The following is a 72,089-nucleotide window of genomic DNA, read 5'->3' on the forward strand; positions in this document are numbered from 1 at the left end:
TCCGGTCCTGGTGCCTTCTCACGTTTCAGTACGGCTATTTCGTACCTTATTTCCTCTTCCGAAGGACGATCAAGGGTTACATTCCACTCGCCCGTATGCATTATCTCCACCGGCTGTGTTGCAGGAGGCCAGCTGAACTGCTCTTCGAAGTGTTCGGCCCATCTCCAGTCGACGTTTTTGCGAGTGAATTGCAGTATGCCGTCCTCGTGCTTCCTTCTGATGACATGGCAGTTAGGCTCCGAAATGGTGCTACAGCTAAACGATTCCTTTCTTCTACCGCATTCAACGCTAGTGCTTTTTTGAAAATGGGAACTAACACCGGCTCATCTGGCACGGTCTCTTTCTCCCAGATGGACACAAGTAGGTTAGACTGACTGAATAATTCGCCACCATTCTTGAAAAGCGGGAAGAAGGTAACCAGGGCTAGGAGCATGACGGTATTTGAGTAGTGCTATACAGTCAGACACTTGTGAGGGTGAAGGAGGTTTCATACTCACAGCCCACCTTTCTTTTGAAGGGAGGCAGTCCGAATTGGACGTAAGCGGTGTCAACTGAATTGTTGTTCGAAGTATTGTGCCCAGCAGTCCAAACTTTCTTTGCTGGATATCAGATAGCCATCCTGATCCCTGATGGCTTCACTGGCAAAAGGTTTCTGAAGACCAGTCGAACGAATCAAGTTGAACACCTGGTTACACCACTATAAGCGGGTCTCCGGTCAAGTGAGGATACTTTCGCCCGACGACATGGATCCATGCACATCTTGCCTCAGTGACCTCTGGATCACCGGAGGTGCGCAGTTGGAAGCGAGTGGAGCGATGAGGCAGTTAGTACATCTTGAATCATTTTTCTGACACAAAGTATGCATCACTGTCTAGTGAATTCGGTGTGAGAGCATAAGGAACTTGTTGTCCTGATTGGTTCAGATTGCGAACACTAAAGAAGCTAGTATTGAGGCTTGAAGACTAATTTCGAGATGCCTGAAGCTGCCGTTGCTGGCTGATGCACAAATGTTGCGGGCAAAACCGATGCATAACAAATGGGGTGGTCGTCAGTCTCAATTGGCGGGCCTACAAGGAGAGAGTTATTAATGTGGGTGGGAGAGGAGATATGGAAAAGTATGTGAAAAGGAAGAAGAGGGGAGTCATCAGTAACCGGTGTTCAGTTACCCGCCCTTCATTACGCAGCAGGTAAGGAGACCCGGTTCGAACCCGACCTCCGCCACTCGACTTCCCCTGTCTAGGCTTGGGCAACCTGACAGTATCCCAGCCCTCGTGCTTCCTTCGGGTGGCATGGCAGCTAGGCACCGAAAGGGCGCTACAGCTGAACGATCTATTTTTATTTTTATAAGGAGACCCGGCTGATGACACCAAGCGATGGCTAGTATGGTGGAGTATTGTAGGTGCCGTGTTTGTATGTGCGCTGCCAGGGTGCCATGACCCCATATAGGAGGACTATGGTCCTCGACCAAATGCTTTGGCTCCAAGGCCTTGCCGCAAGACAGCGGTATTAGGCGGCAGGTGCGAGCGCATTACCATTTTTATGGAACCATTCGCCACACATGTTCCAACTCCCAACATTGATGGCCAGGAGACTATGTTGGTCAGACCTCTAACCGTGGGCCAATCTGGTATGAGAGACTGTGTGGGTGTCATGCGGACACCCCCAGTATAGTTCAGGGGGGCACAGAAATAGTCACACTTTGGCAAAGTCCATTAATAAATAAAGTAAATAACCGCTCAGCTGTGACAACCTTCCGTTGTCCCGATGCCATGTCATCCGATGGAAGCGCGGGCGCTGAAGTACTGCTGGGTTGCCCAAACGTAGACAGGAGCAGTCGAGGTGCATAGATAGGGTTCAAACCACCCCGTCCACTGCACGAATTTGCACCTTAATCGCTGTGCTATCTCGAGCTGCATTTTCGGAGAAAGATTTTGGGTGTTGCTTTTGGCAAGAAATATTACTATGGCTCTGATGCTAAAAATTGTGCAGCCAAAGTACGCGAACAGTTAAACGACACAGGAATCCATAGTCTTTTGTCTTCCCAATCGAAACCTGTCGAATTCGATCTCATCATTTTACTCGCGAATGAAGTACTGCAAAAGGTTGAGTATTATATTATCCAGGTCCGAGGTTCTGGACTTGGATTGTGCTGGTGATATTTTGTTGGCTTATTGCACTCAAGGTTTGCTGAACGTACTTAAATGCCTTTGGACCTAAATTGCATGGCGCTGTGTGTGCTCAGACCTTGCCAACTGTGAGATACTCCTTTTAGAATTAACTCGAACGTGCACCTTTACTCACCTTCGGAGGTAAAACTAGGGATTATCGATAAGCTTGTCTACCCAGGAAGTTGATTCACTACTGGCTGACACTCGCGAGAGGATAGTTACGGGTGAGCTGCAGTTCCTCAGCCTGAAGCAATTGCTTCATCGAAGTGATTTTCGACTTTTTTTCGAGAAGTTTGTGCTGTGTGCTGATCGTAGGCTGTTTTTATGCATTACTAACTTCCGAAATGGTCGAAGGCGTCTGGCCACATGGTATCCTCCAACAGCAAGCCTGCCACAAATTGAAGTCGATCACATTGCCATCAGTTACCGATGGCGCGGATCAATAACTGACCGCCGGTCGTTTTGGAACACATTTGTGGACTCTGACCACGCGCTCGTCCGGATTCGCTTCTCCCTACGTTTTTCAGGGCCGCGTAAGGTGTGGACGAATCTCTCGGCAAGACTGGCAGTTCCGGATGTTGGACGAACATGGTAGAATTGTCTTCTAGGGTTCCTTCCAAATGCTCCACCATCAGATGTGAACCAGTGCTGGGAGGAGATTGCTACCTCTTTGCACAGTGCTGGGAATTTCGCCTGCGGCACGGCATCACCAGGCTCACTCAAGCACTGGATATCAGACCGAACGGTGGCACTACCTAAAGCAACCGGCCTGGAACGTAACTTGATGCGACGAATTATCAGACATCAAGCGAATGTGAGCGTACAAGCCGACCGTGAAGTGTGGTGACATAGTAAGCCAAGGAAACGGAAGAGATCCAGAAAGCCGATAATGCCCGACGATTATTTCAGTTGATCCGTGCAACCGGTCCCCTTAAACCACCTGTGAGGTGGTTTCAAGGATCTGAATGTAGTGAACATCTCGAATAAAGAAGAATGCTTCGCCCAATGGGCCGACTACTTCGAACAACGATTGTCTTAGCCACCAGCTGGCATCCGTATGGAGCTCACAGGCGACGTATAACCCCGGACGGTGAACGTGGAACCGCCTACGGCCTCGAAGGTTTATGACTGCATGTTCTCTTAAGCGCCACCGAGCCTCTGGTCCAAATGACCTACTACCCGCATTGTTCAAAGATGAGAGTGACGTCCCCAGTCATCGCTTGTCTGGTCTGTTTGCTTGCATCAGGGAAAAGGAGTTTGTCCCAGACAACTGAGGAGAGTAAGTGATAGTGCCCATCTCCAAAAAGGGGCTCATAGTGAGTGTGGTAACCACAGAGGGATCAGCTTGACTCCGGCGTCACTTGTGCTTCGTCGCCTTAAGGTGGCTCGTGAGACACTGACTCGAGAGCAGCAAGCGGGATTCCAGCCTGGTGAGGGTTATGTTGACCAGATCTTCACATTTCGTCAGATGCTAGAACAACGCATACGTATAAGCGACCCACAATTCTAGTTTTCCTTGATTTCCAAGGCGCATTCAACTCGGCTGACCGGGCTGTTCTCACGCTTGCCCACTACGGAATGCTGGAAGTTCATGAACATATATAAGCTCTTTGTATTTCCAGAGAGTATGAGAGTATACGGCGAGCTCTTCAAAAGTTTCCGTCAGAGATGCCCACTCCCTTCATTCCCTTTTAATTCTGTGATCGATGAAATCATGAGACGAACGCTGGAAGGTCTCCAAAACCCGGTGTTCAAATGAACTGTGACGAAGAACTTGTCGATCTGGAGTACGCAGACGACATCGTTCTCATCTTCCAAGAGAAGGCGAAGGCGCAAGTGTTTTTGGATTAACTGACCGAATTCATCCCGTCCTTCGGTATGCGCTTTGCGCCCACAAAGTGCAAGATCATTCTCCTGGACATGCATCCACTGAACACGCCACTTACAATCCAGGGAGAGGCACTGGAAGTTGTGGAACGTTTTGCGTATCTCGGAAGTTGTATCAGTTCTTATTGTCGTGTGACAGCTGAGGTGAATGCACGAATCTGCAAGGCACGGGTCGAGCTTGCTAATTTGAGATACCTATGACGTCAAAGGGGTGTATCCCTGAATCTCAAGGGACATGTGTATCAAGCTACAGTACGGGATGTTTTGTTGTGTGGCTGTGTGACTTGGCCCGTTCGAACAGCGGAACTGAGACATCTTCTGGTGTTCGACAATGGTTGTCTCAGAACCATGGCACATGTGAGTTGGTGTCGGAGAATCCATAACGAGGCAATTAGAAAGCGAGTTTTCGGTTGTGCAACGGGTACTTACATTGAAGAATGTGTCCAGCACCAGAAGCTGCGTTTGTTGGGACATGTGTTTCCTATGCCCAACCATCGTTTACCGAAGAGAGTGCTGTTTTCCATGCCCAATTCAGGGTGGTGTAAGCAGAGAGGTTGCCAACCCTTGACCTGGCAAAGGGGTGTGAAAGAAATCACTAAACGTTTGGGTGCTGTCGGTCCTACTTGCCTTCCAGGTTAGAGACCGCGTAATCCCCACTGCGCCTGGTTGGAAACGCTGCAAGATATCTGCCAACCGATGTCAGTGGTGATCTTTTTGTCAGTTTCTACCCAGATTACCTGGAGGTGTAGGCACCTCGGAATGATGGTAGTAAGCTAGCACTAATTTCCCTCCCCGTCCACCCTTAATCTTTTCTTCACAATAAGGCTTTCAAATAAATCATGGTTGTACGGTAGCGAAGCATCAGTGTTGATCACTGATGTCATGTTCTCGACTATGATATTTATGATGATGGTGAGAAGTCTGATCTCTAGTACCACAATTTGGGCCTTAGTGCATCTATGTTAAAGTTCATAAACTTTCGGCAATCGTCACTTGTACAGTATTCCTAACCCATGGTGGGTACACCATGTCAGTAACTTGAGGTACACAGCTTCATGTCTACATCACAGGGCTCATCATTATCATTCTCATAGTCATGATCGTCATCATCTTCATCATTGCACTGGGAAGATGTGTGAGCCTGGATGTTCGAAGCGTCTTTCTCTTTTGTTCATTTGGGTTTGGCTTTCGTTAAGACGGAGTCTTTCGTCCTGGTGGTACCTTTCTGTTAGTCAGTATATAAGTTCCAGGTGAATCAATAAGTTCAGCCGATGAATAATCTTTCTCGCGAATCTGCACACATCCAACACATGGTGTTAGCAACACAACCGCCGAACTCCAGTGTCGTTCTGAGCTGGGCTGCATCGTGATGGCTATATTTGCAAAAGTTAGGTCTTGTGATGGGGTTGATTCTTCACACTTGTTGATCGGTAGGAAAGTCGAAGAGCAAACTAATAAATGCCTTCTGTCATGTCTCTTGAGTGGTTTTGCGCCCTAGCTGCACTAAAAATGTGACTTCAAAGTATACTCCGATGTCGATCGGGCTCTTGAAAAACGTGATGTCCTTCACCTGAATCTGAGTTGAATAAAAATTGGGAGCATCTTGAACACCGTCACGCATCGTATATTTATGAATTGCCGGCACCATGTATCAATTCCGTTTACACCCCGCTTCCCGTTTTACCAGTAACACCTTAATTGGGAATATGGATAGCGTATGGTCCAGTAATGATGTTACGAGAACTGTCTTATTTAAAGTTCCAAAAGTGCGACCGGTTTTGACTAGAAAGTGAAAAAAGTTCCTCAACCCAATTGCACGTGTGAGCACCAATGTGAACACGCTTGTAACCCACAAGGTCATTCTTAGGTATTTGGGTCTGCATCGAAATTGCAGAGAATACTAGTGCACAGCTGAAATAGAACCACTTATAAATACCCTCAATGGAAAGTGAAAAAGGGAATCTGTATCGACATCAGCTTAAACTCGTCTACCTTTTGCACCGTGGTGATAGCTGAGAGCTCCATTCACCGGTGATCGAAAAATGGGGTTGCTAGCTACATGTACAGAGCGGTATCTGATATTGTCGGATGTTCAGCCCATAGGTCATGGGCATTTGTTAGTTGTGAGAGGTTGGGACTGTAAGTTCCACATTCAATAAAGTAGCACGGGTACATGCTCACTGTTTGGTGCCTGCCTCTGTCACGCCTAATGCCTTCGACAACCGTTGACATGCTTTATCTCGGCGTCTTTGTATTGGTCAACGTGGCTGAGGTTTCAGGCCATTATCACGGTGTGATCTACAACACGTCCATACGCGTGCTGGTTATGTACACAGGGCTCTTTGGACAGGTCGGTCCAGTGGCTTAAGAACCAGACAACTAATGCAACGCAACGTGCAAATAATGATAAACCCTCCTAATTTATGCGGGTTACTTCCTTCAAAGACCACTGGTCAGGTATGCCCACCGGACTTAATCTATGGTCCGAGGACGCAAGTGGTCAAACGCTGTCTCAGTTTTTTGTGGTCATGTATCTTGCCTGGACAACTTATAACGGCAGTCCATCATTGCGAACACCATTGATAGACATGTGGATGTCGGGTCTGTTGCACAGATGATACAGACTAACAGAAGTTTTCTTACCCCTTCTTTCTGGGTTGAAATATCTGTGTAGCCACTCCCTGGGATTGATATATCTACCCAGCCTAGGTAACTTTGTCTACCACTACCGGCTGGTCCGTAAGCATTAGATACGGTGAAAATCATGCTCCCAGGGTGGAATGAAAATTGGAAAAGGTATCAATCGCCGCAGGGCCTTAAACGTGACAGCTACTTCTTGGTTGTTCAAACCGCTGAGGAGGACTTATTTGAGACACTCCACCTCAAAATTTTTATTCACAGGTCTTACTCAGAATACGTTGGGATGAGGTACAGCATATACCACAGGAATGATGTGCCCTTTAGAAAATAGTCAGGAGATTCCAAGCTGCATGCACCTTCTAACAACATTAGAAAGGTACATTGAGCGTCGAGCAGCACATCCTCAGCGGACCTGGCCCAGCATCCTTAGGAACCGTATTCCACGCCAGCTCCGCCCACAGTGACAGGCTCTCTAGCTGAAATGTGGATGGATGACAGTCACAATGATTGGTTTTGACGTGAATCGAAAATCGATTTTGGTAAATCAATGACGGTTTTCTCGTTGCAGTGTCTTAGGTGACTTTGTGCGCAGCCACTTTTCTGATGATGACTTGAATGGGTCCATTATAAGCCTCCTTTATGGAGCTGGACTCTCTAACAGTATTCACGCTGCCATGAGCCACACATCCGCAAATAGTTTCTTACTATATCGACCGTATTTTTTTATTATCACCAGCAAAGTATTCGCCCCTTATTCTACGTTCCCTATTTCTATGTCCTTTCTTTTCATCGGATTGAGGGTGACTAGCTTGTCAGTGTATCTGCCAGCCTAGCTGGTGATTTGTCTAACACCGTCCGGGCGAATGGTGATGGTGAGAATAGTTCTTATGACTTGCTTTTGGAGTTTATGTGTTAGTTGAGGCGTAACGCAAAACTCAGCAATACTCTTAATGATTTTTAAGTTGTTCCTTCATCTTTTATTGACCATTTGACTTTCGGTTGATATGGTCGGCGCTGTTGTTTCCTTACCCTTCTTCAAACGTTTAGGTTGTTCCTCGACTGACTCAGATAGCACACGTTCCCAGTACCAACTTCTTTTAGTCTTCCTGCTCGATTATTGCCTCGGACTGCACAAAATCTCTAGTTCCAATGTTTGTAGAGCCAAAACCAAGATTAATCCAGAAACTTTCATTCCTAAATATTCTCCGTTGTGAGCATTTAGCCACGATGGGTGTGATTCAATGCAGGCCATCTGCCACAAAGCTTCGCTAGCTGACTGCTACTGTCACAACCAGTTGTTATGGTTTGTCAGTTTACAAGTTATTCTACACCACACGTGCATGTCTGTCTCTCGATCGTCGTACATTTTGTTGGCGGTTTGTGCTTCGCTTGTAGTTGGCATGCTGCCAGTCGCAATCTTTTGGCATTCTGTTTCTAAGGCTGTGAATACGAGACTCGCTCGATGTGTGTGCTATGTTGACTGACTACAACGGTTTAACTACACTGGTCAGGATGGGTGTATGTGGCGTGATCCACTCTCAGATCCGAATGAAATCTACATGAGCCCTTCAGCAAACTGAGCAAGTGCCATCTTCATATTGTCGTTGCTTCATCCGATCTCTATAGATTGCCTCAAGAAGTCTTGCATAAGAAGTGCAGTTCCTTGCACAGTTCCGATGCTTAAAATTTTATTTACCAGTAATCACAAGTTAAAAAGATCGCTTGCGTCCTCTCGTTTCCCGTGTATTCTGTTCTAGGACTTCTCAGCCTGGTGACCACAACAACCTGGCGAACTTAGCTCAGTGTGCAGGACGGTTATCGGAATTGTTTGACCCAGTTCAGTCCAGTACCTTCTGTCCACTGTGGCCGTGCAAACGTGCAGTACGAGTTAGGGACTTTCTTGTGAGGTTGGCCATATAGTATTGGTCAACTTGACAGCGGGTTTGGCAGGACTTAGCTGGAGTCGAAATACTTAGTCGGCTCCTTATGCACACGACATGTACTTGCGATGTACTTGGGGATGTTTACACATGTAAAGTTTACCAACTTCTATCGTTTTCTCATATACTTTCTTCAATTCTGATAACGCTACGCCCATACAACAGATGGTTGATTAAAATGTTTTGTTTTATTCTTCTAGCCCAGATGGAAACTCTTTCTTAGTTCATGTTCACCGGTGTATTTGGATACTGGTTGACCTCATTGAGCTTTACCAATGGCCGGCACTTCATCCAGCTGCTCAATCAATGATGCATCTGTTCCAAAAGTTCGACCAGCCAGCTCAGTTAGCCTTCTAGCAGAAAGACTGAAACTATCCAGTCTGAATGAATCCAATTCTGAGACGATACAACAAAAAACAGAACTGCTTGCAGTAGAACAGACAACATTGCACATTCGCCGAATGTCTAACCAGCACCGCCCAGTCATCTATCAAGGTGATGTTGGGGTCGAACATACTTCTATGGAACAAACACCGAACCAATTGTTTCCTTCTAGTCTGTTTATTGACTCGGGTTCTGGCTCCAGTCAACTCTATTCCGAGCATGAAGATGAAGAGGGAGAGGCAGTGAGTGACATTTTCCGTCCGTTGATAAATTTGTTTTCAAGGCGGAGACGTTGATGTCTGCTTACTAATTGTCATCCATGTTACTGCAAGTATTTTGTCCACTGTTTTGGTCACGCAGTCACCATGGCGTTCCAACTTTCCGCCATCTTTCTTATCGATTATAATACGATAAGGTCACGAATTCTCCATTTTGTGTCGAGACATCTTTAGTATGCTCTCTATTCTAAGCGTTTTTTGACGGTTTGCGTAAAGTTGTGCTCCAGTTTGATTTTTACTCAGATACTGTGAGAATTGCCCCTAGGTGGATTCATTGTTCACAGGGCAGGACTCAGCTCAATGTTCAGTTCAGACTAACAACTTACAAACCGTGCATCCAAATGCAGTTGTTCAAGCTTTGTTCATCGAGGTTAGGGAGAATAAGGGCATGAGAGCCAAATATACTCATTTGCAAACAAACTTGGTTTTGCGAGAGGCTCACCTGGAACCCAGGTTAGTTGTGATGTTTCCAGGCAACCGAGGAGCTCTGAGCAACCTTAATTTGCAAACAACTTGGTTTTGCGAGAGGCTCACCTGGAACCCAGGTTGGTTGTGATGTTTCCAGGCAACCGAGGAGCTCTGAGCAACCTTATGAACAGGAGCCACTTTTTGGAGGCAATGACCTAATCAGTTCATCGACGTCGAATGGCTCTGTTTGTCCGGTGTGGCAGGAATTGTGAGCTATGGATTGAAGGCGATAGCTTTGATGACACAATCTGTTGGGCTCACTAACTATTGGTTTGTCTTGTCCCGCAATCCTCATCCGGGAAGACGACATTTACCAACGCGACTGAGTTGACTGAGAAGTGTTTTCTTGCCTTGTTGCCCGATCGTAGAGTCGATTTGCGATTTATCCGTCTACGGATCGTAGGTCTTACGGAATTGACAGTCTGGCAACAAAATTTGATCTGATTTGGTGACGACCTGTGTTGATGACCATACCATCCCGGTTGTACGGAGTGGATGATATCCTTTTTGTCTGAGTAGACTCTTTTGACAATCTCGAAAATCTTGTTTTGTTCATAATTTCCATCTGGTGTCATTCAGTTTGCTGGACTAGACCCTCGTAAAGGCAATCATCAATTTGTATTTCTTAGTGGCCTATTGTGAATGATACCGGAATTTACGTGCAATTTGACGCCAGTATAATGGGAGGGTGTAATGTAGAGGGGAGCACAGTAATGTCTTTCGGTAGGATGGTTGGGCCATTTAGCAGGTTGTCAATGAAGAAACGAGCTGCTGCCTGACAACGACATCTGAACTAATGATCGCTTTGAGACTGCTGGGTGCCGGCGCACTATCAGCACCATCAGGACGTCTGATCCACAAATTAGGACAAGTAAGGGTGCAGTAGCTAACACAAACTATCCACATGGACGAATAAAGCTTCACTTTATCCACTGAGAGCTTAGATTGATTGGCTGGCGACTTACTTCCATTTGTGCGCGATTGTACTATGCGGCCTTTGGAATGGCGAGTGTGAAAACATGCGGGCTAGCATTCAAGCTGTAATCTGAGTCAGTCGACTGTTCCTAGTTTCGCCTCGACTACACCTATGTATGATATCGGGTACAACCAAAAGAAGTTGCGCCCGCTCGGTAGCGTTGCCTTTGGGATTGTAGTCACGGGTAACTGGTTGCTTCTTACTTGGACTTTCATTGCTGGTAAGCTCTAGTGTGGCGGTCAAAACCACGGTGCCAACGACGGAAATACAGTATTCAGGTCTTTTTCCCCAGAGCACTTTACACGTCTGAGAGTGGCGTGCGTATTCATAACAGCTGATGATTTTTGATTTGTTATGAAATCTTGCGAGACTTGCTCACTTTGACTAAAGCGGGGTAGTCTATTTAGTCGCGTAGGAACACAGCTAAGTTGTCATCATTGATGAAAAACTTCATACCAACTGTTGCCTCTAACATACGTCAATACGGGATTGCGAAAGAAAATGCGGCTCCGAGTTACCTGTGAAATATCACATAGGTGTCAGAATAAACTAAATCTTACTTGTAGCGTATCAGTCATGTGGCACAGGGGACATCTCTGCTTTGGATGATGAGTACGGAACCCCCTGTTTTCATTGTAACAGGGTGATACTCCAAGTGACTTCAAGTGACACAGATCCATTCGTCTAACTTTAGGGTAGCATGGTTGACTGTCAGTCAGCATCACCACACCATTTACACAGTCCAGCGGAATGGTAGAACTGTTTTCATTATGTACTTGATAAGTCATTTCATGATGCCAGATCCTATACGCTGCCGTGGTAGTCCGGTCCGTCACACTTGAGGTAGACTTTGCAGTGCCGATTTCATTGATATGCAAACTGCCTTCGTGTGGTATGTTCGTCCACGACAGCGAAGCGTGGGTGTTGGACACTGACTTCGTACTGTCGATGATGATGATGGTGATGATATGTGCGTCAGTCTCATTATCTGCATTGATTCTCTCTCGGCATACGGACGGGCGATCATCCCATTGCTGAGAAATTCACTCGATTGCACTTGGATCCGCCACGTCTTGCATGCCTAAACTTCTCAGCCTTCTTTCGACGAATACTTTCATTTGCGGGTGAATTTGGTTTTGACAATGGACTCGACTGAATCTCTCATGTATGATGGCCCCGTCTTGGGCTTTTGAAGGATTTCCAGCAACCTTATGAGTGGTATGTTGCGTCTAGCCGTTAATTTCCTCATTGATTAATAAACAAACTTGTCAGCCAAAACCAACACAGATTACTCAGGTCTGACATCCGATGGTGATGACATTTTCCTTCACGTCCAGTTTTCGTGATGAAAATGCTACTTGTAAATGCTTGCCACAAACGACCACATACTCCGTATGGAGCAAGTTCTACTGTGAAAACCCTCAGCTACTGTACAGCTCGTGTGTACACATCTATATCACGTCCACCGTGTGATCCAGAACTTAGCAATAATGCCTTCAGAACTCTCGTCGTCACCGATATCCTGGCCGATTACCAGCCATTTTCGGACATAATGACCTAAAACCTCACCATGTGTAAGTAGAATTGGATGTGTAGAAAACGCATAGGCCAGAGAAGCAATCATAACCTTAAGATGAGTACCAAGTTCATACAAGTTTGAAGATCCTTCATGACCACCTGTTCGTTCGGTGTACGCTTGTTTCCTCCGAACATAATCCACTGAAGCCAATCGAATATCCACACGTAATAAATAGAGTGGAAACGCTCCGACAGAGTTTAATTGCTTGAACTTCATCGTCGATTTTGTCAGACCCGTGACCATGTTCTCCGACGTACGCTGGTGGATTTGTGCGAACATATTTCAGACTTCCTCGTTGCTTCTGTCGCTAAAGTGACATTGAAGTGATATCCTTAGTTGGTATTCCACGGTTTTTGCTGCTTAGTGATCAGCAACAGTCACTCGAGTAACCAAAGCAGTTTACTCGGTAGCTGCATCCTGGTGGAGTTTTAACGACCCTTCTGAAAACGGAACCTTTTGGTTCTGCGTTACGCTCACCGTTGGCGAGACCCGGTGGAATTCAGACAGGGGTATTTCCTTCGTTCAGTGTTCTCACTGAACCCCTTGTCTCGGAGTGTTTATGTTTGTCTTGTCAATTCAGATGATGCTGAACAATTTAAGTGATCGAACTAATCCATGGTATGCATTATTTCCATGGGTTGACTTTCGGTCTCATGCAGGGTATTCTGCCCAAAGGGACTACTTATATCATTTCAGAATAGTTTGGAAAACAACCGATGGGTATATTGCTCTTCAGCTTTTCAATTTCGACATGAAAATTTTAGCCCACAGCCCCACAAATTCACGCCTTGCTATGAGTGATATTCGGTTAGACGATAGTTCGTGACTTAGGTCCACAAATGATATTTGAGCGATGGGCTGCAGATAGCTGTACAGCTGCATACCGAAAGAGACAGTGAAAGTATGTGTCAGTTCAAGGATTATATGTGATTCATTGCTATTCAGGCTTGAATGAGGGTTGATATCGACTTGGAGGGAGATATAGTGGTGAGGGTTTGATTGCTGCTAAACTAAATAGATTACGTACATTTTCTCCAATTTCCTAACCAGAATTTCCGAATAAACATCAAGAAGGTCTGGAATCCTGAACAGACCGCTCTAAAGAGCAACAGAGGCTTTTGTGTGCAGTATCCTGTTGAACGAATGAGAACCCAGGGCACAATGGGTACCAACCCTGAGAGTTTGTCTTCAGAGGCTAAAACAGATTGTGAACTTTCACCAACACCTTGGTCCGAATTAAGCAAGCAACAGTCACACAGTTCTTCGGTGTATGAGCACACGTCGAGAGGTATAGCAAAATCGGAGCCAGTTTTCCTTTCTCTGAGTTGTACTATGTCTAACTGAGGGCGCTGTAGAGTGTTGGAGAACGTCCTTCCATAACAAAATGGAATCACAATGTTACCGTTGCATCGACCACAATGCCTGATTTTTCTGAGGTTTCAAACGGCAGTTTTGGTGCTATCCTAATTTGTGCGAGGTAAGAGGGTTGGATTAGGCAACGCATACTTTCATGACATATTTTAAAGGGTGAGGACTGTAAGTCGTTTGTCCTCCATGTAAACCCTCTTTCCAGACATCCGACGAATCTACATCTGTATGTCGAGCGTCCGTATTTTCCATCGCACGGGCGACGGCTATGATGCATACACATACACACGTCCAGAGAAGGGGCAGCACTGTTGGGCACTCCTCACTTCGCAAGCGTTTGTGCATCTTTGCCTACACACAGGTATGTGGTCGTGCATAGGCAGTTAAGCCAGTAGACGGTGCACTTGGCTTGATGCCAGCTGGCATGTGACAGTCCATATTTTTCACCAGGCATCACTCGATACGTAGACAGATAGCTCGCGATATTTTTGGCGTCGGGCCAAATCGACCAGTCACGAGACCGAACAGTTTGTTGTCGATTTTGGCGTATTCAGTCTGCTGCTTTGTGTCCGTTTGGTGTGTTAAACCGTCGTGTTTCACACATGGTCAGGTCCACCGAAACGGAATTAGCAAACTAACTAAAAATCACTTTATGGTGTGTGTCGATACTTGTTTCTGTCACAGAGTACAGATTTTGCTACTTCAATGCACATGGAATAGTTGGTACAGGTTTACCTAATTTCCTCTGATTTTTATTCCGTGTGTCAACGTCGCTGAGTCCGAATGATTTAGGAATTTTTGAAAGCCGTTCTTTACTTATCTATATAAATGACCATAATTCTATTAAAAAAAAACCTTCACGGAGCCCAAGGATCTGTCTAAAAGGAGATGCTCTCTGAGCATTCATGTTATTTTACTCCGGCTTCTGTGTCATCGATAGTTCATTCGTGAATACAATAGTCTCTACGCGTCTGTGCCACTTCCACTAGTACGGTATTTCTCAACAAGCACAACAACAGCATGTCACCTCTGCGCACATGTTAGTTCGCGTAAAACCTATGAGTTACAGTCCCGAGGTTCTTGATAACACAATCTGATTACTTGTTCTCCGCAATGCTTTTATAATGTTATCAATAAACATCCACAGGAAAATTCAATGAAAGCCGACCCAGAACATCGGGCCAACAGAGTTCAGTGAAGTTTAGTCCGAGTACTTGTCTATTGCATGGTAGTGCACGGTAATATCTATTGTCAAGTAAATTTTTCCCTCAAAAAACAGTGTTAAAAATTGAGGGTTGCACATCACTTACTGCGAAATCGCGCTCCTGTTTCGTTCCCAGTAGGGTTCGGTGATAATAATCCCACTACAGCCTTTAGTTGGCCTCACGATGTCTGCCTCGGGTCGTCCACCTATCAATATAGGAACCATATTTTTCGAATTCCCTGTCTATCAGCCGATTCCGCTACTGTCGGATATCTTAATCCGGCCTATGGAGACAACATTACAATATCGATCTCCTTGTCGACAGATATATTAACAGCAAATCGCAACACCGTTATCCGCAGCCTGATATTCTAGAGTGTGAAGAAACAGTTGGGATACCAAACTGTAGGGGTAATGCCAGAGCACAGCAGTGGATTCTATTTCATCAGTGTCGTACGCAGAAGAAACGAGATATACATTTGATCGGGCATCCAAACGCTCCTATTGCCAAAGCTCCGAAAGTGCAGGAACATGCTTCATTGTCAAAGTCGGCGCAGTGTCCGAATATTGGTGGCTGTGCACCAAGCAGATAACTCAGTGGTTAGGGGCGTGATAGTTCAGTGTTTAGAGTGCGAATTTCCTGATCTGGAGGTCCGTAGTTCGAACGCGGCCTCTGCATCTCGACTTTTCTTGTCTAGGTTCGTGCAAATTGGTAGTATGCCAGCCCTCGTGCTTCCTTCGGGTGGCATGGTAGCTAGAACGTCATAAATTGTCTTCCGGAGAAAAGCCTCCTCCGGAATCTGTAGATGATATCACCGCCTGCCTGCTATTTACACAGAAAATTGTCGGGACGATTAGACCAACTAATTTATTCTTCCGTTAAGCGCACCTTACCAGCGGCCTATAGATAAGGAAGTATAAGTGCAAAGCGATCAGCTCCAACAGAGCCACCCTCAGCAAAATTGTCAAAGGCAAGAACTTGTAATGATCTTTTGACTTCGTTTTCGTAGTGCATTGTAGTATCAGGTGTTTCTTTTCTGAGGTGGACGTATTTCGCCAGTTCGGTGGAGAAAATTCGGAATGATGTGGTGCCTTTTACGGAACGACTGCACAGGTTGTTTGTGACATTTTGACTCGATTTCGAAAACAGCTTGTATGTCGATGTACAGCAATCGGTGATGTCTGTGCCCGTTGGCCTCCATCAAGTAAGGAACGAACCCGAGTGTACACGTTATCAGCCACTTCGGAAGATGGTTTTCATAGTTCTTATCTTATAATAGAAAATTTAGTTACGGTGTAACCACTAGCTGTGAAAAAAAAAACAAATCAACAAAACAATCTGGTCATTTATGTACGGCATAATGTCAACATGTCAACGGATGAATGAACCACAGATTAAGTCAGTGAGGTAGAAGGCGCACTTGCATCACGGACGTGAACATGTCGGTAAACCGTCGACTTATCCAATGTACCAGAGAAAGTATACGGTAGAACAACTTCCCCGACCTTTGGTGTGTAGAGCGGGAAACAGACGTCTATGCCAGTGCAGAGGCAGTTCCCAACCGGTTAGAGTAAGGAACATTGTTAGAAAGTCGCAATCGTCCGGGGACATTCACTCGTCCGTTGCTTAAAACAACTCCAACGAATCGAAGGAGTCAAATGGATAGGTTCAAGTCCTGTTAAGTAAGGGCAAGTTTTCATGGCAACAGAGCTCGAGGTGGTGCGTGGTGCTGATGCGTCAAAATTCCTGAGCTTCGTCGCTCAGTTGACACAGAGGACCACGCGTGCGTTGAAGCTATACATAATGTTCACCTGAATCATTACGGTTGAAAGTGTTGAGTATGTTTTGCTCGGTTGATCTGTGCTTAACGCATGTGAACGCACCGACGGAGGAAGTCCCCTGAACACTGGTTACGATGATGCTGCAGATTGGTCATTTATATTGCTACACACTTTAACATAGGTACCCAGATATTCTGAAACGGTCCTCAGGAATCGTGATAAAGTAGTCCAAATTTGAAGCCAGGTCACGTACGACGGAAAATATAGCCTGTATCTCATTCCGTGATGCAACCGTGGACCCCTCCGTTGGTCATTAAATTGCATCGCATTTGACTTAGGAAATTTGGCTGGCTTGACGACCGATATCAATATTCCACGCCTGTAACTCCTTTGACACTGTCCCACACAATTTAAGGTCATCCACTTGACATAATCCTGCCTATTTGTCCAGTTCTTCGGCTGATGCAAAGCACAAAACCGTGGCTGTCAGAATCTTCAATGATATATCGATCAGCCGTTCCACATTTTGTTGGTGTCAGTTCACCCCTACACCATTGGCAAGCGGCTCTCTTGCTAGTTGCCCTCACAACGTCGTAACATCGACTCGCTGTGTGACACGCATCCAGGTTTGGCTAGTGTGATACAAGTCAGTTTCATCATGCTGAAGCTTGTGTGCACTCTGTGCGTATTCACTAACTTTGTACTGTACCCTTCAACTACCCGGCTTCTCGTTATTTTGATCACCGAACAGCTCTGGAAGCATATACATCAGTGTGTGACTGTTAGGGTCGATCGAGGTCAAAATTCTATAAATGATAAAGGGACGCGTTCAGCCACTTTATTGAAAGTTTTTGACAGATATTTACGTCACTTTGGTCGAGTTCACTGGTGCTCACGAACGTTTTTTTATATGAAAGTCGCGTACATCCTAAGCCACCTGAACATCACGGTTAAGTGCCGGTGTGCATTGCTGGTGTTCTGTTGTCAGCAAATAACCACCCCTTTGGAACAGTGTTGGCGATTGGGCTCAGTTCCTATTCCCACCGCACTCACATCTCGAAACACTGACTGTCATTGAGTTAGTTGCTGCGACCAGGTTGGTAGCCTATCCAGGTTCGCTTCAAATTCGTACACGGTTCCGGTCATATATGATGCAGTGTTTTCCGAACTTGCAGGGCACTTGCTCACTTTTCGATCAAACAACAGTTTTTCTATTTAGTTTTGCTTACAACTTGAGTTATCAACCTTAACCGCGTTTCACTTTCATTTTTCTCCTTTATTCAAGCATTGGACAGCAAATCAAGGCCAGATGGATGAACCCAACTCGATGGAGCATCGTAAGTCGTGCCACCAAATACATGGTCTCTATTTCTCTTGGTCCAATATGATTCGCAAAAGAGCCAGTCGATCGGCACACCATTTTTCTCCTGTTACCACACCACACTTTTCTTGCTTTCATATATCAAAACATTCCATCTTTTAAAGCTGTTTACTCACCAGACCGCTATTTTTTCACTGGATAGCGTAATAGAGTTTTGTTAGATGTTCTCTGTTCCTCTTTCTTTTTCCTTATTGGTTGTCATCGATAAGACCGAATGAAATCACCAGTATTGTTGAGTGTAGCTTGATCATCAACTTGGCACATGCCACTTACGCAAGTCACTGGTACTGAAGTTTTTTGCGTGCTGTGCGCGTATGTGTACTATGATGTACGTGTGATGTATCGACAATATTCCCTCATTCGCAGGCTACAGGCATCACGTCATTGATCGCACCATTCTGTGTTTCCTTCTCCATCTGTCTGTGTGCGTGTCCTTGTGTGAGTCCTTATATTGCTATCGGATGTCGCGTTAACAACGTTAGCAAATCAGCCGAATGGCACTCTATTCAGTGTTTCTGGCACACATTACCATACTGTTCAACGGATGCCAAACTAAGCAACTATCCGATACATTTCCGGCCTTGGAAATCCAAGGTATCAGTTTCAACTCACCACAATATTTTCTGTCATTAACTGGTAGATAATTTGGACGCACATATTTCGTAGAGGTGCACTATGCGCTGAAAAAATGCACACAGGCGTTCGCGTGAAACTGGTTTTCATGTTCCTACAAGCGTTTGAACATACATCTGATCTACTTTAATAGATTACTTGGCTAAAGTCTTTCAGTGACCGCGTCACGTTGGTTTGTTTGCACTCTTGAGTTGTGAACAGTGAAGAACACCCAAGCATATACGTATTTTGCTTCAATCGACCTTTTGAATCCAGGCTACTGCACACTTCCGTTTTGGTGATGTTAGTAGCGCCTCCGATTAGCACGGTTCGAAGTTAAATATATGTTTGTGCATCGCAGAGTGTCACATTGGTGTTGGTGGTACGAACTGGGGTTGTCTATTCGCCAAAAATGTACATAAAACATCCAACACTGTTGTGCAGATGAACGTCCTCTGTGTGGCTTTTGCATCACTTCGAGCGTATATACGGCAGTTTACTAGTTTCGGCCACTTTACTGGGTATTCGTCTCGCCAGGTGGCGTGTACTTTTAGTTTAGATCTCAAAGTTCTTCATGTGGTTCAGTTGACCGTTCCGGCTCAGGTTGCTGGGGCCCCTTCTGTTCCGCACGTTAGGACCAAAACGCTAGAGATATATGGTATGGAGCAAAATGCGTTCATCCGCATGAAAAACGCATTGACCTGAGCAGCGAGCAGTATCGAGCTCGGATATATGAATACCTTGTCTGTTACTGAGTCGGGTTAATCAGCAAGTGTACCTGTCAACTCGAAAGTTACATTCCTAATGCTTTTACCTTCACATCGTCTGTTTCGAATATTTACCCGCCGAAATGTGCGTAGCCGTTGCTGTCCAAACATTTGCACGAAATGTCGGGTGGTACGGCTCTTATGCTTGGCAGTGCGAACAACTGCGTTTTGATGGCATGACCGTACCTCAAAAGTGTCAGCTCTTTGGCGCGACAGGTCAAAGAAAGCCCTCAGCGGTATAGTCAATGACCAGATATGTGTACAAATTTTACTTTCAAACCCCCTCTTCTGTACTAATGACTAATGATGTATCCATCTTAGCTAGCTCCGCTGCCGAATCGAATGGATGGAACTTGAAAGCCTATCTGTTGCCCCTCAAAACATTTAGGCTTCTAGCTTTTTTAGGAATCACTTGTACAACAGGAGGTGCATATCAACCGAATCACCACGTACGACAACTATAAAGCCAGTTCACACAGTGACAATCGGGTGATTTCGGCAGCGAACTGAACACTTACACCAGTGGTGGATCATTAAAGCTTTCTCGCTCAGTAAGATATTTTGTTTCCCACTTTATCGGTCTCGTATCTAGGTACGATATGCCATTAACTCGCAGGTTACGGCTGCGGGACGAGGAAGCGCACAATAAAAAAAGAGTTGGGACGATCGGTCGAAGCACACGAAGGATATAATTTGAATATAGTTCGCCACTCCGAACCACTGGGTTAGATTTTCAGTCGATTTTACAAACAACCATGACAGTACGAAATCCTATGAATTCACGCTGTCATCTCACTCCTGTCTTGCAGCATACGCGATCCAACCAAGGACGATAACTTAGTCCAGGACCACTATTGTATTTGGATTTGTATCTGATATCCTCTACCCGGATAGGTGGATGTAAAATCCTTTGTCCTCGTACTTCAGGAAGCTTTATTCAGAGTAATCGTCTTGAAAGAAACTCTTACTATTTTCTGGTAATTCGTACGAGGTTGAAGGAACTTAATGCCTTCAGAATGTAAATTTCACTTGCACGGTTCCATTAAGTAAATAAAGAGTAAAATGTTATTCTAATTTGTCTATCACCGACTTCCGTAGGTCGTTTTCTGGAAAACTGCTTGATATCACCCTAAAAGCACTTCGGTCATGTTTATTGGCAGCAAAGTCCTCCAACACAAATGGTGTTGAGTAACAGGCGTTCCGCAATCAGCACCGAGGAGGTGTCACAGAATTTCATATCACAGATGTATATTGTGAACTGTTGAGTACATCGACAACCATTAAACTCCACCATAAATCGAGGAGAAAGCTCAAACTTAGTTTATACTGTATAACGAGGCTACCCTTGCTGATACAATACAGCCGGAAGAGCCTAGCTCGCACGCACAACTAACATGCGACTCGGCGTCCGCGATGCCTACTCATCTGACGAGATCAAACTTAAGTCTATCATAGCAGAAAACTAAGCAAACCTAGCTCACTTGCCCGACTAAATTGTCACCCGGGGTACATACTGTGTAGCCAATTAGGGTGATCCGACCTACGTCCACGATAAGAACACTCATCGATCTCAACTGAAAAAAGTCAGGGGAATTAAAAGGCGAATTTTATTATTACGTCCGGGAAAAGTTACGGTTTCTGTGATGCATCCTTATCATGCATACGCAATTTTCTCCAAAGCCGTTGTGTGTGGAAGCAGAACTTTTGTGTCAAAATATTGCGTTTCCTTGTATGTGTGCTCAAAGCAAAAAACAGCTTAATCGGTCTTTTGTTGGAATTCGTTTTAACTAATCTTAGTTTTGGCGCGCATTCACTACAAAGATTGCACTGGTGTAGTTCAGAAATATGTGGGTTTGACTTCAGAGGTGTTTGCTGAGAAAGTGGCGACTGCCCGGGTTTCATCTTACACAGCATTTGAGGAGGCGTTTAGCGTTTTCGCGCAGCAGGCAAAAACATCAAATAGGACGTAAGGTTGACGGAAACTCGGGGATTGTATCTACCTGATGAATCCCAAGAAGCTGGTCGTGTACTGTCGAAGAGTTTTCAGCAACCTTGTGAGTAGTTTCCTTTATGAAAAAGCACCAATGCTGTTTAGCGTTATGAGTGACTGTACTGCATATGCAGCAGGCGAAGAATCAGAAGCTAGTAAGGTGAGTGCATCTGCTTATAACAAGCAGTACGCGAAGCACTGGTTACCCAACCCGGTTTCGTTTAAGGGGCGCGGATGCAATCTATCAGTCACCTCTTCTCGTCTTGATTAAGCTTCTGCACACACACACACACACACTATAGGCGTCTCAGTAAGACCATATTAATAAGAAAGTGTTCTTTTTGCCGATGAACAAGTCAGTTTCAATCAATTTCCGTTGTGTTTCCAAATATTCCACTCGGGAGCATTTCATTTTTCCAGTTACCCAGACGAAATTATCATATAGGACTGAGACACTAAGAGAGGTCTTCCGAAGTCATTACTGGGGTGTATTTATCATTACATCACCTGCATTGTAGAGGAAATCAGCATTCTCAAGAAAACATATATTTAGGTTAGGGTCACAGTGTTACCCCCATATTATGCTCCGAGGAAGAAATGCACGCTAGGAGGAAACCTTCTTTGTTGTACATAACCTTAGGCCACAAGTGGATTCCGAAAAGGTTGCGTTTACCAATCTGTTGCGAAAAAACTGACCGGTTACTTTGACCTCATCCCAGTGGTGACCACCACGTGTCGCGTTAGAAGCCAATTTCAGTCTCTTCTAATGGGTTGGTGGTCGGTAAAGGTAGTTTTAAATGGCCGAGCCAACGGCGGTTCGCCCAGGAAAAGAACTGTGTGTATGCATCCTAAGTGCACTTTCCCCTTTTAATGCACGCAACGCTTTGCCCGTCATGAAACGCTAGTGCTTTCTACAGATTGCTGAAGTTCACATGAAGGGACCGCCACAAAGTGATATCTGAGACCTGGTCTTTCGGGTGGGGAGCAAACTGGGTAACTGCTGCACCTTCGTGGATCCCAGCTTAAGACCTCCCCCCACCTAACTGATTACGCAACCGGGGGGAAGCTGCAATCGAGGGTCACGAATACACTGACAATAAGGACCATAAGCGCTACAGGAAAATACATGGGACCAAATCGAGACATCAAAGCATGCATGAGAACGGATAATCAAATGTATGACTAAATATGCATTAACCCTTTCCACTTCCTTCATCAGTCGATTTTCCACAACAGGTTTTTCCCACATGGTAGCATGGTTCGTGGGCAGTTGGTGTCAATGTATGATACAACTGTTAGCGCTTTTGATGTCGGTGATGTGAATTCTTTTAGTGCACCTGACCAATCACCTAACTACTTCCATCTTATTCCAATTTTTTGCTGTAGCTACTGATATCACCTCAAAGGCCCATTCAGTCGCGGCAACACATCCTGACGCATCTTTTTGTACACGAGCGGCGGAGTCCTACGTTTCTGCTTCCCATCCTCCAGCTAAACGAGCCTGTAGATCATCCAGTGCCACCTGTGATCTGAACCAAATGCCTCATGGTCCCCACAGTCAAACCTGCAAGTGCCCCGCATCGGAGGGGCAAATGAATGCTTTACTACGTCCGGTGGCCATTCGCCTGACACCTATGAGCAGGCAGTCGACTCACTTGGATGCCTCCAACACGAATTGTGTAAGAGCCAACGGAGTGACAGTAGTTCTGCGTACCAGACACCGGGACAGCAATCGGGCTTCGCGCCTCAGTTGGCATCATCCTCTGTTCTGCTCGGAAACTGACGCAAAGGCACAGCATCCTAGTTACGGCGTTCAAGTAGGTTGTAACTTTCACGCTTGCGGTGCTAGTCCTTGTTCATCCAACCAGCGTAGTGGATCCAACTCTCAACTGGACCGGCTTGCGGCTGTGACCGGGCGATATTTGGGCTCCGCTGAAAAATCCTGTCTTACAGAACCGCGGAATCAGTTTAGGGGGACGGGATCAGTTAATTCATTCAGCGAAAGTGATTGCTCCAATTCTTCTGGTGTAGAATCTCTTCACTGGTGGGTCTGAATGCATTTTTCCTGAATAAAATTGTTACTATCGACTCATATCCCACTACGTTTCACTCAGTATTCGCTTTCGGTTTGTAATCGCCTCATTAACAGCACGCCTGGTCCTTTTAACCAATTTATGCACCCTCATGCAGTCCCCGGCAATTGTTCTCAATCCATATTCTTCTTCTAACTAACTTTACCAAGGTCACATTTGTATTTATGACCCTGGAGATCACCGGTTGGTTTTCTATAGACCGACGGGTCGACACTACTTTAGGGTGCAGAATCCACGCAGTAACCAGTAAAGCACTGGAGATGCAGGGGTCTTAAAGCAGCTTGCGGTTTTATCTGACTTACTCAACACAGGTGAGATGAACCACTGAACCGTAGTTAATGCCAGACAGGTGTGAGAAACCATCGTGATCTGTTATCCACGTTCCCCTTGTAAATAGGCTTTTTAGCGTAAGTATTTTGAGGGCATATTTTTTGGCTTTTGATGACTTTGGTCCTCTTTCCTAGTGACCGAGAATCACAAGTGAGGGAGTCCGTCTTTCCAATGCACTGAATTGTTCAGTCTATTCAGTAACCCGATACTTGAAACTTTATTTACCGCTCAGCTATTCGCTCTTGCCCGCCTTAGAGTTTATTTGTTATCATCATCATGATAAACCTAACTAACTGGACTTGTGGTTCACCCGAGGTCATTCGATTTCTATGGTGACGCACTCAATTGGATTTTCAGTTGTGTCAAAGGCAAACTAATTTTCTGTTTATCGGCTACTTTGCTTGCGAAATTTGGCGCTGGATATTGAGTCACTATTGATCTAGGCTGGTAACGCTTGGACTACTGAAGCTATTCAGTTGATTGGTGTGTAAACTGATCTGTGAACTAGTTCTTAGAACTCATACCGGTACCATCCAGGCACATGTACTTGCCACCTGCCGTTAATCTGTCGAAAATGGAGGACCTGACGTATCCGAAATGAATTCCATAATGTTGACTTGTTGTGCAACCCGAGCTGTCAATGAAACCACTGTAAAAAAACGTTCAGCTGTAGCACTCTTCCGGTGCCTAGCTGCCATGCCACCCGAAGGAAGCACGAGGGCTGGGATACTGCCAGGTCGCCCAAGCCTAGACAGGGGAAGTCGAATGGCGGAGGTCGGATTCGATCCACGGACCTTCCGGTCAGTAAATTCGCGCTCTAACCACCTGGGCCATCTCGCCCCCGAAACCACTGTACTCAACCATTTATCTAATTCCTGATCACATGCACCGTACGTCTTCGGCTTTCTCCCATTCTGAATAGCTGTATATTGCGAATATAGTTTGTGTGGTGTGACAGAGAGATGAAGAGTTCTCCAGTGAGTTGCATGGAAACAACATTTATTCAAGTTCTTTTTGCGAACGAGAGTATGGCTTAAGTAACGTATTCTTCAAAGCTTCAAGGAAAGTTCACAAACTGGCCTCATTCTTTATGCGTTCTCCTCAGACAGGAGAATGCACACTGCGTCAGGCTTATGCATGGTGCACCAACATTGAGGACTAAGATCTAGGTTGCAAGATGGGTCTAATTATTGCGTGGGACACTACAAAGCATCGAGTGCCGTGTGAACTTCAACGCTTTTATAAGTCACACGTGAATCAGTAACGGTGATAGGCGTACTAGGTGTGACACGTGGATCTTACAAACTAGTCAGATTGTTGGTAGAGTCGCTGTTATTTCGACCCGTTGCGGTCGGATAGTGGTACTTTTCCAGTCTGTTTCAGAATTTTGCCAATATGTCCACCCACCTACCGACGAGTCCACACAACCGGGTACTTGTATAAAACTCGCTGTGAACCGGCTGTTTGCTTATTTACAATTGCCAGATTAGACTGAACTCTCTGAAATCCAACATCATGGTTACAGCTATACCCTAGGTGTACCTCAAAAATCTGACAGCATCTTGCATGAACTCTTTCACCAACTGACTATTTTTGCCCAATTTAAGGACGTCAAACAGGACTGCCAGTGTTTCTCTAGCTCTTGTTCGTTCAGTCATCGTTCCCGTTCACTAGCAGTGATACAAATCTCAGCTATGGTAGTCGCTTTGAGAAGTTGAAGGTCCAAATCAATTGAATCTAATTGAAGTTTATCTCTTGATTAGGAAACATAAAGGAATAGATCCAAACAAGTGGAAACGCTGTGATGCGATGATCTTCGGAAAGTGCAACAAAAATAGTGAAGGTTACCTCATTTATGATTTCCTTTCAAGCTTCGTGGGCTTGTCGTTAACATTATCGAAGACAATAAATGCACTTCATCAAACTAGACCGTGGACATAAAACAGTCTCACGAAGCCGGAAAGCATCATCAAAGTAAGATACAATCTTGGTGGTGGATTTTCTCGCCCAATAGCCCCTCTTCCTTACTTCCGAACCACGAATTTGCGGGTTTAGTGAGTTAAGATTGCTAACGCGCTGGTCCAGTTTTGCGTCTTGGTGGAACATTTTAAGAACGAACCTTGGTCTGAGCATTTGCTACGCTTCAAACTGCTCCGCCTTGTGGAAAGCCGGTACTTTTGGGTTGTTACATCAACCTTTGTTTCCTTGATGGGACCGAAACAAAGGGTTTTCCCTAAGGTTTCTTTCGGCTTGCCCTTTACGGGCAAAGTAGGTGTGCATCGTAAAGTCCCACTCACAATGCGCCCTGAGTTTCGAAGTCTTATCCACGAAGATTTCCGTAATTCGTTAGTTTATGTTTGGGAACGGCGACTGTATTGAATGAAGACAAATGCAGATGTAAAAAACAACCTCCCAACACTAATAGTCTCCTAGAAGAAATATTTCTGCTCGCATTAAACAGTCACCTTTCCATATCCCGATTTATGGAATGTTTCCTATTACCATCCAACTCGCGCCCGTTTTTTTCTCAACTTAATGGGTAATTGGTGGGTGATCATTTGCTCATTGGTCTGTTTGCCGAGCTTGGCAACTGGTTCGCATGTGTTTGAATGGGAAATTACCACGATTTTTCTGGGAACATCCAGGCGGAACCATAAAGCCAAGCACAAACGAACTCCTATTAGAGGTACTGCAACAAATTCTACGTTGGACGAACTGGGAGGAAATTATGTACACGAATAAAGGAATAAAACGCGGCTGTTAGGAGACATGACCTCTTGTCCTTGGTAGCATGGTACTCCACGGCAGATTCGATCAACCGGTGCATCGAACTGGATCCAATGTACGCACCTGTACGTGCAAAATACCAAAATCTCAACCGGAACACTCAAGGAGGACTGGACATTAGATTTACAAACGAAGAAACAAGGCACTCCTCGGAGTCAAATCAAGCGGGAACCCGGAAGGACAAAGTTCACTCCAACATAGACCAGACTACGACGGCGAGGGATGCCAAGCTCAAAGACCACGTGGGAATCGGTGAATGAGTACACGGGATAACAGAACAACCAATGGAACCGCCCGACCGAACAACTAATCGCGGTCAGAGGTCATCCCCGTCTACCAGCACGCATATTAACACACGTGACACTACTCAAAGCACAACCACTAACCCAGCGCTACGCATAACTACGCTACCCAATAACGCACTAATGATGTCACCTTGATTGATGATGAAACGTTTGCAATCAAATCGCCCAGCTGAGTGAACAAGCCAACGACCATCTACGCTACCTGAGCTACCGACATTTTCCCCTATAGAGGTACTCTATTCATACATGTTTATTGACTTTTGAAACGGCGTCGCTTGAGCAGGCCTCGGTCAGATAAGAGCGTTTTGTGTTCGGACTACTTGTCTCTGCATGTATAAGCTTATTTTGATCCCGTGGCTTTATTTCGTTTGGCGGAAGAGGTATTTCGTGTTGGTATGATGATTTTCACACGGCCTGGTTATCATTGTGAACTGACGTGCTATCCCATCATCGGTGTTGAACGAACTGACTATTTGACTATCAGCTGATGTGAACGGGAGCTTAAGCCGATATTCAAGTGGTCACAATTTTTCAATCGTAACTGTTACTACTCATATTACTCATAATACTGGTTCTAGCTGATGTTCTGTTCGATTTTATGGGACAATGTGGTTAAGGGACTGTTAGCTGGTAGGCCGTCCTGTTCTCTGAATATGACACTCATGCTTTTGGCTAGAAACATACTTTAAAGGACGAACCGACATGCAACCTGCAGTGACCTCCGGCAGGCAATGCATGCAGCTATCCCGACGTGGATTGCTGAGGAAAACTAATGTTTCGCAGAGTGTGGAAGTAAACTGTTCAATAATCTTCAAGACGTTTTCAACTCTGCTCACGAACCTGAAAGATCTATCAATCCATTTATTTCTGCTGCTGATTGGTTGTTTGATCGTTGTCACTGCTTCTTAGGCTCTGGTGGGACTATAGCTTGTGGTCAACTGCATCTATCCGATTTCGATTCATCTCTGAAATTTTACTGACTTGATATCACAGTTACTTCTGCTGAGCCCATGCAACCGTTGCCAGATATAACATTTTGTCTCACATAGAGCAGATTGGTTAAAAAATATGCAAAATCTGCGTCAGGTGCCGAAATACTTCATACTACTTATTGCGAACCCTTGAACAACGACTTCCATGTCGCAACGGCCTCGAACGATCAAGAGTCAACTCAGTCGGTTTTGTAGGAAAAAAACACTCTTTTGCAGGTTTTGTTAAGAATTTTCGTCGAAACATTATTCCTTGTACTAATCTGATCGGTCACTGGCGCTTCGAATAACACTTAGCGATGTACACTGACGGTACTTCTTCGAATGATGATGAAGCGTTTATGGACGAATTATCAATCTGATCAAACAGGCCAACATCCGATTGGTCAACTGTTTCCTGGCCAGAATGCTGCAGGAGCTCAGTCAATAATCTTGCACTAATCTGCACAGATTTCTTTGGTGTTCTCAAGAGATAGGAAAATCGCTGCAGGAACTTATCGGTGCCTGTGTTCGCTTTCACCAGCTAGGCTGTTTTGTAGTCACTAAGATCCGCTTGTCGACGTTGTTCATAGGGCCTAACCAATAAAAGAAAGACTGATGTTGAGAACCACACGCAGGTTCTCACTTTTCACTCAAGTCCTATTTATATTTGGGGTCGTAGGATTAGTGATCTTTGCGGGTCGCCTGTGATGTTCCATGGTTGGATGCATTTTCGTTACATTCGGTCACTCTACATATGCCACTATCATTTCTGATGCGATCGGAAGCGTGAAGTGATAAACTGCACATATTTATAAGGCGCTAGACCATTGTTGTTAGCAGGCTGGTCTGCAGCTTCTCGGCTGAAAAACGTGATTCACCTCATCTAAGCAACAAGTGACACAATAACTGGGTTGCCTTGGCAATCTCCATGTTATGTGACCAGGAGGTAATAAATGCTGATCGATTGGACTTTGTATGTGCACACGAAATAGTTGTGCCAGGTGTTCGGATGCGTCGGCGGCCGTCTGTTCAGTAAGCCGCTCAATGTGACTCATCAGTTAGACACATCATCCAAATTCCGCTCCGGTCATCAGTATTGAACACCGATGTTATGCCACTGCTGGTGATGATGACAATGACGCCGGTCTTCTGCTGACTTGATGACTTTGAACGACATGTACTGGTGAGAGCCCTATTTTGACTTACTTTTTGGACAGAGTTGGTTAGTTCCATGAGCAAAATCATAGATCTCACTGTAGGTTTATTTCTGTTTTTGTTTGATCCGCCTTTTGTTATAGCTTTACGTTTCTCAAACAGCATCTTGGTGTTATCCCAATTTTACCTAGTTCGTTTGACTGAGCATAAGTAGGCACAATAACTATACGAGAGTTCGTCAGACAATCCTGACGCAAATGTGAACGACGAGGCTTCGACAGCCGTGCAGATACAGTTATATTTTTCAGTCTTATCTGGCCAGGTCGGTTTCCCTGGTGCACAATGTGGTTTGTGATCCCGGTTGTACGCATAAATCTGGTGTGTTGATCGTTTTTTCTGGTCACTAGGCATCAGCATTTTCGGACTTTAAGGGCGCGGGACGATGTCCGCTGTCTTCGTCACGTCTATAACTAGTAGTAAGTACACTAAACCAGCCAGAACGCGGTAGCGTGTCATGCACTGTGTGCTTTGTATCTTAATTCCTTTCATTGTCAATGTTCTTATCATACCGGCATCTTATTTGCCGCCAGCCTCACCACCGCTGTATCAGCATTCTGGCACCTAAACCAACACCTTAGGGCTGCCCTTGCAAAATGTCTATTTAGGTAGATAAAGAACGATTGCAGGATAGTCACTTTGCTTCGACTTACGGTGGAGACTCAATCAGTGGGGTTGAAGAAATCATGAATATACAGACACCGTTGAAATCCGTTCAGCCAGTGTTTACTCCAACCAGTGTTGGCCTGCGTGAAAAGGAAGGCACTGACAAAGTACCCGAAATGGGGTAAAAGTCGATGGATTGTTCAGCTGCCTTATTTGTTTCATTCTGACCTATGTGGTGCAAAGTGTGACTGACTTGAGTGTGAGATAGAAAGAAACTCAACATGGTGAGGCTGTTTTCCAGTGGTTCTCGCGGAGATAGTCAGCCAACTTCTCATAACATACCACATTATGATTAAAAAGTTTGCACAAACGATTGAAATCTTGGGTAAATGTTAGCTGATAGCGGCCACAAATATAGCGGACCTTGCATACTTTAGTAGTTGTTTGCAATGTTCAGCTTGTTTCACTCAGGATTAATGCGTCAGTCAGTAAGGAAGTTGGGTCAGATGCAGCTAAACCAGGGTCCAGAGTTGAAAGCAGAAACGACGCTGTTTGTAGACCGGCACCGCATAGGCATGAAGTACTTTTCTGAGGAAGATAAAGATGTGCCCATAACCGACCGTACCACCAAAAGTCGTTCTTTAAGGGATTCAGTCAACTGATCTATCAAGCAGTAATAGTACCGTAACCTACCGAGATATCGTGAAATTATGCGAAACCGCCGTCGTCCATAGTCAACTGTTGGTGCTCTAAATGCTTCGGCTTCTCAAAGTGATGTGATACTAGAAGTCACTGCTTCTCTAATACAGCTAACATCCGCATCTGCGCACTCCATTGCTGTTAACGCAGTGACTGGGATTGAGCAATATATCGATCGAGTTCGTGAGGAACGTGGACGACGACGAGATGGTGTCCAGTCGTAGCACAAAGGAAGGAGGTCATGATACATTTCTTCAAATGCTACGGTGGCTGATATAATTCTCGTCACTGTTGTCAATCCATTTCTGAAACCGAGCTGAACTAAGCTTTTGTAACCGAAATCCTTGGAAAACGGTCCAATAAATCAAGTGGTCATTCTAATCAAAAGCGGCTTCTTTCTGGCACATTTAGTAGTGAAATACACAGCATTTTCTGAACGAACGACTTGTTATTCGGTCGGATTCGTCCCAAACTAATTGTAGATTCGGGGCTGAAAACCTCGACCTCACAACCGATTGAGGTGTGCTAGTGCGCCTTGAGCTTTTAACCTGACCCATTCCAGCTTTGGTTACACTTACGTACCCGATTACTAGCTTACTATGAATTTCTCATAAGGTTCAGGAGAGACCCCTTTTTCGCCAGTTTGACAGGTAACCAAAGCTCACGTCGTACATTTTTTCATAATAGGTTTTCGCAAATAAGGTCAGAGCTGCACTTGGAGAATTAGGATTGCGAACGCTATAAATCGGTTTATAATAACCTCACAGACACTAATAATGTTTTTTATATGGATGGCCCTTACCCGTCAGCAGCTTCCATTTATTTGATGCCTACATTAGCTAAGTAGTGCATGTCACTCATACTGTGGCTCTTTGCAGCTTCTGTGACTCCACATTATTATCCGGAGTGGATCCTGCTATAGAATTTCAAAAATGGCAAAGTGTTCTCGCGATTTCGCTAAACACGTGCCCTTGGAAGATTTACTCACTGGTTTCCTGCACATCCTGTACATTTATTTGTCTTTGTATTACAGAAATCTCTTTCGACCCGAACTAGTTTTCGATTGCTTCTGATCGCTAGGTGACAAAAACTCTCCTTAAGTCCATTGAAGTGGTGCCTTTTGGTTTCTGGTTTCTCATTGTTCAACATATCCTGCACTGTACATCTATTCCCTAAGATCGCCCACTATAAGGGCCGTCTCATCATAAGAACCGTTTTTCGCTTCTCTTTTTTTCGAATCAGGCGAGTAGCTTTTTTGTAAGAGCCACTTTCAGACGAATACCACCCAGCTTACGGTGAGTTTTCTCCGGTAGCATATGCCTGTAGTCTTAGTTTATTCTACTAACGGCTGTTTCACAGATGCTAACCACTTTCCTTCCGTTTTCCTGCCACCCGAACACCCATTGCGTGTGCGGCTTACAAGGTCTTGTTTTTGTGGTAAATTTCGATAACTACACCGACCCTATTGACCATGTATCCTGTGCCCATTGCACTAGTCTGTGTGAATGAGATCATAGTGCGGCGTCCATTGTTTCCGCAGTGCACTGTAGGTGATGGCTTATGCTGGTTTTCCTGATGAACAATGGCCTGCATCCGGACAATGAAAACGGTCATAACAACGACGTATCCAAACTCCTATTTTCTTGTCGTTGTTGCACGAACTTTGTAACATTCTGATGGCAACAATTAGGGCTGGTATATGCAGATGCATCTAGATTCACCATCGGGCGTCTCCTTTACAGCCGGTAGTTGCTCCAACCATTGTGGGGCGTTGAAAAGAAGACTCCGATGGGCTTTGGACTGCACCTGTCATTGATGCTTGACCGATATTCTATCTCAAAACCTTAGACTTTCAACTCCGACCGAAACACAAATGAAGCATAGGTTTCCCGATTACCACTACGATATAGACGACGCCAAAATCGCCTTCGACAAGTGGTGTCAAAGTCTGTTTTCTAATCAACGTATCACTGTTATCACTTCCAAAAGTTCAGCTTCTAAGGGAAGAGGAATTGGTTACTGATGCAAGGCCTTTCAACTTTGTCAACACCCAGTTGTTTGCTTTCAAAGTCAAATTGATGTTCTCCTTTTCTTTCAGCAGTAAAAATTGAAATGGTTACCCGCCACCACTAACTTATAGTTCACCAGATTGAAGCTAACCCATTGATTACCTAATGATTTCGATGAGGATTTACTAGCAATTTCAGGTATCCAAACCTCAAGCTTACTTCGAAGTTGTCAGTTAGGTTAAGAGTTAAATTTTCTAATGCAGTGTTCTATTATTCGTTTTTACTGTCGTTATCTTCTATTTATGCACCACTTGCTATCTGTATTCAGCAGCCACCCATCAGCTTTCACGCCAACATCTGCTCGATTCGAAAGCCCGCGTAACGCCACACAATCATTCACCTACTCTTTATCACCCGAGATGAACTCCGTGTCTTCCTCGGTTCCGATCTCTGTTCCGACTCCATCTTCTGGATTCCAGGAGGCAGTATTCTCTTGCTTTTCCGATGCGTGTTCCAGTCTTCCAGATTGCTCTCTGGTAAGTGTTCCACGTGTTTGTTGTATTTTATCTCGTTTAGAAACCGCTATCTGACCGAGGATTTTGGATATCCTTGTATATGTCTGACACAAATCTGTGATTTTGTGGTTACTTCATTCTGAGTTCCGACTAAGGGCGATGCTGTTGTTTAAGACAAAGCTAGCTTAGTGTACTCCATAAAATCCGTAGGTGACGTAAGTGTGCCGGTGAATTTCCCACCGTGGGACCTATTTTATCTTGCCAGGTCTATCCTTGACCGCAGTGAGCTGTGCATGATTTTAGGTGCATTTCTGGAGCAGTCATTCACGTAATGAACCGGGTATGAATGCTCTCTCCAAAAGTAGCTATCCATACACCGTTCACACTGGTTTTGTGTCATGTGGTGCATTACTCTATCTGTGAATTAACTAAGGTAGCCCTGTCATGCTCCTTGTTGTTTTCGTATCGCCTCATGAGGAAACATCTTACAAGCATCTATGGGAATTCAGTAGCCCATAGGTTTCCCTAGCGATCGTTACCATAATATTCCTTTACTTCGGCTAGAATGAATCTCCAACCGTTCTCTCGTATTCAGTCATGCGATTAACTTCTAGCTACATTAGAGGTCATAATCCCGACACCGCGACCACATCTTAAAAAATGTCTGACAGGGTATACCCGGAGGTTAAATATAACTGTCCTTGATAGTTTCACTTTGCTTGTAATCTCCCGTTCACTCGATTCACTACCTCATCGGGTCTCTACTTGACCTTTCTTGATGGTTAAAAGTGACAAACCATGTGGTGTTCTTTATCAGCTTGTTGTTTTACCCTGTGCCTATGTAAGGAAAACAGCTTGGTTGCCACTGTCTTACGAGAATTAGACATTTTCTCGTCATGAAGTTCCGATCATAGGTCCTAGAAACAAGTGAACCATCTGCGATCGTTGGGTCAGTCAGAGATGGCCCAACGATCAAGGTGCGAAACTACTGATCATTGTTCGAACCCAACTTCGACTTTTAGATTTACTTCTGTGTAGGCGAATTTACCGACCGGAAGGTCCGTGGTTCGAACCCGAACTCTGCCTCTCGACTTCCCGTGTATCGGCTTGGGCAACCTGGTAGTATCCCAGCCTTTGTGCTTCCCTTGTGTGGCATGGCAACTAAGCACCGAAAGGGTGTTACATTTAAACAATTTCTGTGTAGACTTGAGTAACCGCGCACTATCTCAACCCCAGGACTTTCTTCGGGTTGAACGACAGCTATGCATCTGAAGTGCGCTGCAGCCGAACCTGAAAAAATAATTATGGGCTTGTTAGGTGGAGGGACCAATGCACAGCCCTGTTAGTCAAACTGTAACTTGGTATTAAATATCTATCAGTAATAGTTAATAAAATCAGACTCGCCCTTTTGTGAACCCTGCGCACTATGACAGGTGAGTAGAGTTATGCAGACCTGAGCTGAGATCATCAGCACGAATGACATAAGGTGTTTAATTAGGCAGTCAGTTGTTGTGTCCGAGTAGTGGTGCCACTGTGGTGTCTCACATTGAGGAGGAGTAGGAGGATGATAATCTATTTGACGGGAACTAGATAATGTTTCTTTCATGGTTGTGGTTAGTGTCTCCTGGGGATGAGGTTGAATCGCGAAACTACGTCTCGTCCCACTAATGAGAGTAAACTTCTAGCCGAGTACTGGACGTGCTGATTATGGTACAATTCTCACACGATTCAACTTTGGAGTTGCGCCAATGTGACGGTACAATATGACCTGTGCTCTGGGGTTTCGTCGTCCGAGTTAATGCTTCCACTTGGTAGGACATATCGGTAGATTAGTATTGGAGCACTGTCTTACGTTTACTTGGTTTAACCGATTTATTCCCGTGAAAAGTAGCCGAATTCCAGTTGTCCAACCCTAAGTCAGCTGTTCGTTGTTGCTAGATTGCACACCACGCCAGAATCTAGGACATTGTTTTCGCTGTTTTTGCCTGCCTAACTGTTCTTGTGTACACCTTGTTGGTGCGACTTTTTACCAGTATGCCTCTGTTGTCTGAATTTTATATTGTTTTCACACAGTGGCCGATGATGTTACTGTGTATGTAGGCCAGTTAATTTCTGTGAATGGTACCTGCACTCTCTGAGAGCTGTAGTGGTCGATCGGTGTGCAAGTTTGTCACCTGGGACAGCAAATTTTTGGTAGATATTGAACTTTATTCCTGTCTTGGCAGTGAATGGAGGTTTTCGTAACGTCTAGCAACAGACTGTTGATAAAACTAATTCCGTAGATCCCCATACGGAAATGAGGAATCAGCTGTCTGAGATCGGCTGTACCTCGCACTGTGACTGATAGCAATACACTGAAAGTTCGCGTTCGTATCACCCCCGTTTGAACAGCCCTTCTGTCCTCCGCAATTGTTCTGGTTAGTCTACACGATTGTCTGAGATTGCCTAGTGGTTAAAGTGCAAATTTACTGACCGACAGGTCCGTGGTTCGAACCCAACCTCTGCATCTTGATTGCTCCTATCTAGGCTTCAGCAACCTGACAATATCTCAGTCCTCGTGTATCCTTTGGGTGGCATCGCAGCTAGGCACCGAATGGGTGTTGCAGCTGAACGCCACACCAAAGGGGGGAATCACTGAAATCGAGTTTCAGTCTTACTACAGCTCATCACCACTGCATATCCCTGGTCGTGACGGGGTTGTCCAGCGGGTTTCAATTTCCGTGGCGCTTCTCTTCTGGGAAGTCTTGACAAGCAGGTCATTCGATCGACACAACCAGGACATGTCGTTCGGTGTGTCGGGCGAACCGATCACATCATTCAAACGTGAGCACCATTGCCTGTTTAGATGTGATAATCCAGGTGCCTCCAACATGGGGAGGAGTAGTAACACACGCCTCACGTATCGAATGCCAGGAGTTCGAATCCCCGCACAACCAAGGATGTGCACTGCTGATGAGCTCTTATACGGGCCAAACTCGGTCCCTATGCTTCCTCTATTTAGTGTGAACTCACCAGGATTAGTAAGCGAGGACAGGAGGAGGACTGTTTAAGCGGACTGTTGGACGCGATTTCTGCAGCCACGCTAAAAAGTGTTCAACTCAGTGTCCTCTGTTCAACATGTGTAACTGCATGATTATCCCTTCTCTTTTCATCTTGCACTAAATTGTGGTAGACTTGATCGTCATCGAGGTACTTGTTGGTTGCGGCTAAATTGTCATCATTACATTCTGTGTTTAAAATTCATTTCATTTTTAGCTGACTTGCGTTTTACGAAATCTTTGGATAACCATGGAATTACCTGCGAAAGATCGTACGCTGCCTGCTCCAGTCGTGTTTCATATTTCGGATCATCTTAATGTCAGTCTATGCTTCGTCATTTTAGTCTGAACTTCTTGATACTCGGCTGTGATCGCATTTCAGGTTGGATTTCGGTCGGACGCAGATCCCCGTTTATCTAACCAACAGCATTCCGGTTCAGAGGCCTTGTCGTCCCTACAATTCGCTTGTTCGGGTCCCAGTGGTCCGTCTGGTCCCGGAATGTCTGACTACGCCACCCTCCAATTTAGACTAAACACTAAAGATGACACTATCCGGTGCCGGTCCCAACCAACTGCAGTTCAACCGGAATCCGCAAATCTCGTGCCACGGTTACCCTTCACCACAGCAGAGTGTTCACGAGAGGCCGAGAATCATTGGATTGCTGGCCTCAAACGTAGACGTGGTCTAAGTGGGGAGACGGACACGTCTAACACGAATACACTGGTGAACAATAGTTGCCGTTGTCAGTCCGAGGCAGAGAACTCCGTTAGTGAGCATGGTGAAATGCATCGGTCAATGGAATTCCAATACGCTACGCTGAACCATAGTCCAACATCTATGCGCCGTCCCATATCCTTTCCAGAGAGTCCTTCACTCACTTTACCCAACGGTATTTTCATATTTGGTTCCATGGCATCCCGACCCCTTGAAGAGCCTTGTTTCGGTGCGGACCAAAGCAAGAGCATTTTACCCTCGGACACATTACATTGCACTGATCATACTCCTTCATCCTCTTGTCTGCGGTGTCGTCGGGTTTGCTGTGATAACTCTGTCACCTCAGATGAGACTATTTATCAGGTAAGATGAGAGCTATGAGTTTTCCGCGTTACTATTTCTGTTTATCGGAGTGGTCTGCAAACAATGACTGCTTGTAGTGATTTCAAGGCTCAAGAACCGCTCGGGCTGCTGTATGTAAGGTCCCTCTTGCCCGGTGAATCGGTTATTCTGTTTTCTTGATTTGGCGTCACTTACCTTGATTGTTCCTATCAGCTAACTATTGTTCACATAAATGCTACGGTCTTGGCTGACCGCATACTCTTTGTGCTTCAATTACAGTCACAAATGGGTGGATGCGCTTGCAGTCTGATGCGCTCTACCCTTGGGCATGAAAATTTTCCTTCTCGGCACGGGTATCCCCATCTAGGAGATCTCTCTGAATCAATGGAGGAAGAAAAAGAATATGAAACGCCTGAAGCTGTCACAGAAGAGGCCTCTGGTCTGTATGTTTCCAGCGGTAACCGCTCCAAATACCCTACTAATGTGTCTCCGTCACTGTCGGATATCGGTTTTGAGCCAATTCGCGCAATGTCGGCTGATGATACAAACACGGAAGTTTGTGACAATTCAAGTATCCGACACAGTGGATGTGAGCAAGGTGCGGATGCAACCTCCAAGGATGCTTTCTTCGATCAACCAAAAGAGAGTATCCCGCTAAACCCAGACGAAATAATCTCTTTATCTTCCACGGATTCTGACAGTTCTGATGGTGGGACTCCGCTCACTCACAGCCTTATTACCAGACGAAGGCGGCTTGAGAAACAACACAATTCATTCTGCTCCCCACAGTCGGATCACACAGCAGTTATACCACTGGCGGAAATTGACTTAGAACTGATGGAGAACAATTAGCAGAATATATGCTCCTTCCCGAATCCCACAAACATGGAAGGGGCGTTTGCTTTCAGGATAACGCGAGGTATATAGAAAGAGTCAGAAATTATACCCATTTCTAGATCCGATGAAACTCATTGTAAATACGTTGTACATAGTATTCTATATCTCCTCCGTGCATCACACGTGCGGGTGTCTTTTGTCGAAAGCAAATGTGATATATTCTTGTCCACTATGGCGCCATACTACTGATTTTATTGAAATTCGTCGATTTGGTCCTCTTCACCTGTTGGGTTGTTTTCCAGCTAATGACGGCACAGAGCCTTCTTGTTTTGAAAAGTGTTGTTAATTTCCGCACAATTGTTTGAGGTGGATGCGTACGGAAAGCTGAAGTCCCGTGAAATGTTGCAGACTAAGACTCGTGGAGGAGCTGTCATCCGAACACTATAAGGTGTACTTTTCTGGACTAATAGATATGCTGCTCGGTAACTTGTGGTGGCATAACGACGCACTGGTACGGTAGATACCACAGGTGACTCATTCCTGTGTGCGAATTTTATTGTGTATTTGGCTTCACACTACACAGGTTAGAAATTCGATGGAAACATGCAAAAACAAGGTTAAAAATATTTGCTGCAAGGGCGTATAGCAACACCGAATTTGAAGGTTTGTTAGCCTGTGTAGGTTGCTACAATTTCCATATAAAATTTGGGAGGTTTACAGCTTTTCCACATAAACAAGGTTGAGGGAAACTCAGGGGCTGCAACTACCTTATGAGCCCCAAGAAGGGCGAAAGCGGTCGTAGGCTGTCGGAGGATTTTCAGCAACCTTGTGAACAAACTATTAGTGGCTCACAAGGCAGAATAATTGACACGACATGTGAACCTTCTACCTGGGAAGTTGTCACTCGATGAGCCAGCCAATACGTGATTCGTGATGTGATTGAAGGATGAGTGCCGCTACATCCTGCCTAAGTGCGAATTGATCACAATGTTGATTGATCGGTTGTGGCGGAACGAGGTTGCGGATTCGAAACCACCTGAGTTTCGTGAGATGGTTCCCAATAAGGATGGAATAGCTATACAGTGATCGACTTTTCAGCATAAATTGGCTGACGGAAACCTAAATATAACTTACCAGACTTCCTCAAATTATCATCAATTAGGAATTTTTTACAAGTATCAGTCTCACTGAATTGCATCGGGTTCAGTCTCTTGATTTCACAAGTCGATCTTCTTCGTCCACATGCAATCCATCATCATGTACATAACTACTTTGACATTCTTTTGAACATCCAGTCGGACACTAGTATCGTAGCTTGTTTGAATTCTTATTTGCTACCTGGGTTCATTTCGGGTTTAGCGTGACAGCCCACTGGTCGAGGACACCGGTCATAATTTTCCTCTTCAAACACCGCCACCTGTGTATTTATTACCGCTTCACTGGGTCACTTTTGCTCCTGAAGGGGAACTCAGAGGCGGAAGCGGCGGGTTGCATATGGTCAAGCTTCTGAATATGAATTAATTCATGTGACCACATCGCACTTGTTATTCGAGAGTCCAAATGAAGTTGAGTGCCCAGATGACTGGCAGATGAGAAAGCTATCCTGAACTAGATCACAAGCAAATCTACAACTACCCGAAGCGCTGCAGTTCCAGTTAGACCAACAACGAGCAGGCACATTTGACCATTCAGTGAAGTATCCGGAGATAGGTGACCAAAGCTGTTTGTACTTTGCTAAATGCTCATGGTTTTGCATCAACAAACAGATTTCCCTACAGTGAACCGAGTCTTTTCTGATTAAAACTCAACAAAATGATTGTGTTCAATCTAAGCAATGTAATTCGGCAAAACTGCGGTTGATCTCGGACGCAGCTAACCTGGGATAAATATGTAGACTAGATTAGTGCGAACCTTGGTGAACATTTTGTGAACAGTCATTTACAAAGTGGTTTAAAGCCTGGCGACTAACAAGTGTGAATGGGGATTTATGGAAGAGTGACTGATGCATTTTCCTAGGAGACTGATACTCTCATAACGATGGAAAACCATTTTGGTTCACTTTGTTTTGAACGTCAGAATGGATGGGCATGCACAGCTTTATACGGCATTTCCGTGCAAGCTTCTGGCTGCGTTGGACGATTATTGACCTCTTGTAATTAGGAGTGGAGTTACGTTCGCTGTTCCGAGTGAATACCCGCAAACGGTTATCGGCTCGTCGAAAACTAGATAGTTGTTCTATTTCGAGTCGTGACTGATTCCAACGTTCTCATGATTAGGTGATTAGAATTAGAGGGATTCGGCACACACTCGGGCCACACTCTATCTCCTTGATTGTTGTGAAGATTGATTTACTGATTCAAATGACATAGGCCGATGGATGATTCCACCATGGAGGTCTGATAATCTCATTGTATGACTAACCCAAGGACAAACGTAGTTGTATTCTTTTTGGATTTTCCATTCTATTAATCTGTCATTGGTGCTGTGTGCTCAACCCTCAGTAATACCGCCTAGATCAAGCCGGTTAGTCAGCGTCACTTCACACATGTGACCTGGTTAGCGACTGACTTGGCGGAACGGTGACATACTGCCGTTCATTGTAAACAGCACTTGAATGATTACGTCACAAGGATTGCCTCTAGCGGCTGAGTTCCGAATTTTACTGCTGTCATTGCTGCTCAGCCTGTTCCATCTGAAAGCTCAGTTATCGGCACCTCGAGAGGTCTTCCGGGTGAGCAGGCCTCACAGACAAGCCGAATAATCTTAATACTGATGGTTCAACGATATACTTGTGCCAGGATTTAATCCGGAAAATTACCGTACGTTTTCAATTTTAGAAACTGGTGCTTCTGTCTGTAAAAGAACAGGTGCACAAATCACTTACTGAACTCTGACTCTTAGCCTCCGTGAAATGCTCCTTGATAAATGCAATGCAACAATGATACTTGTGACTGGTTATAATAAGGCTAAGTTTTCTTATTGCCAACCCCATGGACTGTCAGTCTTTTATTAGTGTTTTTTGTAGAGTTATTGACAACGTTCATCAGATGCGCAGATACAATTTGGAGGAAAAGTTCGAAAAGTGACTGAGTTATGTCAAGTTAGACATCAAAATTGAGGCAAGAGAATCTAATGAAAGAAGCTCGCTGAAGTATTAGTCCTCCTACCCCAGGATTTCTCTTCCGCCTGAGGTAGCTCAGTAATTCAGACTTCCATAAAGACCTCAAACTGGATAGGAACCACCTTATTCTTGTGGCTAAGGGCAGAACATGCGTCACAAAATGTAAACTTTTCTATTTAACTCCACCTAACTGCTGTTGTCTTGTGACAAGTCATTCGGATCACGCTCGTCGAATGACGTCCCTAATTATCTTTCTATCATTGCCATGGCAGTATTTTGGCTATCCTACAAGCATGAGTTGTAACAATAAAAGTAATCTAATATCGAATCGGCCGTCGCTTCGCAAAATCACCCCGAATGTTCCCTTCGTTGCACGCACCAGGACGGCTGAAATCACAATCATCACCGACAGCATGACATCAGTGTTCAACACCGATGCCTCACTGCCGTACAACCATGATTTATTTGAAAGCTTTATTGTAAAGAAAAGAATAAAGGTGGACGGGGAAGGGACTTGGTGCTAGGTTACCACAATCATTCCAAGGTACCTACACCTCTAGGCATTCACTCGGGGCCGAAATAAGCACACGTTGCTACTGGCAGTGCCTTCGGTCGTATTTCATCCTTACTTCTCATATCCCATTCCACTTCGCCTGACGGTTACTTTGCTACATTACAGCCAGACACCGATAGCTACTGCTAGTGTAATGTTGCCCAGAATGCGGTTGAGAACAACGTGCTCATCACCGATAATCTTTTTCGAGAAATTTGCTGAATGGCTATTCAACCCAAATGCTATTGATGTTCTTTTGTTTATGCGCTTCATCAGAATTCTTACACGTCTGCTGAGTTCCCGAATATTATTTAGCAGATGCGGGTAACCGAACATATATGATCGTGGCCTACCATCTCAACCACTCGGGTTTAACCCTCGAACTTGGCGCCTTTAGATTAGCCGCCAAACCCAGTTATGGTGATTTTATGAAGAAGCCGATAGGAAACCGAAAATTCTTGACTGGAGTCATTGTTACCATTCTTGCCTCTGCGCACTTGCGTAGACATGGAATTGCAACCAATAGAACCTCAAACAAGCCCGTTCCCCCTCTAGATGGCAGGGAGATGAAACCAAATGTTTTCAACATTTCAGACGTCGACCCACGAGAGCTAGAGTTGTCGAAACGAAAATGCCAACCAGTTAAGCTTCCGTGCTAAGTGGATTGTCAATGCCCGGCATTGTAAAGTAACTGCAGTTTTTCGAGTTTCAGATTTACGTCAAGCTCCAAAGGGATTGAAATCACGGTTTCTTTGAGAAAAATGGCTCAGTAGAACACGAAGGCAGTTACGAAACATGAGAATAAATACAGAAACCTAATAACGGGGCACATAAATGGTATGTTTGCTCCCTTAACAGGATAGCGGATGGCGGAACTAAAGAATGAAAAGTGATAAATCGATTTCACAGCTAGACTCAAAACTCGGTATAGTGTCTGTTGCCAAATGTCATGCAACTAATCCAATGATGCATCAGCTGTCAAAGGAATTCACAATGAATTACTGCTGGTTTCATTTTGGGTCGATCTTTTGCCTGGTGATTTGTGCCAAGTGGATTAGGTTATTGTACGTTGTGATGTGAACGATACGAAACTCAAGTCTTTTATCGAAAAGCAAGAGAATTTCCGAACACACCGCTGTCAACTCCCGTTGCTGCTGATCATTTCTTACGGTGAAAATAAATACATCCGCCTGACTGCTCGACAATTCAAGAAGTACGATTTCCGTAGCATTCTACCGTAACACATGAAGTGAGCCTAAGTGCTTGTTCGCAGAACGGCTTAACTCCTAGATATGGGGCATCCCGCACTTAAGGACATTTTGTTTTCCCAGACGGGTAGCTCACGTTGAAGGACACTTTCGGATTCTGTCGTATCCGGATCTCCATTCGAATACACCAGGAGGAATCAATGTAGAAGGAGCCAATTTTGTATCTTCATCTGACGATTCGGACAATACCGCCGTCAGATGGCTGCAGTGTCATCATGGGAAGGAAATGTAGTTTCCCGCTGGAGCGAAGTTGGACGGACGAAAATCAATCAACAAAGTTTGCCAACTACTTGGCTTTTATCGCCGAGTCAAAAAACGATCGTTTTGTTGACGCGAATCGAATACTTGGAAATGGCAGGAATCTCAGTTCAACAAGATCTTGGCAATATGTCTTTATCCTCCAGGTTTGGGGCTGGTACATGTGTGGCAACTTGTTCTGAAAAAATTGAAATGCACTTGCATTTCCAGCCAAACACCGCTGTTATGCGGTCAGGCCTTTGAGATAAAGGCTTTGGTTGAGATCCCTAACCGTCCTCCTGTCTAGGTCTGGATGACCTGCAAGTATCACAGTCCATGTACAACCATGAAACACTCACGTACGAATAAACCCGTAACGTATCGGCCGTCGCGTGGTGCCATCATCAGGGTCGCCCTACTTGTTGCATACAGAGTAATCGAAAACAGGCTACTGCTGATGCCTTCCTTCTTTCTCTTTCACACATATTTTCCCCCCCCCCTCTCTCTTCACCTCAATATCAAATCCCTCGTTGTTGGTCCAGCAGTGAAGACTGGTGACTCCATTCATGCTACATCAGTTTTGCAAACCACATCTGCGCGTCATTCGGTACATACCTCCTCAGGCGTCTCGAAATCAATCTTCGAGCTTCGATGCCTAGTTTATTTGGCTACCTCCAATGTACTCACTCTGGAGCAAGCAGGATAGCAAGCAGTTCGTGCACCCAAACTGGACTCCATGGCATCGAAGCATCCGGATTGCGCACTGATGTCATGCTATCGATGAGGATGATGATCTCTGTAACTGGTCGGTCTTTGCACTACCAGCGGGACCCGGAAATGGGCCGAAATCCAGGAGATGAAACTGTGATCGATCGACTGCAGGCCTAACTAAACCAGTGACAAGAGCCTGTATCTAATTCTCACTTTTCGTGAAACAAGCCTCTTTTCAAAGCATCTGTCACATGCAGATGACAGCTTTTGCAGAGAAAGTATTGCGCAATTCAAGGCAGACCCTAAAATTTGGCTGAGCCAAAAAATGTGACGAGTGTGCATTGGGTGACATCAGATCACCTGACCTTATGCCGTTCCAGTTCAAGTGAAGACCGAGAATTTGAGCATGCCAGAGCAAAACACTACATCGGAAGTACGAAAGTACTGAACGCACTGGTAAGCATGTATAGCAAATTCAGCGTTGATTGTTGTTGTTGTATTGTTCGATTCTCAGTACTTCTTTAGATTCAGCGAATGCGCACGTTAAATTTCTACAAACATTTTCTGTAGGCTGCTTTCGAATACCATTGCTTTAAACTGTTCAAGGTTTGAACTTTTACCTGATACCTATGAAAAAACACTAAGATTATCTATCAAACATGCATGTGATATGGTTAGTTTATTGGTTAAATGTGTGATGTTAACGACTGACCGTACTTAGTCTTGCTGGGGTCATGAATCTTGCCGTTGTTCTAATTTTAGAGATATACTAGAAGTTCTGTTTTATCCTTCAAGTGTTATGATTCAGTAGAGGTTTCTTCCTATCAGTGAGACCAGTCTACACTGAAAAACTGCGGAGTACTGCACAGCTGTTTCATCCTTATAGGAACTCATCCGTAATGTGAACCTCACGGAACTCGAAGGATTTCGAACCTACGACCTTCCGGTCAGTGGTGGAACACCCAGCCGTTTGGACTCGAGCGGCTGAACAGCAGTGTGATTGTCTTTTGCTTAGACAGGATACAGCGGCGCCCGTTTCTTCTGGTGCAACACTGTATCACTTGCCCATAGGTATGAAAGGAAGGGAAATTGAAGCCCCGAAATTTCAGGCTAAAGGTAAACATTAGCAGCAGGCCTAGATGAATACTTCTTCAGGTTAAGCAAGCTGTCTCCAGATTAATTAATCATTCGGACGAAGAGATTTCATGAAAAATGATTGTGCGCACAAACTGAGGAAGGTCAACCGACACTATCTTTCTCGCTATCCCCGATCTCTCATTGGAAGGTATGAGCCTTCTTGAGATGACTAATTGCCATACCGTCAGTTTATTCAGCTGGAGTTAATCACGCTTCCTGGGTGAGATGCTCTAGGATGAACTGTTAAGAACAGCGTTTTGTCACTACGTAAAAAAATCGTTCAACTGTCGCACCCTTTCGGTGCCTAACTGCCATGCCACCCGAAGGTTGCACGAGGGCTGAGATACTACCAGGTTGCCCAAGCCTAGGCAGGGGAAGTCGAGAGGCAGAGGTCCGGTTCGAACCACAGATCTTCCGGTCAGTAAACTCGCGCTCTAACCACTTGGGCCATCTCGCCCCTTGTCACTATGTGTGGTCCATGGGACTGCAACTGTTATGCTGTACAAACTTTTGTACTCGACATATATATAGTAATTCGACAGGGTTTTGAAAACAAAGATTCACAACATGACCAACCAACATTTCCATGCCTGTAACCCGAAACATAGAAGCTGAAATACGTAAACAGTTTTCGACCTCAGTCGATTTCTCTATTGGACCATGGATAACAATGCCAAACTTATAGGTAGGCCAAGGAAATATCTCCCGGCTATTGTACCCTGTGGGTGTGTCAAGTATATACACCCGCAAAACAAGAAATGCGCGATCAGAAAGCCAGCCGAAACTGCGAGCTACTTAATTAAACTCACTTCTTGGGAAAACTTTTATCCCTCAGTTTGGAAGCAGAAAATCTTTTTCACAATAAATCTTGTTAACAGAGCAGATCTGACCAACCATCAAACTGTGGTCCACCTCCTTATCATATCGGATTTCATGAGGGTTGCCTAGAAAATTATGGGTGATCACAAAACAGCTGTCCAGCAGGTTTCAAGCTTCTGTTGCGCAAGCTGATTGGGAAGTCCTAACTGGTGGGTCGGTCGATCGGCACAACCATGTTACTGGGTCGTCATTTGAGGCGTTGGGCTTTCCGCTCACATCACTTAAACGCGAACATGTTCACCTGTTCAGCCACCAGGAGAATTCGCTTTTCGTTGCATGTGATTCATAGTACGTGACCTTGACATTCTCACACTTAAACGCATGTTCACCTGTTCAGCCACCAGGAGAATTCGCTTTTCGTTGCATGTGATTCATAGTACGTGACCTTGACATTCTCACGCACTAAGCCTAAGTTGTCCAACCTATACTGCACAAAGGTCTCCGACATGAAGAACGACAAATGCTTAGTTAGAATGTTTGGAGATTTCAGTTGGTATTTACCCCTAGACTTCAAATACATGAATTTGTCCTCCATTCAGCTCCGGCATTCTAAAAAGTTGGCCTGGGATGCAACCAGTCCGTTGTACTCACTGCCTTACACCCGCTGGTAAGGGTTCGCACTTTTAAGGCACCCAAGGCTTTGGATATGAACGGGACTAGGAAGTCGCTCCTTGATATCTGACCAGCTGCGGAGTTACACTTATACAAATGGTAGTTGTGGCATCGTTGCAAGTTTAAACTTAGGCTGCAGTTGCTAACGAAGTATCATCAGTTACGAAAACCAGCGTTCCGTGTGCGGATGGGTGACTGTTGTTCGATTACATACTGCTTGAGTGTAGTCGCAAACTTCTTGGATTTGTCGAAGCAGACGTTGGCAAAATCGGACTCTGAAAGTCTGGGTTTAACGTGGTCACTGGTTTCATAATCACTGGGCCACACAGAGCCCTTCGAAAACGTGATCTATGATCTAAGACGTTTGCTGCTGACCTGTGTGCTTGTAAACGACACGCCTTATATGAACGACCAGAATTGTTGCTAGGCCTCCACCTCATTATAGTCAAATGGATGTTGGTTTTCCACGCATAATTGTATATCAGTGTAGCTACATGTGTAACCGTTTCCAGCAATGTCTGCGTTCCTGCCCTCCTGTGTAGGGCAGACGTATTCCGGTACTACGACAGTTGTAAAAGGCCTGTCGTAACAGACCTTTAAACGAGGTAGTCTAAGCCATCTATCCTGCATTCAGATCATATTCAAGTTTACGCCACCCACTTGCCTTATAATACTCGGCGATCTGTGGCAAAAACTTATTGTTGTTAGATTCCTGCATTATGTAAATGTATTTTCAGCGTTTTGCCAAAAATTTCACGAAAATATACCGAAAATCCGAAGGAGTCTAGGACTGAGTTTGGGGTCTGGGCTAATTTCAACAGATGAGTAGAGATTACGAAGTCTTTATTGAAATATTCTCAAATAATTTGACATTTTAAATCGAATGAAACACGGCACGCGGTAGTTTCATGTGAAACCTCCAAGTTATCAGTAACACTCAGTGAATAGCGAAATACACTCATTTGCCAACAAATTTGGTTTTGCGAGAGATATTAGGAGTAACCCATTCAGTTCTATTAGCGTGGTGAATTTTTCCGTTGTTCCCTGATGCATTCATCCTGCTACCCAGTAGGGGAAGTTTTGTCATTTTCTGTTAATATAATTGATTATTGGTGGGCTTCCGGGTAATATGGAAGAGAACAATATCACGCTATGGTGAATATCTTATTGTCACAGACTTTAGTCGACCATTCAGTTCAGTTTCCGGAACTCAGTACCACTCTGAAAAAAAGGAAATTTTGAAATTTTTGGATAACTAGCGCTTATGTCACCGGATATTTCCACCAGTCTTGGCTATTGATCAGGGCATGCAGTGGCATCCCAATGGAAAATTTTAAGTTATCCATATAATCTAACTCATGCGATTTCCTATTTGCCTTCCGTAAATTTAAGAAATTTTTTAGCCGTGGTTCTCCGTCTAAGGATCCGATCCCATACTTATTTAAAAGGGCTGGTTAGGCTCCACACTTACGACTACTGATTGCCACGGCGTTCGAGAGGATCAAAGGCTAACCAGAGGGTTGCGCAAGCACTACAACTATGCCTCTCGCCCGATCGATATCATAAAAAACGGAGGGAATCAAATGAGATTTTTGGTACCCTATTGTGACCCTACATTAGATAGCGCATTTGCGTTTAAGCTATATGTATCGCCACATTCTGGCTAGTGTACGTTTGGTTTCGGTCAATAAACACTGTGCTTCGGTGAAACATCAGCTGATCTACGCTTCTGCGCAGGAACCCAGACTTAAAAGTTGGACCTTTTGCCATGGCCTATTTGTTCGTGAGGTCGAACCAGTGTAAAAGCGGGGCTAGATGCCACTTTACAATCGCTTCAACGGCTTCCCTCTATTCCCGCGTGACTTTTTTCGACGATTTCACCCCAGATAGGGAGGAATGCTAAACCTGGGATTCATCCTTGGTAGAATTGTCAGTAGCGCCCATCTGTTTCGTGTCCCGAACCATCATACAATCGAGTAAATCAGGATAAAATTGGAAACAACAGAAAATCGATTGCAACCAACGATCTGGTTTGCACGATCTCATCATCATATCTTGCACATAATGCATATGGAAAAACTAACTCATTCAGTTCTTGTAACAAGTGTTCCATTTTCTAAGGCCATATAAGGTCTAATTGACTTTTAATATGCCAATGGAGATAATATTTGGTCGTTAGTTTGTTCGCTGAGATAGGCGATTTGATTGCAAACGTTTCATCACCAATCGAGATGACATCTTCAGTGTATTGTTGGAGACCACAGCAGAGCGTAATGATGAGTTGACGGTTGTGCTTTGAGCAGTCTTGCCTGCTGGTAGCCGGTGCTAACGGTCGCCAACAGTTGGATGTTCAATCAGGTGGTTCCACTGGTCTGTTTTTTATTCGGTGTCCTAATTGGTCGGTGGTCATGTGATATCTGAGCCAGGCCTCCCCTGCTGTCTTATTGTGCTCGGTGCTGAGGTGCCTCTGGCTCTGAACTCTCTGGGTTCCAGTTTGTGATGCCATATACACAGGGCTGGTGAAGCTCACCACTGTGGTCCAGCTGACCTCAGATTTTCTAACCTCTACGTCCAACCCAGTAACTCTCCGATACATATGACCAATTTCGGTCATAATGCATACTCTTGCGAGGTCATAAAAAATAAAAGGTACATATGGTAGAGTAGATGGTTGAGGAATCCTGCAGTTTGCTGTATGCAAACAGAGTCCTTCAAGTGGTTACTGCAGCGCAAAAGTTGTCGCTATCAAACGTATATTAGTTTCGTCACACAGTGCATTACTTGGCCATGGTAACGAGAAGATACTTCGTGTGAACACCTGCGACGTACTCAACTAGATGAACTAGTGGAGTAGATTGTCGGTGTGATCCATATCCTGGCTTCTTCTTGGCATCCCATGTTCCTCTGCCTGTCCAGTGATATCGCGTCATTCAAAGTGCAAGCGCGTCCCCAAAGTGCAATGTGGTCCTTCTTATAGATCAATGATTTAATTAAAATATCCAAAGTAGGGTTGGTCGTCTATTTTTTCAGCTTAAGTACATAAATTTTCATCAGGAAGCTTTTGAATTTCATGATATTCATGCTGATAACGAAGGGTTGGTGACTACACATCTACTCACCCAGTTTACTGGCATAATAATCGGTTTATCAACCTGTAGCAATATAAGAAGCAAGCAAGCTGGTCGTTAATTTGTTATTGCTGTGGTCACTGTTATCTCCGTCACAGAATTATGGAATATTATTCAAAATACTGTTATAGTTTAAAACATTGGAACACATCTGCCAAAAATGTTCAGTCCTGTGGACACTTGTTGATGTTCAGTTGGAAACATCCACCGCCCACTCCAAAACCTGCAACCTCCAATCCTTTTGCTGAGTTACAATGTCGGATCTCCTTGAAGCAAATCTAGATATCCCTGTTGTATATAATCCTTGATGCATGACTTCAGTACACTCCGCACATCTACGGAAAACCACACCTTGTACCCACATTCAGTCTCGTTGAGGACCTGTAAATGACACTCTGGGCGTATCAGCGTAGGTCCAAAGTCCCTCTCTACGAAGAATTCCTCCAGGTATGGACAACACGGAGTATCGGAATGCTCGGTCTGCTGACATCCTGTGAGCACAGTCCAGGTAGTTCTTATCTAATTATTGCCATATTGGCTCATATAAAACCCCTTTCCGACCGCAAAATCGATGGGACCGGTGGCTGATAATCCAACAATGATGTGCACGTTTCCTCTTCACTCAAAAATGTTGTTCTCTCATCTAACTGCGCAGACCTCAAAGCATGCTTGCTTCTCTGTCGCTTATTACCTGTCGAGTTCATCGCCTCACGTGTAGGATGAAGTTTCCTCGATATGAGCAAGTACCCACCGAGGTACTTGAGAGTGCTGCTCCACCCAAGTCATTGTCAAACTTGAAATACTGTCGCAAAGGCAATGCAAGTAGCGTCACCGTCAAATCTCTTTCGATCCAATCAACCGTTTTTCCACTTCTCTTTGCTTCGCAGGACGAGTTAACAACCGTGTATTGTCCTACGAGCTAAGATTCAATCCCTTAAACTCTCCTCCAGTAACTGGATTCCCGTCGTTTTATGCCAAGTACAACTATGTTCCCCAACTTTTCCAATCTTCAAAAGCTTGACGAAGCAGCCATTCTATTTTAGTGGATATTGATTACAAGAGCGGTGCTGAGCTATCCCACGAATCTCGTGTTAGATGCGAATGATTCGGGTTCTTCCGATTTGGTCTTTAAATTGGTGTGTTTGAAAAGTTTGGAGATAAGAAACTGGGTTGGAGCTGTGTTTGGCGTGCCGTGGCTTACTTGACACAACAAACACTAGTTAAAATCAATAAGACTTGCATACTTTCATCTTTTTGAGGGACGCAGTTTGCTCCAGGTCAGATTAATGGTTGTCATCCCCGCCGAGCTATTGACGAACCTGACTTTTCCAACACACGTTTCACGATAGTTAGAAAGCCTTCGTTTTTTGAAGAGGTGTTCTGTTCAGGCGTGCTAGGCACCCACCTAGTGGGTCCAAGTGCTTCACATGATTTGAAGGTCCATTTGTAAATTTTTTCACGATGCTTGCGACGGGTTCTAGCTTGTTTATACCGCCCTCTTTCCGTTCTCGATATACATGTACATTCCAATCCAAAATTTCTGTTTCCTATGCCCCATCAAAGGCTTTTTCGCCCAGTAAATTAACACTAGGTTCACCCTGCGCTTGCAGAGATGATTCTCAATAAAAACCTTCGCATGCTCCTGCTAGCGAGAAAAATTGTTGCCTACCTTGAACGTCTTCGTTGTTGGTGATGAACAAAGACATTGGTCATAGCAGACAATGTCCGTGATTATAGGTCGCTTGGTCTTCCGTGAACTCTCCGCTAAAGGAGGCTTCCGACAGAACGTAACGTAAGAAGAAGAAGCAAATGATACAAAAGCAGTGGAAAACTACACAAGCCCCCGCCCGTTCTGGACATTTAGCTCAGTCTGCAGTTTGGCCACTGGCTGCGGTTGGACGCTGACTGTGAAGGCAGTAAACCAAGTAGAAGAGAACTGGTTAACATACACAGTATTCAAAGTCCCACAATCTGCCCTTGTTATCCTTCGACAACATGTGCATTGACAAAATCCAATGACATCAGGTTCAGCTAAATGTTTGGGTCAGCTACCGACACAGCCGGCAAAATGCCTAGGAGATCACTTATGCGTGTGCTGGAAACGAAGAAGCATCAGCATTGCTTGGACGGTTGAGGGTGTCAAACCAAGCTCTCAGCTTTCCGGATTTTGAGCAGGATCTATAAGTATCGAACCAAGGACACTAAGTACGGTTGACGTCATCGCGATTTTTCCGAAGTAAACTGTCACCACATTCGTGAATTTGAACAAATTTCCGGTCTACTGGTCGATGGCTGATAACGAGCCACCTGACTTCACTACCAGCACATATTTGCCTAACTAATCTGAAGATAAATGAGCTGAATCAGTTATCTACAATGTGAATATTTTTGTAACTAACTGATCGATAATATCCTTCATTTTTTTTATTTTTGGCACACTGAATTCTTTGCTGTGAAGAGCCTTTCTTCTAACTGATCAATATGTATGGTTTTCACATTTGATCGTATAATTGTGTCAGGGAGAGAAGGATATCAACTAGATTATGAACTGGTAGCTTCAGAATCTGTCTCTGGACCAATGATCCACACTTGCACCTTGTCTCCTTTCCATTCGTTTTTTGTCTAAAGTCATCTCGAATGGAGTAAGACTAGTAAGCCACTGCGCAATCCTCAGTACACATTGCCTTAACTCGTAGGTTAACTTAGTCTTCAAAAAGGAAACTACTCACAAAGTTGCTGAGAACTCTTCGACAGCAAACTTGTGAGTAGTTTCCTTTAAGAAAATATACTTCGATATCTCGAATATATAGCCAACTGAATCATGAGGCGGCCTGTGTGTAGCACATTCAGTTGTAGAACATCATAAATGAGAAATTCAGTTGAGTCTCTCGTGAAAACCAAATTGATTTGCAAATGAGTATATTTCTCGATTAACTTAGTCTTCTTTAAATGGGATGTACATTAGGCAATCTGCCTATGTCACTCCAAGTTCATTGGGGTTGGTATGCTTCAAATCAATCGGCCCCTAAAAGGCGCTCAAATAGACCCCAACTTCCGTGGTTTTCACCAGTCTCGAGAAAGCTCAGCACTATGCTATCCTCAGGTGATCTGGATCCATACGCGGATCTATTCATTCCATTCCACCTATTCTTTTCAGTTTAGAGTTATTCGTCTTTTCATAGTGTGTTGATCCTAGCACTAAAACTAGTAACGTGAATAGCATCCGGGTGGTGTAAAGGCCTCACCATTAACCCACACGTGGTCTTCCAGTTCATCACAGTACTGTCTGCACACTGCGTGCAGTGTGAATAGGACGTAAAATGAGTACGCAAATAACCGCTGTAAAGTCTATTTATAGGCCGCATTTAAATAGTAGCCACGTATACCCCGTAACCTAATTTCCGCTATGGTCTTTGATGTTTCCGAATTTATGAGAATTCGTCCCGACGTCATCGGGTTCAGTATTATCAATCAATGCTAAAGAATGGTAATAATAATCCATCAGGGGTGACGTTTCCGACTTGTCCTGTCACGTTTAATGTAACGTTTTACCAAGTTTCCATTGAGTTATTGAGTAAGTACTAAATTCATTTCGGTTTTAGATCACTATCACGTCTCATTCGAGAAGTGTGAATGATAATTCTTCTATATGTGGTTCGATACGAGAGGATGAGCAAGCGAAATCTCAGTCTTTACAGGCACTCCTTCGTGCATCTCTCATCCATATTTTGTGAATATTTTTAGTGTTTCGGTCAATATGTTGAGATTCAGTACTTCTGCGCGTAGCCACTAACTAAGAAACTACGCAGAATATCCTATCTGTTGTTCGTCATCCTGGAGTGTCTTGGTTGCTTTCCTCAGGTTTCTGTTAGCAACTTGACAGTTACATCGAACAGGAAAGTTAGTTAACCAGTAAGCTTAGGAGAGGATGATCGACGAGAATGCTGACATTTAAATGGGATCTCAACTGGTGCCAAGAAAAAGGCTACGAAGTTCACCTTGTGAAGCATTAGAGACCAACAAAGAAAGGAATTCGGTCGACTGATGGCTGGGGCCACTTCTGCAGTAAATCTGAATTCATAAACAATATTTTCCATGTTTTTAATCATCTCGTCAGTAAACCGCTCCACATCCGTAGAATGGAATGTTGTGCCCTTCTGTCCAATCAATTTTATCTTAGATATTGCTGCGTTAGTAAGCAAATGAACAAATATGTAGTAGCTATCTTCTTGCTGTCGCTTATTTGCTCCTATTAGCTGATCGGTACTTGTGAAACTTCGCCTTCGTAGGTTTCAGTTTCAACAGCTGACACCTGTCAGTCCGTTGATATTTTGATTCCTTTCGATATTTGTATTAAAAAATTTGTTTGTTCTTTATCACACCAATCGATTTACTTTTGGTTGGCTCGAAGCCAGACAAAGACAGATTGTTTTAATGACTGTTTTCTATCTGGTAGGGCTCTTCCGCATTGCTAATAATCAAGCTGACTTCAAACTGACATCCTTATTCGTATAAGTCAATATCGTACCAATTTCAGAATGTGCTCTAATTTTTTATTTTCAATTTTACCGTTCAAATATCGGGCAATAAGTCACAGTGAGCTGATCAGTTGTGTGACAGTTAGACAAACATATATTAGGACTTCACCAATGAACTTGCATGAACAATTGTATCATCAGTCATTTCATAAGAACCGTAGAATACTGTTGCAGGTCGCGTGCTTTTCGCCGTACCGGGCCCATTTTGATCGGTCTAGTCTAATTGTATTACATATTGATTGCACGCATCGAACGTACGCGATTTTGGACCTGGAAATTTTTTTGTTACGTGGAGTGTGAACTCAATTTTTTATCTCAGAATTAGAACTACGTGACCTGTACACATGCTCCGTACAGAGTCAGTATTTACCAAATATCTAAAAGTCAACATAAGAGTGATAGAAGGCACCCTTCCCCCAAACCTCAGTAGATCTTCTTCGAAGGTGATATCAAAATGTATCACGCAGGAACATGTTTTCTTCCGGGAGAGTAAACTATTTTAAATAGCTTTGAGCCGAATTTAAGTAGGTTTCGTTTGGGTTAGCATACGCATCGAAATTTAATAGAATCCTGACTACCACCGAATGGTCCTAAATCTCTAACGACTGGTAAGAATCAAACCACAGGCTTGGTGTTTTACATGTGATTGCCATAATACAGAAGAGTTTTTGTCCTTATGGGGACTCACCAGGCAGGCGTAGTGGGATTCGCTGCAGCGATTCCAAATTATCTTAACCCAAACGCTGCCCAATCGATTCCGTTAATGAAACTGCACGTTGAGCGACCGAATAATATCACGTGCTCTTGATAGTACTAATCAGTTTGCAATTCTGAGTGAATTGGTGTTCTAGACCCATACACTACCTGTATCCATGTTTTGGACAGCTTTTAGCGCTTGAGTGCCGTGTTTGTGACCCTGTCATTAGCTTTTTTCAGGTCACAATAAAGTTTGCAGTTCTGATTTGACGATGGCGCATACCAAGTCAATTAGTACGAGTAACCTGCCATTAGTACTTTTTACTTCGTAAAATTCAAATGAACACTGAGTAGCGTTCCCCTCAACATTGATCATCCCAATTAAACAGAGAAGTCCCCCGCTTTGTTGATAGTCGTTTTATAAGAGAGGACCTATGATTCTAATTATTTAGCAAGTGTTCATGAGTTTTTCTGACATTCCGTCCTAGGGTTGGATGGTATTTTCGTAACTGGTTCCATTCCCATACCCACCAGGAAACTCCTGCTTTCAGGAATCTGGCACAGTATACAACATTTGATAACATTCCACATTAACCTGGTATGTTGGAGTACTTCATAATGAAGTTGCTACGACCGACCGTTTCGTCTTTAGGCCTTTTATTTCAGATTTACCAGGTTTCACTCGTGACGTTACATTTTGATGAATGTTGATAAAGCACAACATCATTCTCTTTCTAGGGCCAAATTTAGGACTACCATCTATTAATTCTCCCTCAGCTTTAGTAACATATTGTTATCCGTACAGCAACATGCAGCCATTTTGCACTAACCTAGAGCCAAGTGAACTGTATTGATTTTTCAGCTGTTCATTTTGTGAAAACTGTCGCACCAGGGGCTATTTGTTTCAGATGGATACAAGGAATAAGAATCTTACATGTTACACCACGCAACAAAAACGGATCTGTCCAGTATGGTGTCACATCTAAGACACGCAAATCCTCTGATCCAGCTCGGTTACAGAATTGATATCGTTTTTAACAAGACTGCGTGAAGTGTCTGAATGAGACCGGTGCACTGGTTAGACTGCTTATTAGCTGCACGGAATTCAGACTAGTCCTACGTGGTCTGAGAGTGCACCTCGCGTGCTAATATCAGTACATGATGGGCGGAGCTTCTAGGCTGCTGATTGTCCTTCTGTTGGCGCTTTATTTATAAACTGCTTCTTATTTATTATTCCCTCGTATATGTCGTTTTGCCTTTCCGTTAGGAATGTATTCATTAAATGTAACAGACACAAAATCAGAGAGGAGGTTAGGCAATGCGGTAGTCAACTGAAAATCGGCTCTTTGAGGTCGCATAGGTGATCTTTTCATACTATGAATTTTTTGCTGAGTTTTAGAGTTTCATCGAAACTGCTATTATTGGAGTGGTGGGTATGCAAGAGGGAGAGTATTGCATTTGATGTACAGACAGTCTCCAAGAAGAATGGTAGAAGAATACAGTTGTAGGGTGAAGTTAAATTTCCTGTTTCGGGGTCACTACTTGGATGTATGAAGATCATGATGTTGCGCTTTGCTATATCTTATCCTGCAGAATTAGAGCCTACAGTCTGTCTGCAACAGTGCGAAATATTTCAAAATGAGTGATTGATCAAGCAGACGAGGTGAAGTACCCGAAGACGTACTGATATAATGCAATATCCGTCATTGTTACATGGACGCCTGCCGTTAAAAATAAGTGGATTCAGGGACCATTTGTATTGCAATTCTCTGTGTATGGAGGAATCAGTCATTTCGGAGGCCGATTTTCGGTTCTCGTGAGAGTTCCTATGAGAAATTGTGATTTGATAAATCTTCAGAGGTGCTGTTTCCTACTACAGAGTTTCCCCCCAGGTTATTACCATATCATTTAATATTCAAAAAGACCACTTTTACGATGAGAAGAAAACACCTGTCGAACTGGAATGAAGTGATTAAGTTGCCAAATAAATACAAGTGTTATCAATATTGTGCAGTTCCAAACGTTTTCATTAGGAATTAGGTGCTGTTTGCGTTGTTCAAAACCAAAAAGGGTCTTAACCATACTGGCGTAGTCAGGAATTACGGTCGGATCAGTGTGGCTGGATTTAATCTGCTTCGATATTTTGTATAATTGGGTAAAATATGTCAGTCTCAACCATCGTTACGGAGCTCTATTTCAGAAAATGATCCTGTACAATCGATAGCGCACAATAACATAATCAAATAAGAAGTAGATACTTTCAAACATGGATTCGAGTATCTCCACAGGCTTGAGAGTATGTTTAACTGCGGATTGCCCCTTGAGACTGGTAGAGCTGTCTGCTTTTCTGTATTGCTTCATTGCACGACACTGGAATGCTGACGTACGAACTGACGAAACGGAAGTCATATTATTACACAACTGTTCGCGATTTTCGGGATACGTCTGCTAGAAGGAGGTTCTGTACGGACAACTGAGCGCACAAGACAAATATTTAGTGGCCAAAAGAAGAAAATTATCCGGTGGGATGTCTTCCGACACTGCAGATCAAAACGTAAAATGGAGTAATGTGAAGGAGTATGTTGGGATATATCAGTGCAATGGACAACAACTTCAAAACTGACAGTCAAAGAGTGCAAGGTTCAAAGTCACCCTCAAAGTTGTTAGATCCGGTGACAGAACTGGCTCAGTTTATCGTTAATTTGGTGGATTTTGCCATCGGTTGTGGTTGGCAAACACATGCGGTTTAAGTACGTTTAAGTGAATCCATTAGACAGCCAACTCAAATACCACTGTTCAAAACAGAGTAAACGGAAATGTAGTTAACTCACATTTACATCAGTTTTCTAGCCGGGTTTTAAAATGCACTCCCTCCCGAAAGAACTTCTGGATTAAGCAGATTGGCCACCAGTATTTTCCGTGACCGAACAACATTTCAGCATCTAAAATGTTTTATTTAACTGTGTTCCCTCTCAAATGGCCGGTATTTTTTGCCAGAATGAAAAGATTTCACAGTAACCTTAATAGGCGTAATACGCAGTACGGTTTTCTGCCGATTAAGACAATACAGCCACCCCTTAAATGCCTTGATTAGTCGGCTCGAAATAGCCTTGACTACAACACAGTGAACTGTAAAAATTCGTGTGTGGCACATTATAATACGATCGGAAATGTAGCTAACAGTCAAGTGGGTTGTTCTACCGAACAACTAAGAGGATTAAGTCAGTCCTTTGTCCTGACAGCAATTTAAACAGGAGCATTCACCCGTCAGGTACTGGATCCATGACTCCTGTATTGAGGCCTAAGAGATGTTCGAACTTATATACACATGATCTTGGCAGTGGATACTCCGTCAGTACGAGAGGTTGGGAGTCTTTCGTTTGTTGGACTTTGGTCCTCCCTGGTTATGCCGCTGCAACCAGCTGCTGGAACAACTCAGTTATGAAAGTAGCAGGACATCCTGCATGCTGACACTACTGTTCAGGGTAAGCAGTACCATCATGCATCCTCTAAAGGAGCCTGAAGAAGCCTCGTTTTCAGATGGCGGCTGGTCTGACTTAGTTACTTAGGAGTCTCCACAATGTCTTTGAAGACAATCGGCCGTGGGAAGCTGACTGCAGTGTTGAACAGTCCTTGGTTAGTATTATAATATGCGTCGCCCTCGAAAAACTGTCACTTTGTGGACCAGGATGAAACCCATTCAAGTTGGACGTAGGAAAGCGGAATTATTAAGAAACATGAATGGAAGTTGTGCGCAGCTTCACCGTGAAGGCTGGCGTATGACCAGGTCCCAAGTATACCCGAAAGCTAGCCGGCCCGAATACAAACTTATGTATAAGCGGCTGCTATGGATATAATTTGACTAGAGCGGGACAAAAGGCAATATTTTTTATGAAAATTGCCCACCGAAATCCAGAATCCGACAAACAGGTCTAAAAGCATCTCAGATGCATCAGGACCAGACTCTTGAACATTCAGGAAAATTAAAAATGAATAATTCAATAGACTTACTGAAGGCCGCCAGTCATACACGGATAGCCGTGGTTACAAAGGACTCCTTGTCGGTAGAGGAATAGTGGAAAGCTAAGCTAGCCCAAAGAAATTCTGATTTTTTCGACACTACCAAGAGATGCCAAGTGGATCGATTTATACCACTTGCCCCCCTACTTGGCAGAGAAACAGTGTTGAACGCTGGTGTCATGCTATCGATGATAATGATAATGATGACGATGACTTAGCTGAAATATTGACAGAAACAATCCAACTGCAAAATGGAGAACAGTGGGATCGGACGGTTTGTCAGCTGAAATGTGCTAGCTGAGAGAACGGACGTTGCAAAATGAAATCCTTCAAATGCTATTTAGAGTTTTCTTAATTTTCAAACGGCTCTGTAGACATGAGAAAAACGTCGTCTGGAGTGTCTGTTGAGATCTATGACGTCATCACTGATTAACTTTGTAAGGTCCGGATGGTTTTGGATCTAACAGAATAACTGGAGCTATCAGATCATGTGCAGTTGATACTCAGTAAGTACCAGGATGTAGGAACATGCGGATGAGTGCAGTAGATACCGTATTGATAATTGGTGTATCAAATCGAGATGCGCACTGAGGGTTGTCTGGAACAAAATCAAAGCAACTACCATCAGTTGAAATAGAATACAATGGTATTACCAAATAGGGCTACGAGAGAAGTCATGTTGGCTCAGCTTTTCTAGTGCTGTTGCCTGACCTCCAAGGTGTCCGAGTTCAATCCCCCAATTTTTGTCACTCTTGTTCGAAATGGAATTGCCGGTCATCAGTGGTTTAAACACCGGGCGACTCCGTTTTGTTGGTCGAACAAGGATGGTTCACACTAAGCCGAATGTGGTGTTGCGTTCAAACCCTTAGCTTCGTTGCAGGTTGGTGGACGGACTTTCAAGTCGCCAGTCGACCCAAACATGGTAGAACGATGATGTGCATCTGTAACAGTTAACTGTTTCTTCACGGGGTTCCGGTGTCATGCGTGATTTCTTTGGCCCTTTGCATAATATCGCACGTTGTTTGTAGTATCTCTCCTGGATGCTGTCCATCACCATTAAAACAGTCTCACATTCGATGATCGTGCACATTTAGGTTCTGCCAATACAGAAGTTGTCGGTTAAGAGCCATTCGTTTCGCCCTACTTTCAGAGCTTTCCCCGCTTAGATAGGAACCGTTTGTGTTTCTTCGATCACATGGTGTTGGTCCAAATCGATAATAAAAGCTTGTGTCGTGCTTTTCCCCGAAAGTCTTCCGTGAAGTTGATCAACTGACTAAACATGTGTCAACGTGAACAGAATTGGCTACTAAGTTCATCTTCACGTTGGGCTTGCTGGGAGGAGATTGGGGTTTTACCACATGGTATTGCTTTTCTGCGTCGGACAGACATATGCAGATTTGAATGGTGCAGGTCAGCAGCCGTCGCCGTCTAGAACGAAGTTCCTCCCCAACACACCTAAACTGCTCAAATGCACTCTCGCAACAACACTAGTGAACATACAATACTCCCAGTGAAGTGTCTACAACGACCTAGGTATCTAGATATGTACTTCTCCCGCACTGCCAAACATCGTACGTTTTTATTATAAGTCAACAAAAGTTTGAGCAGGCGGTTTTCTACCATGACCGCCATAGTCTCATTGAACGCATCTCTATTGGAATAGGTCATATCTCTTGCAATGTATATAATGTTGCTGTCAGACAATTTTGCTGTCCCCTAAGGAGGACTTTACCTTCCATCGAACTACAGCACTGGATATAAATTGATCTCTTTAGCCACGTGTACTCTTTCAGAAATCGCTGCGTCTGTCCACTGCAAGCGAAATGATAATATTAGCATAATAGTCCATATTATACCATTAGAAAGAGGAGGGGTTTTTTGGGCGTGGCACGCAAACTTGTTCGCATTTTGTATGGGTTTTGAAAAACAAACCATGCATCAGTGGAATTCAGTGTGCATTCCATTCAAAAAGCACTCTGCTTGTCTCCTGAAACTAGTTGGATCGTGCACTCACATCCTTGAGGGTTATTACCGATTGTGTGCATCGGCTTTTCGCTACGCGAACAAGTTCATGTAACTAGTAAAATCACCCACTGCTAATGTATGATGGTAAAATACTCCGGCTGTTGTCCTGGCAGGTTCCGCCCCTTCTTTTTTCATCTGTATTTTGGGCGTTAGTCCCATATCTAATTGGAGCGCCTGGCCCTGTGTTTATTGTATTTCATCATACTTTATTCGGTTGATTTGTGTTGTTGTATTGCATTGCACAGTAATGTGTTATATTAGATTGTATTGTGATGTATTGCATTGAAGTGCATCGCGTTCCATTGAACCGGATGAAAAGGTATTGCGTTGTAGTTCATTGTACTTCACTGAACTGGACTACATCCGTAGTTCATGCGCAAACGATCCGCCTTAATGCTCAGGACATTGCCGTCTGTGCTCATCGGAGCACAGACTAAACGTATTACTGGCGCACATCAGCCACTTACATCGGCGTGCCTTGTGATCGTCTTATCAGTAGTGTGTCACCTGGTTAACCTCCCTCTACATCGTGGCTCTTTGTCAGTTACTTTCCCTCACAGCAGTTGATGATTGTGAGCCAACTAATAGGCAGTCATCTGCTTTATAACTGCCCGCGCCGTAACTATGACAACAACCCTAGATGTCGTCCGGGAAACTACCACCGGCTAAATAAACGGCACCCCGTTATTATTTACCACCAAAAGGTCGTGGTTTGTGTTTCAGCTTTGTTATACTTTTCATCAATATTGCGCCTGTCTTACACTTCCGCACCGTGCTGTACTTTAATGGGTCGTGTTGAATTACATTTTACGGAATTGTGTCCTATGCATTCACAAACTACAGGTCTCAACACAGCAATGGTGTTAGAACTGACGTTGTTTGATCACTTTTATGTGTAGTGGATAACCCTAGCAAATACCAGTTCAAAGTAATTAAATCAAGCTAGTAAAAATAGGCGAGATTATGCAACTCACAGTTCGTTGGTACAGTTAGGTATTACCACCACAATAAATCCAAATTGATCTCCTTCCTGGGATCTTCCTTAATATGTTCCTAGATACTTTCCATCCCGTCATAGTCTGAAAGGTAGATCACCGCTCGTTAATTCACCGACACCGTAACTCGCCACAGCAAGAAGGGAACACGCCTTTCACGAGGTACAGAATTTGTATTGTGTCGTATTTTTTTTCTTTCATTTAAACAAAAATTATTCGGTATGAAGAGAAGAGGAATAAGCTGAGATTTTAGTGAGAGATAGAAAGTGGTACAATTTGAGTAATGATAAGTTACAAAGAAAGTACTAATGTACAATGGCCAGAAGAATCACCATATATGTAGCAACCCATGCGTGTGCTTCCGGTGCGTCTCGTGAGTAGAGCAGGTCTCCAGGTCATCCCACGCATAAAATGTGGTTTCCAAATGTGGTTGTCTTCGAATGATTCGATAATTGTGAACCATCAGTTTAGCGTGCTGACATATGCACCAGTCCCTCCTGTTTACCCTCCGGGGCTATACAGGGCAAATATATTCACACCCTTTTGGATGCATCATCATTAGGTCCAAAAGTTTGTTGTTCTAGTCGTAAAAACAGTCAGCCTGAGCTTGGAATCGAACTTGAGAGTCCATATGATTACACATACGTGCTAGTACCATTCTCTGAAATGAGTGTACAAAAATCTTATGGAGTTCGTGTAACCAGTACTTCGGCTACAAGCCCAGGCGTAAACGACTTTTAACGAGGGAATAGTTTGAGGCCCTGGAAGGTTTTACTGTTCATGCCAGATAAATACGCCGGTATTGTCTTGATGGATAAAGCCGACTACATTGATAAGATGGCTACCGTCCTCTCATACAGATCCAAATCTGATAAATTGGATTCCGCAAAAGATAAGACGCAGTTGACTGAAAAGTAGCGACCAAAATACTACGTTCTAAAAAAATATGAAAACATTGATACCAATGCTTTTGAACGTACTCGTCCTCTAGGTCCCGTGCTGGCAGGTATTTTCATGACTAAACTCGAGACTCAAAAATTAAACCCATTCATTGCATGGTTAACATTGCACTGTCACTCCCTGGACGACATATTCTCACTTGCCGAGGAAACTATCGGCACAGCAGACGTGCTAAGCAGTTTCCATTCAGTCCATACTAATATCAAGGCAACTATGGAGTCAGCGTTAAAGGGAAGATTGAGGTGATTATAGAGCACAAAGCCTACAGAAAGCAACCATTCAGAGGCCAGTATATTAACTTCGATATCTTTGTCCCATTGCAACATAAATGTGGCCTAAGTAGATATCTGACTAAGAGAGGAATGAAGATAAGACACCACTACTGCTTACAAGAGGAATTAAAGTTAATGGGACGCAAATTCCTACCGAACAGATATGCTGACCAAGACTGCGCAATCTGCGAAACCCATACCTAAACAACGTTTAGCTGAGAAGACGCCCGTCTACATTAGGCTCCCATTCAAAGGTGCCTCGCTCGCTTAACTAATTACTAGAAGGCCTGGAAACCCTGTTGATATGACGTATGTGTCTGCTCATCTGTGTTTGAGATACAATCCAAGCCGCACTCTCAGGTTCGGTTTGAAGGGCAAATCACAACTTTCAACCACCAGCTTTCGTCTGCACTTATTTGATCATAATACGTTTGTGGTACGACGAGGCCTTTGTCATTCAGAATGCATCTACGACTGGCAGCTGAACCAACCCGGGCTCATGCGCCATTGCACCAAAGTTGGCTGCAACCACTCATGTCATCGACAAAAAGCAAATCTTCGATATCATGTATCGGATACCTCTGAATCGATCACTGCTGGTACAATCCAGGCCACAATCAATCGCAGAATCCGACTGCCGAACCCACAACTTTGCGTCCATTGAAACCTGTACGCCCTCTGGACTTGAGATGACCTGCGAAAAATCTGGTCCCACAAATTCGCCTAACATTGACGTCATTTGATGCCGTGACCAAGTGACCCGTGTACCTTCTTCCCCTTATTTTTCTTTTTCTTTCACTGAAGTTCATCTACCCCCGATTTTCACGTCGCCTTTTTCACGTGATTTGGGATGTATTAGCGAAGAGAGACAACCACAGAATACATGGTTTGTCCGTTACCTTCGTTCTTCTCATGACTTCCTGGTGTATATTCAGACAGAAGTTAAAACACGGTTGATGTAAATAGTTAATCTCCACCTTATGCCTTCTGTGTTTACCCCAGGGAGAAATATGGAAAAAATTATAGGATCATTTATCTGTTTCTCCTAAAGAACTGAACAATGTTCATCCTGAAATCAGCTGATCGAACCTCCATCTTTTGAGATAACCTGACCAAGGCAAACAGAAATTATAGGATTTCATTTTAATCGGTCCGTATATCAAAAGTATAGTTTCTCATAAGCCGCTTGTAAATGTAGAATCATATGGAAATCAAAACACGCAATGAGTCACGGTAGAAGTACCGGTAAAGAAACGAGTCAAACATCAAAGTCAACGACAGAGTGATATGTAACGTCGAGGCCACTAGTTTTAATTTAGGGTCTGGACAGTTGTTGGTTCAGCCTGGAACCCTCATATCGGTTTGGCGAGGCCGACAATGGTGAAGTAATGGGACTTGACACCACACTCTCAATACGACTAGCGCTAGCGGTTCGAAAACGTGTACTCCAACCCAGTACGTAGCTGATGTAGAAGAGGCCAATTTCCTGTTGAGTGCATTGACTTTGTGTAAAAGATATTTGACAGAAAACGTGTTTCTGGTGATTGTCAGGCAAACTTGACCTACCTGTAACTGTGGCATACTGGAACTTCCGGTTAAAAAACCTTAGACAGAAGCTGAAGATGCCTGACGGAATAATTCATTTTATAGAGGTTATCATTTTGAAAGGCACGAGGTTAAGCAATTTTGCGATTCCTTACACAACCAGTAAATCTCCAAAACAGCAAACCTATTATAACCGCAAGTCATTCCGACCACTTTGGACAGCCTAATCGAAAGCCATTTACGCATGCGCCCGCAAAGGTTGTGCCCTCCGTCTGCGAGAAGAAATAAATGAGACACTGTAGCTGTTTTCTTTATCTAGATTCACCTTGGTCGAGGCAAGGGGTTAGAATTCCTGTCCACTTTCTGAACTACTTACATGGAGTAAAGTAGTATTTAAGGGGCGGGTGGCGCGCAGAGTTTTTATGGATGAAGCGTGAGGGTGGACGAAATATTCACACTTCTTGCAATCTTACAGCTAGGGGGATTTTGTCTCCGTTGCCCTGGATCTACAAGAAACCCGCAGGATATTGCGGTTTTTTATTTAATCGAGTTGGGAATGAGTTCAGTAGATAGTTAAGAGCAAACCCTGTACTGAGTGGTTGAATAGCTGATTTCGTCATTTTGTGGTTCATCAAAGTTCCTATAATTTCTGACAGTTACAATCATTTGCATATGAATTTGGTTTTGACGACAAACTCATCTGGGACCCTGCTGAATCTCTCGTTTATGAGGTTTTAGGCTTAGAAACATCATAAACGAGATATGCAAATGAGTGTATTGGTCTAGATCTGTTGAAGTTGGTTTGATGATGAACATAATGTTGACGGTAACTCGGGAACTTTGTCCATCTGCTGAGCCCCAAGAAGGGCGAAATCGGCCGTGGGCTTTGAAGAGTTTTCAGCAACCTTAGGAGTAGAGTATACCTTTAATTTGTTTTTCTTATGGTTTTCCATAGGCGGTAGTTCGTTATTTAAAATTATCAAGCTTCATTTACTCTTGAATTACGTAACTTGATGTGGTTCGGAAGTGCGGTTCCCGGACACATTACATGAGCCAAACCATCAGGCATATTCTTTGCCACCGAGGTGGTTGCACTGTTCTTGAACCTAGGATGAATGAAACACATGGTTGGATGTTTAGAAAGAGGTACTTTTGTTCGTCTAACTTTAATGTGAGCACGAAGAACAGTACATTTAGTCAGACAATAAATCAGCACACACAATACGTTCTTAAATTAAAACTTATGTTTTATGAACAGGCAACAATGCACAATATTTTACCGCAGTTCCGGATGCCAGTTTAAGATTTCCACCTAGAAGGTTACGCAGCCTCCCCCAATGTTTAGCACACGGTGTGCCCGATTGCTACCTAGCCAGGCGTCTGCACGTACCGCTCTAGATTTCACCAAAACACCTCGTGGTGTTTGCTTTCAGGAGGCCACTGTAGGTTAAAATCAAAATCATTATGAGTGTTCAAGTTGATCTGTCCAAGAAATAAAAGACAGGTCGGATATGCCGTATTTTCGCAAACTGCAGTAGTGCATACGGCATTAAAACGGGGTTCACCTTTATCTGCTTGGTTGTTTAATTAAATCAAGATCATCTTTCTTGGAAGCGAATTCTGTTCTATTCAACTGGCTAAGATGTTTTAGAATAATTTCTGGTCAGTTTACTTAGTAGGTTGTCTGTGGCTGGACACATACGGCTGACAATCAGTCGGTTTATACGGTCCATGACAGATCTAATACTGCTTTGGGCCGCATTTAATCCTGCGTTACCATAGGTGCTATGTTAAGGATTGCCAAACTGCTCGCATTCGTTTTATGCTTCTGGTACTTATCGTTGTACTGTACCCACAGTTAGGCTCTGAAGTTCTGTTAGCTTAGGATATCTGAAGCTAGTGTTGAATTCACTTTCTTTTGGCCAAGTGGAAGGACTTTTGAGACAAAAGCTCAGTAGTGATTTCTAATTCATCACTAAACAGAAAATGGCAAGAGCAGTTTTTGGGCTGTACAAAGCTTAATGTTCAGATTAAACCCTTTACCGCATTCTTCAAAGTTGAATACAGCTAAATGACGGTTTACCTGAAATATTGTGTGGAATAACTTATGATCGCTACCTGCCGCGATATCAACAGAAAGGATTTGCGTTCATCTGAACTACCAGTAAGAAGAACTTGTCCATCTCTCCGGGCTTCCAAGGATCTCCTTCCTCAAGCATTCTGCAAAACTCCAAGCCTATCAATCGATAATTATGACGATCATTGACTAATCACCTACAACGTTCTGGCAATTTACCATTAGGCAGATGACTGTTCGATTCGGCACTAGCCAAGGACAACGCGAGCACTCACAATTTCCAACTGCGCCCATCGGTAAGCAGATTAGTAATCCGTAGATTGGAAGGCTGAAGCTGTCAATAAAAAGAGGAACGTTCCCAGGTTATTTACACTCACAGGAAAAAATGGACGTCAACGCCGGTCCCACTACAGTTTTCATTCAAAGGGGCAATCCTGGATTTTCCGGGGAGACGAATCTATGCCTTCTGATGCTTGAGGTTTTTCAGTGAATCCTGCGGATTTTCATACTTTTAATGGGGGTTTTATTGCGTTCAGTGGGTCCATGTTTATGCATCGCATCAGTCTTTGTCACTTCTCGCGGTTGATAAAGGCAGTTTGGAAGCATATGGTATCTAGATACAACTGCATGATCATGAGCACTACGACACGAATAGCTTTTAGGAAACCTTTTTCTACTTATGAGTTTTTCCTTCAACCGAGATGAGTAAAGAATCTGATGACAACCATTCGAGTAAAAAAGTCTGTTTGCTTTACTAAAGCGAAACTCTAAGTTAGTGGTGAAAGGCAGTCGGAATATAGGTACCCTGTAAAACATGTATGTGTCCTCTGATGTGTGGTTGTCAATATGTCTTCAAAAGGTACACTGTTTTGTTGGCATACTTCTCAATTCCCTTTGTAATCACACGGTCTCTGACAGAAAATCGTTGGCCTGAACAGTTGTTCCATTCATTTTCGTCCGTTTCTTCTGTTTCCACTGCTGAATGCATAGCTAACCTTTGCTTTTTGAACGCAGTGTATTTTTTCATCTTTGCAGTTGATATCCGTCCTCATTTACATTTTCTTTGTAATCTTTGGTTTGGAAGAAAAGTTCGATCGCCACTTGTCTTCTGAAGTCAATATCGACCAAGTCATTGTGGGTATATTGGCAGCACGTTAACTCAAGGCTTTATTTCGTCGAATGGGTTATACCAATAGGATTGCAGCTGTCCGCCCCTTACAGTTGCAGGGTGTCAGCTGACACCCTGCAACTGTTTATCACGGTTTGACTAATTCCAACTTCTGATATGTATGTATGATATGTATGTACCTTTGAACTTTTAAACCAAAATTCCCGTTGCTTTCTCGGCTAACATTCTCGGCCGCCGTATGTCTGAGGTGGTATACGTCAGCTAGAAATCCTCGAAAACCAACCTACTCAGATGTACTCAAATCCCCCATCTCATGTTCTTTAAGTAGCCAAAACGTGTAAACGCTGGTCAATAATGCTTCAGCTGTCTTGGCCCATCGGCCTTTCATGGGCGTAGCTGACATAAGTGGAGCTGTGTGGTTGCCATCACGGGTCAATATCTAACCACATGGGCAAAATGCTCCCCCAACGTCACACAGTGCCGGGTCGTCAAAAAGTTATCGCAGTTCACCATGTATTCTATTCACTGCGCACACCCATTAAACCTGAACCGCTTATTGGTATAGTTTAGCTTAGTTTAGTTTACGATAGATCCTTGTTGGCATGTGCAGTGTTAGGTTCAGTTACGCTACGATTCCCCTACCGAACTGCAGCACTATCTTCAGCTGACGCTCTAGGAGGGAGCACTGTAGTGTCTGTATTCCGTTGTCATATTTACCATTCTTCCTGAACTTAAACCACACTTTGTAACTGTCGTACATATTGTCTCATAACGTTTGTTTTAATGTTACGAATACACAATTTTCCGGTGCGACCTGCTGACTTCTTGCTGAACGAGTGTATTTACGCTCCATTGAACTGTTTGTTGACTGCTGAACCAGTGGGACTAAATCTCTGTGTTTGTGTCAACTGTTGAACGTCACAATAAATCCAAGTGACATTTTTTAGCCGTGAATAATTTTCCTACCGTGGAATATATCACTCACGCGGAACCATCTGTGGGAAATTTCGACAAGTGAACATTTCCTTTCACAGCCAGTTACTGCGTTTGGATCGGTGCAGTGGAATATTGGATCTACGCATTCGTGAGTCCCCATTCCTTTCTTATTGTGATTTTCTGATTTTGTATCGGTTACTTTGCTTGTAAATTTTTCCGAACACGCTGATAAGGTCCTAGTCCGCTACACAGTATTTGAAATGAATGCTTGCATCAGATATACTGATCTCACCTACATGGCTGACAGATGGAAGATAGTAAGATCCTGACGGGTGGGCGTCAGAAAAAGGTGGTAGCGACGGCTTCAGTTGCGTGTACTTTACACATTGCACACCATCATTTAGTTGAGAAGGGTCACTACACAGTTGTTGTTTGGTCTCTTCCGAACGATAACGTACGGTCCACGCCACAGATGCGCCTGGGAGTGCTTTCGGACGATGTCATAGATCATAGTTGCTTACTGCTTACTTCACACAGATCCATTTGATTTTCGGTCATAAACAATTTTCTGGCCATGCTGTGCATACCAAATGTTTTTGTGAGCGGTTTTCAATGATGCGAGTAGACATCTGTGGAATAATCGGACTAACTCCTTTCTGCACACGAAGTCTGCATGAACCATAGGTGCAGCTGTATCTGGAGACAGTCGAAGTTCATGGCCGATTGTAGAAATGCCGGTGCTTAATCTGTCGACTCGTGTACGGTCGCGGGATATACCAGCATACATAGCGGAATGCGTTCATTCCAATGTTCTCATTGATCACGGTCTACGAAGGCAGTTAGTATTTTATTCATGGTACTGATAATTCGTTCCTTCTGGATGGTAAGGTATTGCCCCGGTTTAACGAATCTCCAGGAGCGCACAATTTCTCCTCAACAACTCTCAGAAGCTGAGCCTTGATCCGAATGCAAAATAACTGGTACCATATAGCGCGACATTCATTGGGAAAGTATCATTGATCACTTGTGCATGTATCTTGCTGTCTCACGAGCACAGCTTCAAATGATTTAATTTATTAGTTAACCTTAACAACAACGAAGTGGTTTCCAATCCTGTTTTCTGGTAAGGGTGACATCAACACACTCGATGGTTTGGTCCTTGCACGAGAATCGGTCGGGTCGTTGCCATGGATGTTATGGTGAGCTTCTTAGTTTTGACTCACATGGGACAGTGCCGGCAGAACTCCGCGACATCGTTGCGTAGCAGAAACTACCATTAGTGCGCTTCAGTTTTCCTCTATCCAGCTTGTCTCAGACCCCAGTGCATTGCTGTGATGATCTGCGGGACGCAACCACGTTGGACGATGACATGAGATTGTCCAACTATCCGCTTGATGTGTAATTCGCATTTGCCCCCATCGTGACTACAAGTTCCTTACCGCCCGTGGATCTCAGGGCCACCAGGCATCCAGAGGATTTATGGTTACTTTGGAGCCATATGCGGTAGATTTCTACAATATATGTGTCCCTAGATCATGCTTCTTCCAATTTCATTCGATTTGACGAGAGTACTCCATTAACAGACATCAGTTCTTGATCATGTCCACGAGAAAGCGTATCGGCGCTCGAGTGCTTAGTGCAAGTAAAATTAAAACCACGAATCGGCTCTTGTTAGCGTGCGACCGTCGAAAGCGCGAAAACTGCAACGACTGTAGTGAGTGATGGTCCGTACGGATAAAGAAGTGTCCGTCAAGAAGAAAGGGCGGGAAGTGCTTCAGTCGTAATAAAGCTGCCGAAATAACACAACAAGAAGCTCCGGTGTCAATCAAAAGTCCCACAGGCTTTAATTTTAATTGCTCTGTGACAGGTAAAGGGACAGCTGTCGAGCAGACGCGGCAGGGATGGTGGTGGAAACTGAGACGTGTGTGTTGTTTTGTATCTTTCTTTTGCCTCCATTATAACATTACCTGTATTGTCATTTGGATAACCGTCTTTTTTGGATACGAAAAACTAAAAAAACGCGTACTTGTACAATTTCGCGGATTGCAAGCATGGTCATGTGCTTCTGCTTTCTTTTCGTATTTCGCCCGCACTTACGGCGATCATTCGCAGGTCTCATGTGCCAACACTAGCATAATTGCATTTCATAATATCCCGGGAATCTATAAGTAAGAACTACTCAGAAGAAGATCCTTGGACAATTATGATTGGATTATTGTTTGTTCGCTGACCTGACCGACGAACTCTTTTAAAGGGAACAATTCTTGGTGAGTCACATTCATCTGACATTGACGCTCATAAGAATACAGTGACAGCACATGCCGCATGCAATGAGCAGATATGAGAATTAGTATCATTTGAACCACACGGCGCACAAGGTGCACGTTGAGGTAGACTGGGGAAAGGGGGTGAGATGGCCGAAGGGAGACAACCATGGATGCATATTGAGATGGGGCACATTGGACACGCGCTGCACTTAGCTGCAACACTTTGCGAGTTGAATGAAACTTTTTAGAGTAAAATGTTGCATTTTGTTGCATATATGCTCAGGAGAAAGACAATCTTGATCTACGCTCATATATTTCCAGCTCACCGATTTTCATTGTCCAGTGAAGCAATCAAACCCCTCGTGGAAAAGTCCCACTGAATACTTTCCCAGCATCGCTGATACCCTAGGATGCCTAGATGGGGCTAAAAACATTGGACTCGTACCCTGATCACAATTGTCCGTCTTTTTTAGTCCAAAATGGACACGCCGTAGCCTTCGAAAATTCAATCACATGGTGCGAATACTGATCGCCGTATTTAGACGGCACCCATTAGCGGCAGAGTGCTTTCAACTGCGAAACCTCTATGTGTGGTGTGAACATTTTTGCGTCAACATGTTGCATTTTGTTGCATATGTGATCAAACCAAAAACCATCCTAATCTACGCACATATTTTTCAGCTCACTAAATTTCATTGTCCACAGGAACAACTGTGCTCCTGGAGGAAAAGGCTACTGGAATAAGTTCCCGGTACCGTTGAGAGCCAGAGATGCTCAAACGGAGCTCAGAACTTCGGGCTGGTACTCTCAACTCAATTACCTGATCGCTTTAGTTCATCGAGGACACGTCATTGCCTTCGAATATTCCACTCCATTGTGCGAATACTGAGAGGCTATTGAGACCGAGGCGGCGGGCAGATATCAAGTAAAGTGCGAAAATCCCTCAAGGTCACGTGGGCAGGTGTACAAGCTGCCTACCGTCTGGAGCTTATAGTAAATTTTGAGAGGACCTTTAATGTTGAGAGAGGGATACACACATTAGGTCGTGTGATAGGCTGGTAGCAGCATTCGCGTTCTTAGGTTCAGTTACGTTACACTCG

The 72,089-nt window shown here is 44.1% G+C and overlaps 2 protein-coding genes across 2 annotated transcripts; one reads left to right on the forward strand and one right to left on the reverse strand.

Annotated features, from left to right (window-relative positions):
- Positions 1–8,786: 8,786 nt before the first annotated feature.
- On the forward strand, positions 8,787–38,148 carry T265_03557 (hypothetical protein; the record flags this gene model as incomplete). Its single annotated transcript, XM_009168076.1, has 6 exons — positions 8,787–9,261; positions 17,960–18,011; positions 22,811–23,468; positions 32,765–32,972; positions 36,372–37,067; positions 37,326–38,148. 6 exons carry the CDS (start codon positions 8,911–8,913, stop codon positions 37,896–37,898), a joined length of 2,538 nt encoding a protein of 845 aa, XP_009166340.1.
- On the reverse strand, positions 12,198–12,599 carry T265_03556 (hypothetical protein; the record flags this gene model as incomplete). Its single annotated transcript, XM_009168075.1, has 1 exon — positions 12,198–12,599. One exon carries the CDS (start codon positions 12,597–12,599, stop codon positions 12,198–12,200), a length of 402 nt encoding a protein of 133 aa, XP_009166339.1.
- Positions 38,149–72,089: the final 33,941 nt, after the last annotated feature.

This window comes from Opisthorchis viverrini, assembly GCF_000715545.1.
Source record: "Opisthorchis viverrini unplaced genomic scaffold opera_v5_52, whole genome shotgun sequence".
NCBI lineage: Eukaryota > Metazoa > Platyhelminthes > Trematoda > Opisthorchiida > Opisthorchiidae > Opisthorchis > Opisthorchis viverrini.